This window comes from Coloeus monedula, assembly GCF_965178545.1.
Source record: "Coloeus monedula genome assembly, chromosome: 16".
In the NCBI taxonomy this organism is placed as follows: Eukaryota; Metazoa; Chordata; class Aves; order Passeriformes; family Corvidae; genus Coloeus; species Coloeus monedula.
This window is the reverse complement of record NC_138796.1, coordinates 8,116,453-8,173,722: the sequence shown is the minus strand read 5'-3', so window position 1 is coordinate 8,173,722 and position 57,270 is coordinate 8,116,453. Positions and strand designations below refer to the sequence as shown.

Below are 57,270 nucleotides of genomic sequence, written 5' to 3'. Positions count from 1 at the left end.
AGGACCCACTCCCAAAGCCTCTACACCACCCTGTGCATCCCAGGGCTTGAACCTCGTCCTGCCTCTCTATGGACTCTGCTTCGCTCCCATGTCTCAGCCATTCCCAATATCTGCTTGTCTTCCTGAGACTTTCACATCCCTCGTGGCATGGCCCCTGCAGCTCACAGGAGCTCTCACCCATGGGAAAGGATCCAGCCAGTTCCAGCATCCATCCCATTCACCAGCACAGCCTCACTGTCGGAATTCCAGGGAACAGCAGTTATCCCATGGATGATGCTGCCAAGACCTGCTGGCTGCTGCGGCTCCTTCCACCGCCTGGAAATCCACACCTCTAAGGTGTGCGGGGCCCTGGAGTCTATTTGGAGCTTTCACTGACATCCCGCTCCTCTGATCTCGGTGGATCTTACGGGAAGCGCTTTCAAAGCAGCGCATCCCCCTCCCTCCCGTGCGGTGACGCGGCGCGTTCCCGGCTCCCCGCGCCCCGCGGTGCGGAGCCCCTTCCTCCCCCTGCCCGGGCGCCTGCCACGAGCCATCAATCCCCGGGGCTGCAGCGGGAGCTCAGCGTGCCCGGGATGAAGCCTGACCTAATTCAAAGGGGCAGCATGCAGAGGGCAGCGGCACCGCCGGCGCCGGCCCCACGCCGGAGTCCCGCAGCCCCGGGGGGAGCTCCCGGCCGCCGGACACGTCCCTTGGCGTTAGGGAATGGGGATCCATCCAAGCGCGTCGCTGCGGCCGCAGGGCCAGGGCGGCAGAGCCAGACCCCAGTTTTTGTCCAAAGGGCACCAAATTTTTTTCCTCTCGCACCAAGGAAGGTGCCATTTCCACGAGAGCCTAAGCCCGGGGAGTCATCCGAGAGGTTTTGGATAAACTACAAAAGAAGGGATTTGTGGTGCTAGTTTTTGGAAGGAGAAGGAACCTGCAGCAGCTCAGCCCCTTTGGAAACCTGCCCAGGTTCACCTTCAAAGCCCTCACCTTGCCACATGCCGGGCTGTCACCTCCTCCTCTCCGGGACCCCCCGCGCCCACGACGGGCCCCGATCGGACCCCGCATCCCTCCGTGGGAGGGTCCCAACGGGTGACCCCGGGTCTGCGCTCCCGGGGCAGGGTGGTCCCGCTGTGCCCACTCCTGCACCTATCCGCAGAGCCCTGGGGGTGCTTGAGGGACCCCGTGTCCCAACCGCCACCAACCCTGCTGGGGAAATCGGGGCTGCCCGGCCCCGCCGCCCGCCCCGGGGCCCCGCAGCGCCGGTACCTGCGGCAGGCGGAGGGGCCCGGGGAGCCGGGAAGGGCCGGTCGGTCCCGGTGGTGGAGAAGGAAGAGCAAAGCCGGGGAGTCGGAGTGGCCCCAGAGCCGGGGGAGGATAATGTGGCGGTCAGTCCCGGTGCCGGGGAGGACCGGACCTTGTGCCGGGGAAGAAGAGCCGGTGCCAGCGCCAGTGACGGTGTCGGCGCTGGCGGAGGCCGGTCGGTCCTGGTGCCAGGATCCAAGTACTGATGTCGGTGCCGGGATAGCAGGCCCGGAGCCGGTGCCGGTTCCGGTGGCAGTACCGGCGGTGAAGAGCCGGTGCCGGAGGCTCCGTCGCGGTCCCGCTGCCGGCTGCAGATGCCCAGAGCCGGGCTGGCGCCCGCCCCGCTCCCGCCGGCGGTGCCGGAGCATCCGCAGCCCCGAGCCGGCTCCGCGCTCCGCCCCGCGCCCCCCGCGCCGCCCCGCGCCCCCCCGCATCCCCCTCGCCGGGGCTGCCCCTCGCTCCGCCACCGCCCCGGGGAGGCCGCGCGGGGGCTGCGGGCCCGGGCCGGGGTCCCCGCGGGGATGGAGGGATCGGAGCGGGGCCCCCCCGGTACCGGGACCCCCCTGGTACCGCCGGGCCCGCAGCGCCCTCTGCGGGCGGCGGGCGGGGCTGCAGGGGCGGGGCAGGAGGAGAGGCCAAGGGCGGGACACGGGGGGGCCGGCGAGGGGCGGGACACGGGGGTGGCCCGGTGTATGGGCGTGGCGGGGGGCGCGGCCGGGCCGGCGGAACGGGCCGGGGCCGCGGGCGCAGCCATGTCCTTCTGCTCTTTCGTGGGGGGAGAGGTGTTCAAGGACCACTTCCAGCCGGGTGAGGGGCTCCCCGCGGGCTCCGGGGGTGCGGCCGGGGGGGATCCCCAGCGGGGCGGGCAGGGGGTGTCACCCGGCAAAGCGGAACCCTCCGGGTGAGCGTTTGAGGGGGGATTAGGGGGAGCATCCTGCACCCGTGGGTCCGGCTGGGGGTCCCCGCTCTGCCGTTCTTGTTGGGCTCCTCCCAATGGGGTGGAGGAATCCTTCCCGATTGTGGGGGGGGGGGGGTCCTGATAGGGACTCGGGGGTTCGGTCCCTATAGGAGCCCCTTGGGGGAGATCTTGCCCTGTGGCAACCCCTATGGGGAATGGGGGTCCTGCCCCTCCACCCCCGTGCCTGGCCCTGGGGGTTCCGTGGGGGTCCGGCAGCCACAGCTGGCAGCGACCCACGTGGGCAGAGTCCCACGTGAGTGTCCCGTGTCACGGCGCTGACGTGACCCCCCCGCTGTCCCCTGCACTGACCGCTCTCGTGCCGCCCTCCCCAGGCATCTACGTGTGTGCCAAGTGTGGCCATGAGCTGTTCTCCAGCCGGGCCAAGTACGAGCACTCGTCCCCGTGGCCAGCGTTCACCGAGACCCTGCACGGGGACAGCGTGGCCAAGCGCGAGGAGCGCCCGGGGGCTTTAAAGGTGCCGATCCCCGAACCCTTGGGATGTAACAAAAAAACACCCCCGGGCTTGTTTTCCATGAGCCCGTGAGAAAGCCGGATTGCTGCCAACCCCTCCCCTTGCTCTTTCAGGTGACGTGTGGCAAGTGTGGCAACGGGCTGGGCCACGAATTCCTCAACGATGGGCCCAAGAAGGGCCAGTCCCGCTTCTGAATATTCAGCAGCTCGCTGAAGTTCATCCCGAAAGGTACCAGCTGTGGCTTGGCAGCTGTCCCAGCCCAGGGAGTTATTTTGGGGGCACGCTGTGTGCGCTGCAGTGCTTTCGGCAGCGTGGCTCTGGCAGTGCTGATAACACCAGAGAGCTGCTCATGGACTAAATCAGGCTCAGCCTGCTCAGCTCAAGGCTCCCCGACCTCCCACTGGAGCTCCTGGGTGTGACCACGGGTCTCCGTGGGTTTGAGGGGTGGCTGAGCTCTGGGGGGGTTCTCTGGGGGTGCAAAGAGAGGGCAGAGAGCCCCTGTGGTGGCACTGAGGGGCTGGGGGGGTTTGCTGGTCACTCCTTGGGGAAGTTACCCAAGAAAAGGCTGTTGAGGAAAGGCCGCAGGAGGCCACATTCCAGGCGGCACCACAGCCATGAGCTGCTGTCCTGCTTGTCAGGTGATGTTGTGTAGCAAAACTCCCAAATAAAAAGGTTCTGGAGGAAGGAACATGAGCCCCAATTGTTCCTTTTTTAGGTAAAGCTGAAAATGACCTGAAGGAGAAATAAGCGAGCTGCTGCACCTGGCACTGCCCGGCGCTGATCCTGCCTTCATTCCTTGGGGTGCACTGTCCTGCCAAGGGCACCCACAGCAGCAGGAACTCCAAGGAAGCTCCTGGTTTCCCTGTTCTGGTTTGCCCCTGATGTCACGGTTTCCCCTTGATTTCCCTGCCAAGGTTTTATCCCCTGACTTCCCTGTCATGGTTCCCCATTTTCCCTGTTTCAGTTCCTCCCGATTTCTCTGTCATAGTTCTCTCCTGATTTCCCCATCACGGTTTTCCCCTGATTTCCCCATCACGGTTTTATCCCCTGGTTTCCCTAATCTGGTTCCCCTCTGGTTTCGTTGTCACGGGTCTCTCCTGGTTTCCCTGGTCCAGTTCCTCCTTGGGGCTCCATCCAAGGAGCTCCTGTGCCTGTGCTCCTGCCTCTGCTGAGCTCTGGGGAGGGTTTGCTGCTGACTTCAGCCGAGCCAGGACAGTCTCCAGATCCCAGCCAGGCACTGATGCAATCCAGGGTCGCTCCGCTGGCACTTCCAGGGAGTAGTGTGGGATTAGCCGAGGTCAGAGTGTGGGTTAATCCCTGGAGCTATTCTGGGCTGGGATCATGGTATGAACTGCCCTATATAAACCCTTCCAGGGTGCTGGGGCAAGGATGTTTTATGGTCCCTCTGGGCAGCATCCAGGTGTTTTCCCCCTCTGCCCACCTCGCACACAGCACAGACGGTTCCACATCCGCGTCCTCGACTCTGCCCTGGCCTTACACCTGATTTAGCACTGTGTAATAAATTCCAGTGGCACTCAGGCTCCTCCTGGCTGTGCCCTGGTGGGAGGGAGGCCAGAATTGGGCACACGGGCTGCGCTTGGCACCGCTCAGGCTCCGGGAATCGTGTCTGCGCTGCCTCAATGCTCCCAAGGGCTGTCACACTGATTCTCCTTAATTCAGCTTCTGATTCGTGGCTTTCCCTCCCTGTCCCAGAAGCCAAATCCTCCTCTGGAATTGGTACACAAGATCTTTAAAGATGGGGAAAGCTGTTGCTGACCCGTGGGGTTTAGAGGGGCCGCGCTGCCGGTGCTGTTCCAGTGCAGCTGCACTCGGGGGCACACTGGGGGCTTTTCTCTCCATGTGTTTTGCCTCAATCCCATGGATCCAAGGGCACAGGGGAAGTTTGCCACACCAGCTCCTGGAGCTCAACTGCTGGTCTTGTACCTCTTTCCATACTGAAAATAAAGCACTGATTCACTGTGTTGGAGTGTTAAACACGCTGGGAATGGCATCCCAGTGCCGGAGATTCCTTCTCTGCTCCATGGCTGCAGGGATGGGGAGGCTGGGAGGGGTGGGATGTGTGTGGTTTTACCTGGAATCTTTCCCATTACCTCAGGTTTTGCCATGGGAAAGGGGGGTGCTGATGCATTGGAGGCCTCTGGGCATTCCTAGGGCCAAAGTTCCACTGGGAACGTTTCCTTTTCGCTCCACTTGGCACTTTTTCCCAAGTGAAGCTGATTTTAGCTTGTTCCAAGTGTGTTCTTGGTACTTCCTGGGCTGTCAGGATTTTCTGGGCACAGGGAGCTGAGTTTCTCACCTGAACTTCCCCACACAAAGCTGTCTGCAGGACTGGAAGCCACAACCCTCGGCCTCACAAGGGGCTCTTCACCCCCTTGGAGCTGGATACCAGATCCCTGGAGCCTGGAGGCTTGAGCTGGGCTTTGCCAGACTCCAGTTCCCTGCTCCAATGGGGTAAAGTTCTCTCTGGAACACAGGAGCCAGTGCCAGCTCTCCCCCATTGCCCTCACCTCGGGTCAACCTCCAGCTCTTAGTTATTCACCAGGTTCCAGTCTGAAGGTCCAAGCTGCCTTTTCACTGACTAATCCTTGGATTTTAGGATATTAAGGGGAAATTCTTCCCTGTGACGGTGGGGAGGGCCTGGCACAGGGTGCCCAGACAAGCTGTGGCTGTCCCTGGATCCCTGGAAGTGTCCAAGGCCAGGCTGGACAGGCCTTGGAGCAACCTGGGACAATGGAAGGTGTCCCTGCCCTGGCAGGGGGTGGCACTGGGTGGGCTTTAAGGATCCTTCCAACCCCAAACCATTCCAGGATTCTCCCAAGTCACGTGACATCCATGTGAGCCCTGGAGTGCTGGAAGTGTGGAAGGATGGGATTTTTGGAGTGGTTTCCCCTGAGATGCTGCAGTGGGAGGAAACCTTGGGAGTGTCAGCGGTGAGGGGATGGCAGAGCTTCCTCCCATCGCGGGCAGCGGGTGCCAGGGGAGATCCAGCCGGGATCCCTCCCACTCCTGCCCTGCCCAGCAGCCTGTGTGTGCCTCGGGGATCCGGCCGGAATTCCACGCTGCCTTGCAGTTCGTGGATGCGGGCACGGGAGGGTGCAAGTGCCTTTCCTAACCCTTCCAGGAAGAGATGGGAAGGAGGAGGATGCTCCTGTGGGATCCCGTACATCCACCCCTGCAGCAACAAGGAAATATCCCCGGAGCCAAAAACCCCGGGATGGTTTAAATAGGGGTGGGACATTTTCATGGAAATGTGGCTGGAGATGGGATTTTAGTAGGAATATTAAAGACCTGAAGGTGGAGAGCTCCAGGCAACGCCTGGTGCTGGGGATTCAGGATGCAATCCCGCAGGATGGATCCCATCCCAGCTCCCCGAGCACCCTCAGCCCTGGGCACCACAGGGTCCCTCCCCCTCCCCGGATCCCTCTGGCTGCTCGGGGCACTCGGAAATCTGCTCTTCCCTCCCTCACTCCATGGCCCGGGCGTTCCCTGTACCATTCCTCCTCATTTAATTATCCCACTAATGACAATGCTGCCTTAACGAGAGGACTTTGCTTAGTCGGGAGCAGCCGCCCCAGCCCGGCTTTAACGGCACAAATTCAATTACGTTTCCAGGCCGACACAAACTTCCCTGATTGTTTAAGAAATCATTCATTTCCTCCCCCGTAGCCTCCAGCTGACCTCCCTTTAGAGTTTTGTCATTTTTTTCCCCCCACATGCCACGCACAGGACCTGCCCCTGACCCTCCTCGGGATGGCTCCAGCCGCCGGCAAAGCATCCAGAGCCCGCCGAGATTTAGATTAATTCTCTAATAAGACAACAAGCCCTATAGAAATTATGTTATCCAAGGAAAAGGAAAATGACCTGGAGGCACTCGGAAGCTCTAATTACCGCTATTCCTTGGAGCCGGTGCCTGGCTGCTCCTGCTCCTCCTGCACCCTGGAATTCTCAGACATGTTTCCAGTGGCTGCCCAGCATCACAGCGATGGCTCCTTTAATATTTGTGTAATTTTATTTAATATTTCCCTTTGATCCACACTTTTTCCCACTCCGAAAGCCCAAGACTCCAAAGCAGCAGTTTTGGATCGTTACACGTCCCTCGGGACAGGGAGCACAGCCTGATTTGGGGTGTTCTGGCACCATCGTTCCCCACAAATGTTGCCTTCATCCCAAGCTGTGCCAGGTCCCATCCCTTTGGTGGTCTCTGGAGCATCAGTTTGCTTCAAAGGGATTATTTGGGTTCTTTTTGGGGCTGTGAAAATGCAGGTTTGTGTTAATTACAGGAAATAAAGGGATGGAAATTTTTAAAAATCCTACCCCGTCATGATTTCCTGGTGACACGGGGTTGGACGGAGAGGAGCCTCCCATCACCTCACCTGCTCCATCCCAGATCTCACCCGTCCCCCAGCACCTCCAGCTGCAGCTGGAGAAAATCCAAGGCTTATTCCACTTCATTCACCAATAATAACTTCATGCCCCTGTCCCAAATCCCACCTCTAGCTGGGCACTGGCTGATCCCATTCCCGAAGTTTGGTTAATCTCACCGAACCTCCCAGAGCCACAAGGTGGGGAAATTTGTTTTCGGTTTGTGGTGTGTGTTAATGAGGAGATAATGACTGGAGACATCCAGAGCGAGTCTGAGCACGCAGGAAAAATGTTTAGCCCAAGGAAAATTTTAATCCTTTTTTTTTTTTTTCCCCCTTCCCTGGTTGTCGAGATCCGACTTTTTAAGGCAATTAGTGAGGCTTTAGTTGTTAATCAGTCATACTTAGACACTCGCTTTGGGGTCTTATCTCCTGCTCCCAAGTGAGCATCGCCTCTAATCAGGAGCTTCATTTTTGATGTGGGAAATACCTGTCCCAGGCGTGTTCCTGCACTGGCTGCACCAGGGCAGCACATGCGAGGTACAGATGGAATATTAGGAAAATTTTCTCGTGGAAGAGGTTGTAAAGCCCTGGAACTGGCTGGTGCAGCCACCAGCCCTGGAAGTGTTCGAGGACATGTGGATGTAGCCCTTAAGGATGTGGATTAGTGGTGACCATGATGAGCTTTAAGGTCTTTTCCAACTCTAACAATTCCATGAGTCCATGCCTGAAGAGCCATGTCCACCATGGGCTCCATGCTCACACCAACTGCATCCCAAATTTTTGAGGGTGGCTTCCTTCTGGGTGTCCCAGCCTCTGCCTGGGGTGGGACTGATCCCCCCCATGCCGTGGGTGCCGATGGAGCCAGCACGGGAATGTCACAGCTCTGCTGCCCTCCCTGTGCTCCAGTGTGGAGCTGGGTGAACCCAAACCACATCACCCCCGTGGCCCTGGGGAAGGGTTCACCAGGGAAGGATGTTTCAGGCTGTGCCAGCATCACTCCAGCCTCGTGCCAGCATCAGTCTGGCCCTGGGAGCACCCAGTCAGGCTTGTGCCAGCATCAGTCCAGCTCTGCCAGCATCGGTCTGGCCCTGTCAGCATCAGTCCAGCTCTGCCAGCACCAGTTCAGCCCTGCCAGCATCAATCCAGCTCTGCCAGCACCAGTTCACCCTGCCAGCATCAATCCAGCTCTGCCAGCATCATCCCAGCCCTGCCAGCATCAGTCCAGCCCTGCATCAACACTTTCCAGCCTTCCCAGCACTGGTACAGCCTCATGCCAGCATCACCCCAGCCCTGGGAGCATCAGTCCAGCACTCCCAGCAGCATCACAGCCCTCCCAGCACCGTTCCAGCTCTTCCCCAGCATCATTCCAGCCCTGTGAGCATCCATCCAGCCCTGTGGCTGCTCCCGTGGCCACCCCGCCGTGCCACGACCCCAAACCCCCATGGCGGAGGCCGATGCCTGGCCAGGGCTCTCTCCCCACGTGGCTGCTCTATCAAACAATCCACTTGACTGTCTGCAGTAATGATTTGTTGCTTGTAAAGCTGCCGTGATTAACTACACTTTAGCCTCCTGGTTTCATGTCTTATCATGTTTCATCTCACACAAAAGACATTTACAGTCTATTTTCAACTTCAAAGCAAATGCTTCTTGCGTGAGCTTTAAGGCAGGCAAATATTTAAGCAGAACCTGTATGGCATTAGTGTCTCTTGATGTTCCCTGCTGAGTGAGGATGGATGGCTGCCCCAAAAGGCAGGTTTTTCCTATTGTTTTATGCACCAGTGATTAATATTTCATGTTCCCACTGTTACAGATTTGCTGGCTGGCACTGGCCTGCCCTGACAGTGCTTTCTTCATGTCTTACATGTCCAGCTTTTGTGCACTTGGATATAGGGAGTGTGACTCTTGGCAGGGTCCTCTGGGCTTATTGAAGCCTCCTGCCCAAATTTTTTGAATTAAGTTTGTCTCAATGATGTTAGGGAGGGTGGTGTGCTCTCCTTCCCCACCCACACCTCTGTCCTGTCCCTTCATGGAGCCCTCGGCTGCCCCAGATTTTGGGTGAGTGCTGTGCCCTCCCTCCCTGGCTGTGCCCCCACCAGGATGGGAACAGCGGGGATGGCACTGGGGGAATGGATCCTGCAGCAGCCAGAGGGTGAGGCTGGGTCCTGCCCTATGGAGCTGTGGGGTATGGACTGGGGTGAGAAGCTGCTCCCATGCCTGGTACCACCCACTGGCATCACCCTGGGCACTGCCACCACAACCTGGCACTGCCGTGGGGTTCTACTTCCCAGCTCCAGAGGAGGAAACACAGCGTTTGCACTGGATCCACCACCACTTCCACATCACAATTCCTAAAACCCCCACCAAATTCCCACCCAGCCTTGTCAGGGCAGGATGGAAACAGCCCAGGACCAAATTCCTCTGCTTTGAAGCCCCACTGGTGAGCGTTTGTCACAACATTAAATAGAATAAACCCAGGAACCATGAGGGCCGGCTCTGCTTATCCTCCAGCCTGGAGTTCATCTAATTCAATTAGCATGACCAGTAAATAGAGCTCGTTTTAATTCAGATGCAGGGGTTGTTGTGGCTCGATCCTTTAATTCTAGGAGTAGGGGAGCTCTGGGAAGACTGCCAAGAATTTCTGCAGAGCCCACAATTGCTCCAGCACCGAAGGATCTGGCTCTGGGTGCTCAGAGGCCACCGCCAAGTGATGTTTGGGATGAGGTGGGAGCTTCCCAGAGCACCTGGGAGGGTAAAAGGATTTTAAACTGCATCATTATTGGGTGGAAAATAAAGACTTGAAAGCCACGGGGAGGGAATAAGTGGTAGAGTCTATTTAAAGAGGAAAAGCTGCGCTCGGGAGCGATGCTGGGGCCATGTGTCTGCAGGGCTGTGCTCATTCCTCTCAGATTATTTTAAATTTGAGCATCTTTTCTGCATCACAGTCTATCTTTGTTCCCCTCTGACGTCTTGGGATTTTATGGCCGGGGCTGTTCCTGCCAGCAGCACCACAGCTCTGCTGGAAATCAACTTCCCTGCTTTAAACCCAATCTCGCAGGCATCCAATTCAAAGCGAGGCTCCAAATTAGTTAATCTCGGATTAATTTAAGATGCTGGCTCCAATGGGTGATGCACCAAGGCTCTGGCAGGGATGCAACACAGGCAGGAGGTGCTGCCTCTCCCAGCACATCCCATGTCTGTCCGTCCATCCATCTGTCCAGGTGTGGGACGCTGATCCATGCAGCTCTCTGCTGTCTGTCGGGATGAGCTAACCCTGGGTAGCGGGACAGAACTGGGGTGCTGTGCTGGTTTCCCAGGAATTCTGGCTGGAAAGGGGCAGAGTTTGTAGGTGCAGGTGTGCAGTGTGAGGTTGGTGAGGGGTCAGGGGCTGAAGTAGCCGGGGAGACCCCTCCAAGCCAAGCGAGGGGTGGTGCCAGGCCGGCACCTCTGCCTCAGCAGGGATTAAATGGGAGCAAGGAGAGGCTGGGATTTGCCAATACCCACTGAGGGGTGAGAGGGATCAGGGCAAGATGGATCCTGTCTTCAACTGCAGCTGCTCACATGTGTGAATCTCCCAAATATGTGAGGTATTTGTTTAATTTCTCCATTTGAGGCCGTGTCCTGATGCTTATCAAACCTGGGGCTTGGACCAAGGCTCCGAGGAGGAATTGTACTCTCCTGTTAATCTAAGGCATAATTTAAATCCTCCAAGTTTGGCTCAAATCGAGCCAATGTGGTTTGTGTGGGTCACTGCTGGGGCAGGATTGTTTTCACCCGGGATTGTGCAGGATCTGAGTTTGTGCTTTGTGAGACAGAGGGGTGAGGGGGATATTTTGGATCCTGGCATCCCAGGGAAGTGGGAGCATCCAAAGGGAGCTGTGACCACCTGAGCTCAGCCTCGGCCAGGCTGTGAGTACCTCCCGATGCTTCCCAGGCTGTTCCCAGCATCCTGGGGAAATAATTCGGCTGGCGCCGGGGTCCTGCGCCACCCGCCCGGCTCTCCCCGGGGACCTGCGGCTGAGCCGCGCTGCTGCTTCCCGGGAGAGCTCTGCCCGCGGCGCTCCAGCCCACGAGGAAGCTGAAATGACTGCAAACCATAAAGGAGTCTGTAAAATTAGCGGCTAATTAGCAGCGACTGCAGGGTACATCGCACCGCGGGCCGGCTGCACTCCCCAGCCCCAGACATTCGCATGCGCCCGTAGCCCTGAGCCACCACCTCGTAATTGAGAAATTAGGGCAAAACAAGGGATTTGTTGCTACAAATGATATGAGGAAATGGAAACACCTCCCAGCAGAGCCCTGGCAAGGCAACATCTGCCTCCTGGCACTGCGGTCCTCAGGAGGGAAGGCAGAGCAGCAGCGGGGCCGTGGCTGCGCCTCCTGGCAGGACTCGATCCAGCAGTTGGTGAACGCGGGGCACAGGATGTAGCCATGGGTAGATGTGGCTGGAACAGGGTCTGGTGTCCCCTGCCACCAAATCTATTGTCCCCTGCTGCGGCACGGAGGGACGGGCTGGCACAGCCCTCAGAAGAGGGAGGGGGATGGACCAACCAATAACCAACCAAGCAAAACCAAACAGAAAAAAAATCCCATGGATCAACAAACAACCCCTGGACACGGGGTATTGTTGGTGAATTTCAGGGCTGGGATTTTCCCTTCCCTCTGCTCCGGTTGCAGGCAGCCCCGAGCCGGGCAGCCGCGGAGGGGCCGAGGACTGCAAAGCATTTGCTGCAGAATCTGAAGAATTTGGAGTGAAACCCCCAAAGAAATTAAGGACAGATGGGTTAGAGGGGAAAAAAAGAAACCCAAATTCCTTCTGCTGCTCAGTGCCTGCCTCCAGGGCACTGCTGTGGTTGTGCTGAGGGCAGGGAGGGATGGATGGATGGAGGGATGGATGGATGGATGGATGGATGGATGGATGGATGGATGGATGGATGGATGGGCATCTTTCATGCCAGGCAGCTGCTGTGAGGACACCAGAACTGGGCCCAGGGGATGAAGCTCCTGCAGCACCCAGGGCCATCCCCGCTCTGCCCGTGGCTGACCCTGATGGCCCTCGGGGACTCGGGGCTCCTCTGGAGCTCCCTGGTTCCCATCCCGCAGTGGAGCCGCTCCTTAAGCGGAGCAAACAGTTCCAGGCGAGGTTCCAAGGCCGGGCCGACCCCAGGGGCTGTCCGGGGTGTGAACCCCATCCCCACCCCCGTGTTTATGTGCCGTAATCACCGGGATTAGGAGTTTTCTGCTCGGGCTGGCGCTGGCAGAGTCACCGAACACCTGCCTGCTGACTTCAGCACCTCAAATATTTTTGATGCAATTCCTTTTATTCCCTTCCTAAAGCAAACGCGATGTGTTAATGGGTAGAAACGAAGCATAATTGTTCCTTTGTGTGAAATCAGCCGGGGGAAATCGAGGCAGTTTGGTTGCAAAACCGGAGCTGGAAACTGGTTTGGGGTGGGACCCAGCTGGGCTTGGGAGGGCCGGGAGAGCAAAACTCCTGTGGGGCTGCTGACGGGAGGAAAGGCAGCGGGCAGGGACGGGAAATGGGCATCCCCTCCTCTCTGAAGGTGCTGTGGGTAACGACTGGGGGACAGGTCCCGTCAGCAGGGTGTGTTTGATATGTTCCCATGTGCCAGGCTGAAGGAAACGACATCCAGATGAAGCCACCGCTGGCACTGCCGCGGCCGGGGCGGGGGACGAGGCGGAGTGTTTGCGGATGCGGCGCTCCAGATGCAAACAATAAGGCCAGCGGATCTTGATTTCATCTGTCAAGTAATTGGGCTGGAAGTCTGTGATGGTAATGACTCCACATCAAGCGCTCAGCGCTCACATGTGACCCGTCCCCGGCCGGGGGGCGGGGGCTGCAGCCCGCGGTGGCCGTGATGAATATCCCCCAGATGTTCTCCCCCAGACGGTGTCCCCCAGGGGAAGCCAGGCCCACACGTGTGTTGTTAATAACGCCAAAGATCTGAGGTTAGAAATGACCACGGGGCGTTCACGTGAGCCCCGGGATGGTGGGGCCTGAGGGCTGGGCCTGCTGGGGGGCGGTGGGAGAGGGGCTGGGGGGGCTGGCCCCATGTCCTGGCTCTGTGCTTGGAGCTCCTAGCACTGAAGAGCCCCCTGACACCCCATCAGGCAGCCCTGGATGCTCTGGGGAGGCAGAGGATGCTCCGAGGAGCTCCGACAGCCATGAGAGTCGAAGATGGGGGGTGACGCGAGAGACAGGGGTGCCCTGGGAGGCACATCAGGGCAGATCCTAAAGGCTTGTCCCAGTTCCAGGGATCACAGGCACCGGGCCCTGCATTTAAGCCCCTGACTGCCCTTGGGTTGTTGTCTCCAAAGCTCTCCAGCACTGGGATGCAAATCTCCTCTGTGGCTGCATGTGATCCTGAGGAAGTGCCTGGAGAACACCCTGGTCCCCTGTGCCAGGCTGCTCCGGTCCCCTCGGCACTGCCCTGGGGACTTGAGTCCTGGTGCAGGAGGGAGTTATGGCATGGAGCGGGGTCTACCTGGGTTCCACCCCAAAGCTGTGACCCTAAAACCTGTTCCCAGCATTTTGGATTCATGTGTCTCCTGTTTTTATCTGTGCTCAGAAGCTGGGTCTGGTGGTGGGTGAGAGCCAAGTGGGGGACACCATCTCCGTGTTCCTGTGCTCCCTCCAGAGAGGGCTGTTGGCTCTTCCCTTCTCCATGGGGCAGGGGCTGGTGCTGTTGGGATGTGTTTGGCAAGAAGGGGAGGAACAGGTCCTGGGTGGATGAGCTGGGTCTGGGGATGGGACCTTCTGCTCCAGCTGACTCCAGTGGGGAGTGACAGGAGAGTCCTGGAGCACCAGCACCCAAATATTCGGATGATCTGAGGTGTGGGATGCTGGTGGGTACCAGGAGGCCTCGTGGTGCTGCTCTGGGGCTGTCCCGAGCTGAGGAGCCTCAGGCTACCAGCGGCTTTGCTCCCGTCTCATGTTCCTGAAAGCTCCTGTCGCCAGCCCTGCTCCAGACAATCCCTGGCTGGCGAGCGCTGACCTGGGACAGGCCCGCGGGGTCACACAGCACGTGTGGGTCCTGTGCTATGGGAACCAGACGCCAGCTGACCCGGGGAAGGGGATTCCGTCACCAGGAGGCTTTGGTTCCTAAATGGGGCTTTTCCTCCAGAGCTTTCCCCGGGGTGTGGTGTGAGGGATGCCCGGAGGCAGATCCGGGTGCCGAGAGGTGTGTGGGCAATCCCGGCACCTGCGGATTGTTGGAGCACGAGGAGCTGCAGCCCTGGGGCTGGGGAGCTGAGCGTGCTGCACGCCCTCGCCCACTCTGGAGCCTTTCCAGCCTTTCCCTGCTGATTGCTCCAGCATGTGCATCCCAGATGATGAGAGATGAGCGGGGGATCGGCCCTGCCGGCTGGGTGGGGCTCTGCAGCTGGACCCGGACCCTGCCCTCGCTCCTGCGCTTCCGTTCTGCTCCTCGCTCCCGGGTGAGACCTGAGGTCTGGTTGGAAAGTGGGTGTTTTTCACCCGGAATGCGGGGTTGTGGCTCCAGCAGGAGCTGCTGCCCCCCGGGCCTTGGTTTGGCCAGCTCATGCTGCATCCACTGCTTGGGGAAATGACTGTCACAGGATCCTGGGGTGGTTTGGGTTGGAAGGGAGCTTAAAGCCCATCCAGTCCCAGCCCTGCCATGTCCAGGTTTCTCCAAGCCCTGTCCCACCTGGCCTTGGACACTTCCAAGGATGAGAGCTCCAGGCTGGCGCAGGGAGTGGGATTATCTCTGTCTGGTGGGGGTGAAAATTCAGGATTTTGGCCTAAAGTGGGAGCTCCTGCTGTTGCTACTTCTGAAATTCAGGTTTTAACTCATTAAACCCTGGAATCTGTGTTGCCCACAGAGGAGGTTTGGCTGGGGGTGCAGCTGGCCAGGGTTTGATCCAGTGCTGGGTTTTGTGTCCTTCTTTGACACCACATTTTTTCCTGTTTCCAAACCCCTTCTGAAAGAAAGACACTGGGAGCCTCCTTGCTGCTTCCAGGGAGCCTTTTGAGCCCTCTTTTTCCCCTCCATCCGTTTGAGACATTTTCCTTCAAACCTCACTTTGCGTTTCATTGTTGCTTGGCTCCGCTCCAGATGTTCCAATCCTTGATCCCACACCTTTCTCTCCCTTTGGCCACTGGATATTTGGCTGTACCAGAGCCAAATGAAAGCTACCCCCCACCTGTGCATGGAATTAGCAGCGGGCATGCCAGAGCTCCACAGACTCGTAAATGTAAATGTGGCCATCTGCACCTGGCAACAGGATTTTTTAAAGGCAAACAAGGAAAACACCCCCTGCTCCTAAATGGGTTGAGTTTTTTCCCCTGGAAAAAAAAAAAAGAGAAAAAAAAAGGAAACTTGTAAATGATTTGCTTGGAAAAAGCCATTTCCCACAGACTCGGGGAAGGAGGATGAGTCCCAGCTGCTTGCTGCTGGATTGGGAACAGCTCTGTGTGATTCTTGGCTGGTGTGGGGAGAGTTTAGGACAGGATTCCCCAGCCCTGCCCTCCAAGGTGACAAGATGGGCCTGTCTTATGGCACAGAGCCAGTCCCACCTGCCCTCCTGGCTTTCCCACCGCAGTGCTGGGGAGAGCATCCTCGGGGCTGCCACCCCTCCTTTGCCATTCTCACTTCATGGGGTGCTACTGCACCTTCCGGGCTCCCCAGTCCCACACCAGTGCTGTCCCAGTGCCTTTGGCACAGCCTCCAGCCCAGCAGCAGGGAAAAATGCCCCAGGGGCGTGGTCTTAGGCTAAAAAAGTGGAATTAAACCATGCAGTGACCCTATTGGTAGCATGTTGTAGATGTATTTTAAGCAAGCAATTAGAGAACCAGGAAGTCCCGGAATGGTTTGGGTGGGAAGGGACCTCAAAGCCCATCCAGTGCCACCCTCTGCCATGGGCAGGGACACCTTCCACTATGCCAGGGTGCTCCAAGCCCTGTCCAGCCCAGCCTTGGATCTCACCTGCTGTGACCAGGAGAGGTTCCTTGATGTTCCCCTCCTCCTTCAGAGCTGAGCTGGTGCCTCATTCCCCCACCCCAAATGACATTATTGATTTAGCCCTTCAAGTGAGCACCAGGTGTTGGAACACCAGCAGGAGGAATTCCTGCACTCCCATGCATATTGACAGGCTGCTCCAGCCGTTATTGGGATGCTTCCAAGCTCATTAGGGAGATGTCTGTTTGCCATGTAATTAACTCTAAATGAGATCAGCAATGAATGTGTCATTATGGTTCCAGGAGTTACTGAGCTGGTAAAGAGCAGGTACAGAGCTGTCAGGACACCCCTGGCTGGTCAGCTGAGGCTCCTGGTGCAGAGGGATGAGCAGAGGTGCAGCAATAACTGCGGGATGTGAGAGGTGTTGGAGAGGCTGGTGGTGGTGAGACCTTATTCATTCCCTGCCCAGGAAAGACAGAGGTGGCTCCAGTAATTCCACAGGCACTGATCCCACCTCAGCCGTGGGATTTTGGGGCTGTAACATCCACCAGGGCATTAGAACCACTGTAGAACTCCCAATCCAGCTGTGGTCTGCAGCTGGACAGGCTCCAGGCCATCACCTTTGGCTGCATCCATCACCCACTACCAACACTGATCCCATTGTGTGGCATCGCCTGGCTCCTTCCAAAGGGGACTTTCTCCACTGGAAATGTCCTTGCTGCTCCACACATCCAGCCAGGATAAAGAAATCCCTCTGCTTCCACAGACCTGTGTACCCAGTCACTGGGTTACAACAAATTAAACACAAAAAAGTCACTTTTGTGCCTCCTCCCATCCCTGTAATTTTTTCACTCCCAGGATAACGTGAAATCTGTGTCCCCACCCATGAGGGCACCACTGAGGGAATAACTGCTCCCAGTTTGTGTAAGATGGGAAATGAGGAGGGGACTGGGCTCAGGGCAGGGCTGGGACAATGTCAGTCCCAGGGATGGGGTTTGCTCCGAGCTCTGTGGCTCTGCCTGCCCCGATAAAAATTGCACATTTCATGTATGTTATTTTTTAAATTGAAGCTTTAAAAAACCCAAACCAGTGGGTTTTTGGCTGCTTTATCCCCTTATTGGGATTATTTAAATCAAAAGCAGAAATGGGGGGAGGCTCCTTTTGTGACTCCAGCTGGATGGGAGCCAGCCACAGCTGCTGGAGCCAGAGGGTGACCGGGGGTCCCATGGTCCTGCAAGTCACTGTCCCAAAGTGCCATCAGGAGAATAACACGGAGCTGGTGCACCCACATCCTTTTTGGGCTGATGGAGGTCCCCCTGGCAGAACCCTCCCTCCTGGGATGCTGCTGCCTTCCCGAGCCAGAAGAATGGGTTTGTTCTGTCCACGCAGGCTCCACGTGGCTCAGCCCCCAAATCCCAGCGGAGACGGGGCTGGAGCGGGGAGCTGAGGTGACCAAAGGTGCTGCTGGTGACAGGAACAGCAGCTTGCTGGAGTTGGGGGGTGTTTTTGTTGCGCAAACCCCTCTCCCCCTCTGGGAACAGGGCTGTGTGCAGCTCCCCGGAATCGCTGTAGCTACGGGCAATTTTCTGTGTTTGAGTTTTGCAAAACCATATTAAGAAAAATCTCGCCCTGGCGCTGCTGGCTCTCCTCCAGGCTGGAAATTGCATTCCCCTGCTTGAAATTCCTCCCGGAGTTTCAGATGGAGAATGTACAACTTCACTTTCCATCTTGAGCTGCTGTCACACATTTTAATAACAGGGGCTGGGCTCCACCCCAGCAGTGGCCGCGTGCCAGGATTCTGGAGCGAACCCGTTGGAGCGGTTGCGGTGAGCCTTGGGATGGCTGTGGTGCTGCTGGAGCTGTGGCTCAGCCCTGGCCCCCCCAGCCCAGCTCAGCCTCTTGGAGTGAGGATGGGGATGGGGCTTGGTTTTTAATCCTTGGTGATGAGATTTTGGTGTCTCCTTCGCTCCAGGTGAGGGGGAACTGGGTGTGGAGGGGATCAGCTCCATGTGCTGCACTCATGATCTGAATCAGGAGATGTGATCCATTCCTCCTCCTTGCTCACATCCTGATTCTGTGATGTGCTCTGGCAAGCTCTGATGGTCCCACCTGGGTTTCTCCCTCTACATCCTGCCTTTCCCCACTGCAGGACCAGGAGAAATCCTCCTGCAATGTGACATTGATGATGGGGTTTTTCCCCAAAACCCAGTGGATAAACCTCAAATCTTGCCAGGTCCCTGGGGAAAGGCCTTTGCCGAGACCCCAGATGGGACTAGAGCAGGGTGGCCGAAGCTCCTGGTGATATCCCTGTCTGGATGACCCCATGGATACTCATGGTGGGGACCCCAGTGGAGAGTGACCCCATCTCATGGCCTGGTGGGGCTGTGCTGCTTTAGGGACAGTCACAGCGCTGCTTTTCCAGCGAGTGTCACCGTGCCTGAGGCTGGGGCATCCTGCATCCCTTGGGATGAAGTTTGCCTCCCTTCCTTGCCTTGCCCCGAGCTGCCTTTTATGGGCTGCTCTTTGAACCTGAGCAGTTGTGCTGTATTTGTCCAACACTCGGCTGCAATCAGGGAAACAGCCTCCCTAATTGGATTGGGACGGCCGCAGTAATTGGCTGTTTGGGAGCAGCCGTTTCGAATCAAGCTGTGCGCGCCTTTAATAAGTTTGCTCGCCTTTATCAGCCTGGCAAACTGCGCCATGGAGGTGACCTGCTAAATGATCCCCCGTGTTTCCAAAGCATTTTTCATCCCCGCTGATCCCCTGAGCTCTTTCCTTTCTTTCTTTGTAATAACAAACTCGGGGAAATCCCAGAAATCCCAGAGCAGCCACGCTGCGGCTCCCACCTGCCTGTGGCGGTGGGCAGAGGGGGGCTGGAGGAGGGTCACGGTGCTGGGGGGACCAGTGGGGCAGCAGGGGTGCCATCCTGCTGGTTTTGGGATGGGGGACAGGGTGGCCAAGGGGAGGATGGAGCTCAAATGGTGCTGTGCTGATGTTGCTGCGTTTGGCCTCTGGTGGAATTTGTCATCTGTCCTGGATCAGGCAGGACCTTCCCCTGCTTTGGGACCAGCTCAGCCCACGATGGGAAGAGCTGATGCCACTGCTCTGACCAGGATTTGGCCATGCGCCAGCCCCTCCATGGAGCATCTCCCTCCACAGCTCCCCCTCTGGAGCCACCAGTCCAGCCATGGGGATTCCCAAGGACTGCTCACTCCTGTCAGGACCCAGGGAGGGAAGAACAACCCTTGTGCTTCAGCGGAGACAATCGAGGGTGGTGAGGCCCTGGCACAGCCACCCCTGGGCAGCCACTGCCAGCCAAGGATACCAAGCACCAGGATAACATTGCAGAACCCATTTATTCCAACCAAAATGCTCTGATTTTGCTATAAACTTGCACATGAGCTGCTTGTCCTCAATTGCCTGAGCTGCCTGTCTGGTGGGGTCTGGGGTGAATCCAGGGACCCTCCTGCAGGGCCCCCCAGCTCTTCCAGACACGGGGCTGAGGTGACCTTGGGCACATCCCAAGCCCTTGGCGCCTGGCCCCAGCTGCAAACTCATGTTTTAAGCCTTTTTCCCAAATTTTGAAGGTGAGAAAGGAAGCCTCTGACTGCACTGTGGGGAGCTGGCAGTGCCAAGAGGCCCCGTGGCACCAGCCCTGTCAGCCCCCCACGCCGAGGGTGAGGAGGGGGAGTGCCCCGTGCTCCCCCCTCCCGCCTTCCCAGAGTCTCCCTGGCTGTGTTTGGACAGAATTTTGTCAGAATGGATCTGTTCTTGCCAAACGTTTCCATTTTGACAAATTGGCATTTTCCAACAGCAACATTCCCCCTCCCAACCCAAACAGGGAGCTGGAGCAGCTCCCGCCTGGCGTGGAACAGCTCCTGTTTCCAATCGCTGACGTAAACCCAACACGAGCTGGCAAGTGCCACGGTTTGGATGCGTGTGTGTTTATCAAACTGCTCTGATAACAACTCCGCTTCCTCGGTGTCATCGCTCCTGCCCGGCTTTCCCTGGGGAACTTCACCCTGGGAGCTGGGAGGGATCTCCGCTTGTTCCCTCCCGCTGGAAAGTTCCCGGTGCGGGACAAGCGGGCCCTGAGCAGCCGGCGAGCGCCAGCCACGAGAGGGCACAAAGCCCTGGCCCGGCAGCCAGGCAGCCTTGTCACCGTGTCACCCTGCAGTCCTGTCACCCTGTCGCCCTGCAACTGCATCACCCTGCAGCCCTGTGACCATGTCACCCTGTCACCCTGCAGTCCTGTCACTGTCACCCTGCAGCTCTGCAACCGTATCAGCCTGCAGCTGTATCACACTGTCACCTTGCAGCCCTGTCATCCTGTCACTGTGCCATGCCACAGCCCTGTCCCCATGTCACCCTGCAGGTTTGTCACCCTGAAGCTGTATCACCCTGTCAGCCTGCAGCGCTGTCCTCGTGTCACCCTGCAGGTTTGTCACCCTATAGCACTGTCCCTGTATCCCTGCAGGTTTGTCACCTGCAGCCCTGTCCCCATGTCCCCTTGTAGGTTTGTCACCTGCAGCGCTGTTCCTGTGTCCCCTGCAGGTTTGGTACCCCACAACCCTGTCCCCGTGTCACCCTGCAGTTTGTCACCCTATAGCACTGTCCCTGTATCCCTGTAGGTTTGTCACCCCACAGCCGTGTCCCTGTGTCACCTGCAGGTTTGTCACCTGCAGTGCTGCCACCATAAAAGTCCCCATTGATGCCACAGTGGCCCTACAGAATCATCACTGACCCCCAATCCAGCTCTGCTCCACCTTCTCCATCCCAGGCCGTGGATCCCCCTCCCCGCCACACTCCAGCTCTTGGGAGACTTGGGGGATCTAATTATAAAATGAGTTAATTACATGAATAGGTTATTAAGACACCAGCCTGGTGCCTACCTGGCATCCTGCTCTGCTGCCGGAGCCTCCCTGGTGGGACCCTTTCCAAAAACACCCACTGGAGCCCCAGGAATGATGAGAAGAGGAGGGAATAAATGAAAGAAATATTGATGGGCAAATGTGGTGAAGTACAGAGAAATGTGGGAAATCATGGGAAGACGTGAAAACATAGTGAAATGTGGGGAAGTGTGGTAAAAATATGGAAAAACGAGGGAAAAACAAGGGGGAATGTGGGAAAAACATGGGGAAACGTGGGAAAATAGGGGGAAATGTGGGAAAATAGGGGTAAACGTGGGAAAAAGTAAAAAAAATGGAATATCATGGGGAAATGTGCAGTAACATGGAAAAACAAGCGGAAATGGAGGGGGGGGAGGAAAATACAGGGAAAACATGGGAAAACAGGGAAATGTGGGAAAACGTGCTCTCCTGCCAGGCAGGGCCAGGAGTGCTGCCCTCGGCAGGGGCTGCTCCGTCCGGGTGACACCCACGCGTGGGGGGCCCTGTCCCTGCGGGGATCCCGGCGGTGCCCCCCGCGTGCGCCGCGCCCGCTCCCCGCTCCCAATCCCCTCCCTCCCCATCCCTCCCCTCCCTTCCCCTCCCCTCCTCGGGGCGTCGCCGCCCCACGCGCGTGTCCTCGCCCTCCCCCGCCCCGCGGGTGGGCGTGGGGGCGGCGCGGGCGGGCCAGGGCTGGGGGGGCCGGGGGGGGGGAGCTCGGGGGGCCCGGGGCCGGGCCGGGAGCGCGGGGAGCGCGGAGGGGGGCGCGGGGGGCGCGGCGGCGGTGCGGGATGCGCGGCCCCCGATGGGATGTAGCGGGCGGCTGCTGGGACCCGCCGGGGGCCGCCGCGCCTCGCTGCTCCTCACCATGATCCTCTTCTTCACCTACTTCTTCTCCTGCCTGCCCGGGCCCTGCGAGCCGCTGCCGCCCGCGCTGCTGCTGCCGCCGCCCGCCGCGCTGCCCGCGGGGCCGGGGGCGGCGGGGGGCGCGGGGGGCGGCAGCCGCCGCTTCCCCCAGGCCATCATCGTGGGCGTGAAGAAGGGCGGGACGCGGGCGCTGCTCGAGTTCCTGCGGGCGCACCCCGGGGTGCGGGCGGTGGGCGCTGAACCCCACTTCTTCGACAGGTGCTACGAGAAGGGGCTGCGCTGGTACAGGTAAGGGGGCGGCGGCGGGGTCGGTAATTAGCGTAGAGCTGCGTTAATTGCCTCCCGGGCCGGGATGCGGCGGCTCTGCAACAGGCGGGTGAGGGCGCGCCGGGTCCCGGGAGAGAAAGGGGGTCCGAGGGAAGGGGAGGAGGGGGAGAGTGCAGGTCCCGGGTGGGACGAGAGGGGGGCGGCAGCTCCGACCCTCGTCTGGCCTGGGGAAGGGGCTGGCGGCTGCTTTTTCGGGGCTGCTGCTGAAGTCGGGAGCGCTGCGACTGTGAAAAGCGGTCTCAGTGTCCCCCTTGTCCCCGTGTCGCCGTTTTCCTCCCTGTGCCCGCGTCTCCCATCCCGCATCCCACCCGGTCAGGGATGAAACCGGTAGCAAAAATGTGCTCGTTTAACTCCCCAGACTTTGCGATTTTAACCTTTAGCACTTTATCCTCAGCCGTCACCCCGTTTCCCCAGCGGGTTCCTTTAGGAATTGTTTTATTCGCGTGGTTTATAAAAATAAAGGGAGCGAGGACCTCGGGCTTGATCCTGGCTGTGCTTGGAATAGGGAGCGGGCGAGGGGTGAATCAGTGGGATCCTTGGTGGGTTTGTGGAGAAGGGCAGAGCTGGAGTGATCCAAGGAAGTTTGCTTTTTGAGGGTTTCGATGGAATTGAACTCTTCAGGCGATAAAGCATTCGGAAGAGCAGCTACTGTGCATGTGGAGTGTATTAAACTCCCGTCTCCTGGCCAGCTCCGGAGCGGCCGGGCCAAGCGGAGTCGGGAGCGATAAGTCCCTTGAAGCCGGGGATGGAATCTGCTCCGTTATTTTGAAGGGAATCCAAATGTGTCGATGTATAAAAGCGCCGTGGTGTTCTCGGGGAAACATCTGAAAATAATAAAAGGAGTAGCTCTCCCTGTCCTTCCTGCCTCTCCATCCCCTTCTCCCCGAGCCCCGCGGGAATACCGGATTTCTTACGTGCCCTCAATGTTTCGGGGGAGGTTGCAGCTTCCCAATCCTCGCCAAAGTAACAACCTGTGAAAAATCAGCGTGTTTAATGGAAAGAGTAATTTTAGTGGTAATTTTACCCGCAGAGTTTCAGCTCTCTGAGCCCACATCTGGGCTGTAAAGTTATGACTTAACACACCTTCAAAACCCAGTAAGCAGCGGCGCTTATTTTTATGGCTGCATTAATATCCCCGTGATTTATGAGCTCATTCCTCAGCTCCGTTTGGGTCCGCGCTGCTCGAGGAACAATAATGATGATCACTAATCTTTTTGGGGTGAGGACTGCGAGATGGCTCTCACTTGGCAGAATGGGAGTTTAATGACTGCGAGCACATAATTAAAGCTGGGAAGATCGAACGCTTTCATATCGCTCGGCGGAGCCCAGCGAGGCGCTCGCAGGACGGACCGCAGAGAGAAGGAGAAATAAATCTTAGTTTGGATGGCTCTGTTGCGAGTTTTTAGTGCTGTAAGTGCTTGCAGGGAGCCTGGCCTGGCACCAGTTTCGAGACAATCCCGCATATGGTTGTGGTAAATTTGGAGAAATGGAGCGGGGAAGGTGTTCGGCGTGGGGAAGCGGCCGCTGGGCTGGGGAGAAGCTGCATCCTTTGGGGTGAGGCAGAAATCAGGAGATGTTTTGCTTTAACTCTGCGTAGAGTAAGTGTGGTTTTAATCACACACACACACAACTATTTCCCTTCGCTTCCTCTCCTCTCTGCCTCTTGTTTTGTCTTCTCACAAGACCTTGCAGTACCGAGGGATTTTATCCCCGGGAAAGCCAGACAGAGCTAAATGTTTAAAGCTGGGATGTGCTGGAGGGGAGGGAAAGAGAAATTGGACAGAAATTGGACAGAAATTCAGGTTTTTCCAATGGATATCTCAAAAGTGGTGTAAACATTTTTAAAATATTTGAACTTGCTAGGAAACCAAAATTACACCAACTGCTTCTCACGCCAAGATATTTGGCCCGAAGGCACCTGTAGGTTGTTGCTTGTCTTGAGTAAATGTGGAAAAAAAAATTCTCTTGGAAATATCACTCCAGAATTATTTCATTCCTTTTTAGTAGCTCAGTCCCACAGTGATTTCCCTGCTCTGGCAAGAGCATCTCCTCATGGGTGATGAGTAGTTTGTTATAAGTTACTGACTGAAATAATTCATTCTTACTGGATTGTTTTATTTAATTTAAATTTGAAATAGCCCAAAGCTCCTTTTTTTTGGAGTAGTAGTGAAAAGAAAATGTTCTGCAAAAGCATCTCCTACAGAATTCCTTGAGTTACTACAGCTTTAGCTAATTCTAAGAAGATTAAACACCTTTTCTAGGCTGCAGCATAAATGACTTAATGGCTAATCCAAGCATGATGGGATGTTTTCTCCTCAAGAAAAACATTATTTTAATTTTTTTGGCATTCAGTGCTGCTTGAAGGAAACTTAAGTAAAAAGAAGAGGCAATGCTGCTGCCAGTTTGGGGTGTGGGGAGGCCTCTTTGGGAGCCTGGGACTGTCTGTGTCTGTTTTGTGGGAATGTAGGTGAGGACAAACGTTAAAAACTGAATTGAATCTGAGACATTTGGGGCGATATTCAGAAATCCATTGCAAAACTTGGAGCAGCTGTGATGCTGTGGGTGCCTGTGGGGATTGAGGAAAACAACATTTGTGGGCCGAGTCGCTGTGGGGTGAAGGGGTTCAAGGGCTGGAACCTCCTCGGTGTGAGGGGAGCAGGTTTGGGCTCACAAGTGACATTTGGGACGTTTTCACACCTTGTATGGTGGGGCTGGGGCTCTGCAGTGTCACTGCTCTGCTCCACTGGGGACAGTTTGGGGGCGTAGCAGACTCTTTGCATGGGATTGTTCCCTTTTTGGATGCCAGAGCTGGTTTGGTTCCCACGCAGAGGTTGCGGCCGTGCCGTCTGCCTCGCACTGGAGTTTGGCACAGCCTCGGGGATTCTGGAGCTGTGGGGAATGGGGCTGGAGAAATGGGGGCACAGCAGCTTTGGGGAGCATGGCAGTGCTGGGAGAGGGGCCTGGTTTGTATGAAATGGAGTTTGAGGGAATTCAGCTTTGAGGGAATTCATGTGGAGAGCTCTGAGCCTGGCGCAGCTCATCTGAAGAAGAGTCTCCTCATCCCCATCTGCCAAAACTTTGTGGCAACATCAGCTCAATGTGACGCTTTTCCTCTGTTTCCTGTTTCCTTGCGTGATCTGTGATCCCAGTCCCTCTTTTCCATCTTGTGTTCCTGCTTTTTCCAAGAGCCAAAGGAAGACTTAGGCAGGAATGGTGGTGGGCCAAGGCTCCCTCGACCCCGCGTTGGGATTGCACTCTGGAAGCTGCACACCCTGGATTTGGAGGAACTGTAAAGAATTCCCTAATTTCTTACAGTTTGGACCAGAAGTACTAAAAAGTACTATGGGATGTCTAGTGGGTGGCCAAGCTGGAGCCCTGCAGCCAGAGGGACACGAGGAGCTGGGATCCTCCCTGAGCATCCTCTGGCCCTGCAGAGCCTTCCCAGAGCTCCGAGACTCTCAGAGGCCAAATTTAACTTTTCATAGTCATTTTCCCATCCCATCCAATGCAGAACATGAAAGTTGGCATGACAGGGGCAGGAACTTTCTCTGGGGTTCCTCATCCCTCTGTGCTTCTGCTGGGGTGTCCCAGCTCGGGAGCATCTCTGGGAAGGTGGACGGGGAGCAGAGAGCCGCTCCCTGGGACGTGGGGTTTCCCCCCTCCCCTTCCCCAACCCCATTCATAGGAGCTAATAACACTCTTGAAAGGCATCCAGGATTTCTTGAGCCAGACTTTGTTATCTCGGAACCTCGCAACCCTGACGCCTTTGAGCGACAGGGGAAGGACGCGGCTCCGGCGCTGCTCTTTTGACTTTTGCCGGGAGTGTTATTGGCAGTTGAAAAGTAGAGCTAAGTAGGTGCCTTGAGGGGTTTTTGTGTGAGTTGTGATTGTACAGACAGATCAAGACACTCTATAGCGCGAGCTGCTGAACAAAACCAGCTCCTCTGGAGCCACCAGGCTGCGTTTTGGCACCGCTCTTGTGTCCCCTTCCAGGGCGAGCTTCTCACAGGCGCGCTTGAGAAGCGCATAGGTGGGAAAAGACAAAGGAATCTGGCCGGAGTCAGATGGCGATGCACGGAGACCTGCTCCGGGACATTATCTTTATTCATTGGCACCGCTAATCTCTCCTCCTGATGGACTCGGTTTCAGCGCTCTGGTGGCTCAGAGCGGCCCTTGTTTTCCCGGGGCATTTGCAGACACTCAGCCCGGCCGCTTCTCGCCTTTATTACTTTGCAATCTCGCCTCTTTTTTTCACTTCCATTCACGAGTGAGACCTTTCTGTCTCAGCTTCCCGGATCCCCCGTGTTTGGGAAATGAAACCTCAAGTACAAAGAAAACATGCGGGAAACCTGAGAGAAAGCTGATTTTAACTAAGAATAAGATACATTAAAGCTTTCACTTAGGGCGTAGTGTTTTGGATCGGTTTTTATGCAGTGTTTTAGCCCCAGCCGTACACTTAGGACCAGGCTTAAGCGCTGGGTGCCCCCGTGGCAGCCGGGTGGGTCTCCCTGATGATGTGCCCCTGTTTTCTGCTCCCTAACACACATCGAGCGCTGCCCGGGCTTGGGAAGCAATCCATAATACGTGCAAAGTTTGGGTTTCTGCAAACTGCTTTCACGTGGGATTAAAAATAGCTTTTACTGCCACGATGAGGAATTAACATTTGAAACCATTTAAAGGGCTCTCAGACAGGGATTGCTGCGGGCCGGGAGAGAGAGGGGCTGTGCCTGTCCTGTTTTGGGGGGTCAGTGATGGGGTGAGGAGCACAACTCAACCCTCCTGCCCCCCACTTTCACGCTGTTATTCCCTTATTTCCGATTTTTCTTCCCGATCCCATGAAATGCTTCTTGCTGATCCAAGCAGGTTTGGGAGCTTCAATTTGAGCCTGGCTCAGCCTCCAGGCAAAATGAAGTCGGGTTGTTCCTTGTGCTGTTGCTCAGATAGTGTCAGGCTCGAGTGATTGGAGCTGCGTGTTAATGTCGGTCGGGATTTTGGGGATAAAAGCTGCAATTTGCAGGGTGGAAGGAGCTGTGCTCTTCCCGTCTGAGGAATGCTTTCCCTGTCTCTGTCTCTGTTAAATAAATGAGGGGATTACACCCGGGCTGGGCAGGGGTTGTGCAGGAGTAACCTGAGTTCCTGAAGGATTTCAGATCTGCCAGTGCTGCTATCCCAGACTGCTTAAATACACCCAGAAATCACGGGGCTGGTTAGAAAAATTAATATGATGGGAATTAATACCTTTGGAAAAGGCTTCTTCATTCCTGTCCTTTCTCTTGTGCTCTCTGTTGTAACCTCAGGGGCTAGAAATTGAAATATTGAAATGGGGGGGGGGGGGGGGGGGGGTTTAATCCATGTAACTCCAGAGAAGTTTTGAAAATATGTCAAATACTGCCAAAAAAATTCGCAAAGAGCCAGGAAAGCCACAAGGCTTCTGTTAGGGGAACTATTGAAAGCTTGGAGAAATAATCATTGCAGTGTAAAGGAAAGTTTAGGAGTTTCTCCTTAAAGGTATTATGCGGGGTTTTTCTCCTCGATTATTTTTAGATCGTGACAGAAGGTGGAAAAGGCCGGTGGATTTAGAGGGCGCTTTCATGCAAGGAGAGACAATTACTTAAGAGAGTTCAAAGCTTATTTATAAAACAGTAATTACCTTCCCCTGGGATGGAGATGGGCAGCTCCGGCGGCGAGGAGGGAGTTACAGCACTTAATTGGCAAAGATGCTTAAAAGCTTCCTCCTGACCTTTTCAAAAACTTTCTGCTGCAACAGGCTCGGGCAGAGATTGAAAACCTGCCCAAGGAAAGGCCAGGTTTAATACCAAGACTTAGCTCTAAATGGCTTTTCAAAGGGCTGTGGAAATCCTCCTGCTTAGGGAGCTGGGAGTGTCGGAGGGAGGGATGGAGGGATGCTCCATGTCTGCAGGACAGGGCTCCAGCAGCAGGGTAGGACCTGAGCCTGGCAGCTCCCTCCCCACATCCCAGCTCTTGGGATGGCCAAAATATTAGAGTGAGGAGCACAGGGGTGTTCTGAGAGGCTTCTGTGGGACTTGTTTGGGAGCCTGGTCTGGGGGGTGGAGGCAGCCAAGGCTGGTCTGTGCTGGGCACATCAGGGCAGTGGTTTGAGCCTTTCATTGTGAGAGGATGCACAGGCTCTGGGAATTCATGGAGCGGTCTGTGTTGGAAGTGACCTCAAAGATTCATTCCACCCCTGCCATGGGCAGGGACACCTTCCACTATCCCAGGTTGCTCCAAGCCCTGTCCAGCCTGGCCTTGGACACTTCCAGGGATGCAGGGGCAGCCACAGCTTCTCTGGGCACCTGTGCCAGGACCGCCCCAAATTCACCCCATGTGAAGCACAGCCCCAACCCCCCAATCACACCGTGACAAACACGTGGTGGTTGCAGCCCTGAGCGTTCCCCGTGGTGGGGTTGAGGGCTCAGCTCAGCTGTGCTGGTGAGGTTTTACACACTCACCTTTCATGGTGATCGTCCTGGGTGGAAAATTCACAGCGGCTCCTTGGATTTCGCCTCCTTCTCCTTCTGCTCAGAGACAGCTCGGAGATCACAGGAATCTTCAAAATTATTCATGCATCCCTTAAGTGAGTCACTCTCGAGCTGAAGACTCGTTTGAAATGCAAAGGTGGATGTGGCAGGCAGGGCACTGGGACAGTGACCAGGGCACAGAGGCAGCTGTGCCCCCTGAGTGGGATCCTGCAGGTCGCCCCAGGGCTTGGGGGTCAGTATCCAGCTCCGTGTGATTTCAGGGCTTGTGGAGAGCGGGGATGAGCCAGGGTTTGCATGGCTGAGATGGTCCAGGGCCATGGACCAAAAAGAGCAACCCTGTCCCACCACGTGCTGCTGGTGACATGGATGGCCCTGACCTGGAGCACCAGCAGTGCTGGTCCCAGACTGAAATATGGGGGGGAATGGCTTCAATTCAGAAAACATTCACTATCTGGGCTGTTAAAGCAGCAGCATGGAATGTTTTAGGCAGCCTGGGAGAACAGCAGCACTTTGGGACTGGGATGAGCTGCTGGGCTCCTCCTGGGAGGGATTTAGGTGTGCTCCACTAAGGAAACCCCACAACAGGCAGGGCCATGAGGGGAATAAACTCCTCTCTCCCAGTCAGCAGCTCCACAGTGAGGGGCTGGTAGGAGCATCCCAAGCCACCGGGGCTGCTCTGCATCTTAACACACAAAATTGATCAGAAGCAGGAGAGAATTACATTAATATAGTCACTTGTCACTGAGGTCTTATTAGGAATCTCCACTCATTAATGTGGAGAGAATAAGGATGTGACCTTGTTAACGTCCTTGGGCAGGGAAAGGCTGACTGACCGCTTTGCTATTGATTTATCACTTAGCCCCTGGACTGTGCGTGCGTGGCCGTGGCCCTGGGCACACCTGGACCTGGGCACACCTGAAGGGCTTTCTGTAGCTGGAATGAAGAATTGGCATCTCCTCCCCTGCCCCGTCCACACGTTCAGGCTGATTCAGCTGGGAATTTGCAGCCGTGTTGTGCAAATAGTAAATAAATAAATAAAAGGACGAGTCGGTGATTGATGGGAAGGGCCAAGGAAAGTGACAGATCCCGTCCCCAGAGGCCACATCCCGGCGCTGCTCTGCGGGGGCTGCTGGGGCCTCCTGCCTTGTGCAACTTCCCAGCTGCTCCAGAGCCGCGGCATCCCAAACCCCAGGGCTGGCGGGAGCTGCTCCCAGCGCCCCTCTGCTCCCCACGGCAGCCCCCAACCCAGGGCAGGAGGGACCCGCTGGGGGTGCAGGAGGACTCGGCTCAGGTCTGGGATCAGTTTTGGGCTCTTCATGGCAGGAAGGACATGGAGTGTCCAGGGAAGGGAATGGGGCTGGGGAAGGGGCTGGAGCACCACGAGCGGCTGAGGGAGCTGGGAAAGGGGCTCAGCCTGGGGCAAAGGAGGCTCAGGGGGGACCTTGTGGCTCTGCACAAGTCCCTGACAGGAGGGGGCAGCCGGGGGGTTCGGGCTCTGCTCCCAGGGAACAGGGACAGGAGCAGAGGGAACGGCCTGAGGCTGTGCCAGGGGAGGTTCAGGTTGGATACTGGGAGAATTTCTTCCCTGAAAGGATTGTCCAGCCTTGGCACAGCTGCCCAGGGCAGTGGGGAATTCACCATCCCTGGAAGGATTGCAAAGCTGTGTGGATGTAGCACTTGGGGACATGGGGTTTTGGACTGGATCATTTTAGAGGGCTTTTCCAACCATGATTCCACAATTCCGTAATTCCTTCGGTGGGTGAAATCAAGCCCCCATCAGGGCAGGATCTCAAAATGCTTCCATATCCACAGCCCTACATCAGATTGTTTAATTTTATTTTGTTTTATTTCGCCCTCTCTGGATGCTCCTGTCAGTGCTGATCGTGCCCAAACGTTTTCCCTCTCTCCACCTGCCAGCTCCCCCATCCTGCTGTCCCCATCCCGCCTGTGCCGCCGAGCTCCCCGGTAATTCCAAGTGACAACCCCCCCGCCTCCACGGACACCCTACCAGGGAGGAAATGTCGATAAAGTGGAAGCGAAAGAAATCCTCCAATTACCGGCAGTGCGGAGGGGCTCGATAAGTGCCATTGATCAGGTGCTTGTCAGCACGATCGCTCATCGCTGCTGCTGTCAATACCTGGAGCTGGGGAGGGGGGACACTGATGTCCCTGCGGTCCCCGGCGTGCCGGAGCCTCTCCAGGGCTGCCGCTGGCTCCTCCCAGCCCCTCGGAGCTGCCCAGCCGCTCCATCCCCGGGAGCGCCAGCCCGGCGGGACGCGCAGCCTGAGGGACGGGGGGTTTATTCTTCCCCAAGAGCCATCGGCCGCTTCCTCTGGCGCTTTTCTGGTTCCCAAAGTCATCTTCCGAAGCCACACAAGCCTGAGAAAAATTTCGAGGGGCCGCTGCCAAGTACTTTCAGCTGAGAATTTAGGTTTTGTTGAGGGAAGGCATCATTTGTCTGCATGAAAAGCCGGTTTTGGGGGGAGGGACGGGCGGAACGTCCCCCCGCGGTGTCGGAGCCCCGAGCGTGACAACCTGCATCCGCTCCCCGCCACCCGCGCGGGCCGGGCCGCCGCCTCGCCTCTCCTGCACAAAGGAGCCGTCGGGCAGGGCTGGGCTGCTGCCAGCAGGACAAGGGACAGAGGCGTCCCCAAGGGCCGATCCTGCTCCGTGTGCTGCCGCTGGAGCGGCATCCGGGTGGGACACGAGGGGCTGGGAGCATCCCAGCGCCCTGATCCATGGAAGGAACCCTGTGCAGGACTGGGATTTAACCTGCTGTGATCTGGCACTGTCCTGCCCTGCCCTTCCCTGTTTTCCTGGAATCCTGGCTGCCTCTGGCTGGCGCCTATGGCTGAACTGATGCTTTGGTGTTTATTTGGAGCTGGTGTGAATGGGGAGGTTTGCAGGGAGGATGGACAGGCTCTGTGTCCGCTGGAGCTCAGAGCTCGTTTTGGGTGGCGTGGGATGGATGGAAGCACGGTGGGCTCCGGCTCTGTCGCAGTTCTATCCTGGTGTCACCCCTGGCAGATGGCTCCAGGTCACTCATGTCCCCCAGGGCTGTGGTTGTGTCTCTCCAGGCATTTGTGTCACATCCCTCGCTTCTTCCCAGTCAGTGATGAAGGTGTCCCCAGCCCCCCCAGATCCCTGGGCTGGTTTAGGGAGCCACCAGGGACAATGACCCCAACCTCCCCCGGCCCCTGGGCTGTGATGGCAGAGGGGACATTGCCTGTGCTGAGCTCGGAGCTCGCAGAGTCACAGAATATCGCAAGTTGGGAGGGATCCATTGATCCAACTCATCCCTGGTGATGAGTCCAGCCCAGAGGTGAGCAGACGTGGCCTCAGAGCCCCCAGCCCCAGGCAGGGAATAGGGCCTGGTGTGGCCCCAGCAGGTCACCCTCGTTAGCCTGAGTGTGACATGCCAGTTAATTACCCGCTGTGTCATCAGAAGGGACGTGTGGGGCCGGTGTCACTCAGCCACTGTGTCCTCACTCCGTTTGATCCCCGTCTTGTTACAAGGCAGATAATGAGGGACAGCCTTGCTCAGTTCTGATCTTGGTGTGAATATTAAAAATTCATATTTCCCTGCTTTGAGGAGTATCAGGAAACATGTGAGGGTGTCCTGCAACCATGGGGCTGAGCAGGGATCACACCCAGGCCTCTGTCATGTTAAAGGCTCATAAACCTGGAATTACTGAAAAGGAACTGTGAAGGGGAGATTCCTTTCAGCATTAATCACTCTGGTGGTGCAAGACCTTTTCTAAACATTTTTTTTCTAGGCAAAATGTCTTTAAATAAAGGCTTAAAGGCTTAGTGACCACCTAACTCCAGCTGTGTCCAGCTGTGTGAGCCTCATGTCAGTGTCACAGCCCAACAAGCTGCTGGAAGTGTCAATGCACACCTGGTTGTTTGGGGTTTCTGGTTTCATGACACCAAGGGCTGATGACTTCCACCCTCATCTGTGTGTGTGTGATGTACCGAGCTCTGACCCCAAAACAGCCCCCAAACCCCCACTTCTGCTGGGTGAGGTTGGAGCTGAGTTGATGGATGCAGAGCAGGGGTGAGCAGTGCTCTTTGGAAAGAAATCAGGCTGTGAGACCCCCTGAGCTCAGCTGGGAAGCTCTTGGGGACAGATCCTGCTCTTTGCATGCAGATGAATGTAAATTAAAGCACGACCCGGGTGGAGGATGGGGTGGGAACTCTTCTGATTTTAGTAGGAATCCCCAGAGATTCGATGATTTTGGAGTCATGGAGCCTTGGCACACGGAGAGCTTCAGTTCTTGCTTGAAGCCAGCATGTCCTGAAGGCAAGAAAACAGTCCCAGGAACCAGGAGAACCACGGCCCATGTGAACATGCACAGCTGTGTTTGAACAGAATCCCAGTTTGAACTGGAATTGGGCTGGAGGCGGTTCATGTTCTTCTCACCTGCAGCAAAACCTCAGCAGCAGAGGTTATGAAACCACTTGGAGATGTAAACATCTCCCAAACCATCTCCCAGGCCATAAAAGCCTCCAAACCATGCCAGCAGCCTGGTGAAGGACGGTGGCTCCACGTGGTTTGAGGAACTCAGCAGATCAGATGAAAGCAGCTGGGAGCAGCAGGACGTGGAAGGTGCTGGAGCAGCAGCTGGGGGTGCCCCCGCAGCCAGGCAGGTTTGTCCTGTGCCAGCAGGGTCACCTCATCCCAGGATAATCAGAATGAGACTCCACATGTGCTGTCAGCTCCCCCAGTCACCGTGCAGGACGGAGAAGAACAACTTAAAAGAACAAGGAAAACTGTTGCCACTTCAAAACTCGGCTCGGAATTGATGCCAGGCCTCCAACAGACTGATGCTCCTTTCTTCTCCCGTTAATTAATTCCTTTGCCTCCAGTGAATTTCCATCTTTTATTTGTGCAGCAATCAAAGGCTGCGAGCAGCAAGGCTCACATTAGGAACAGACCCATCCAACCTTTTTTTAATCTTCCCGTATCAGTTCCTCGCCCTCTCCTCGTGCTGCCACGCTGCAGCTGAAGCACAGATGCCAGGAGATGACTTTGCTGGAGGAGAGAAGGGGCACGCAGCCCCCCAGAGTTTGCTCCCAGCAGGGCTCCTTCGCTGCAGAGAGGAGGAAGAATCTGGCTGAGTTTTGCTCAGAGACACAAATGGGCAATTACTGGGTCACCTGAGAAGTGCCTGGTGATTTACGGTGTTATTAAAAGGTGATGGTAAAAGTAGAGAAGATTTGTAGCATCTGCTTGGAAACCCCGTCCCTGACCCTCACACCCCAGATACCAACAGATTAAATATCCAAGGAGGCCTTGAAGCCTGGGGATGGCTTTGAGGGAGAGCCCTGCACATCTGGTAATGCTTGGCCTGACACTTAAGCCCCTGGACCGTGTGTGTAATGAAATGTAATTCCCTCCTTGCCCTGCTGTGGGCCGGGAGAGGCTCTTCCTGCGGGAAGGGCGCTCGTGGCCAGAGCCTCATGGAGGAGGAAGGTGCAGTCAAAGTGGATGTGAAGGTGAAGATGGGCTTTGCTGGGGGCTGTGGGGAGCAGGGTCCTGCTGAGGGAAAGGAAGTCATGTCCAGTGGGGAGAGAGCCAGGGCTGGAATCTTCCTGCTTGGTGGAAGCTCAGCCTGATCCCAAAGAGCAGCTCCAAAAGAGCTTCACGGTTCGTGGGTCTGTTCCCATGTCCAGCACTGGAGTGACAGCTCGGCTGCCCTTGGACAGACTGTTGGATTTCCTTCTCTTGCCCTTGGGCGTCTGTAGAGGTCCAGGTCCTGTTGGTTCAGGTGGTGGGAGCCTTTGTTGCTGGAGCAGTGCAACATTCCCATTTCTCCCTTTCCATCCTGGTACTTGCAGTTCTGGCTTCTGGTCCCCTTTGGACGTTCCGCTTGTTAGAGGGAAGAAAGCTGGAACTGGAAGGTGGGAAGAGGGGGCTGGTGGGAGAAGGTGGTGTGAGGTCCCACACCTTGACTGGGATAGCCTGGATGTGTTATCCCATGTGTTATCCCTTGTTTAATCCCATGTTATCCCATGTGCTATTCCGTGTGCTATCCCATGTGTTATCCCATGTGCTATCCCATGTTTTATCGCATGTTATCCCATGTTTTATCCCATGTTCTATCCCATGTTATCCTGTGTGTTATCCTGTGTGTTATCCCATGTTTTATTCCATGTTATCCTGTATGTTATCCCATATGTCAGTGTCCAGCAGGGCCTGTGTGGTGTCAGGCTGGAGAGCAGTGTGGGATCTGAGGGAAAACCTCTTTTTGGGGACTCTGGTCCTCCAGGGCTTCCCAGCTGGAGGAGTTGTCCCCTCCCAGCCCTTCCTGCCAGGATTCAGTAGGATCCTCTTGGCTTCGGAGGAGCGATGCCACTTTGCAGCAGCGGGGCTCCAACTTGGAATTACATCTCACTCTGCCTTGTTTTGGGCAAACAGGGATTTTTAGGGAGAAATCTGTGGGTGGAAGCAGCTCTGAGGGCCAGGCTCGCTTGCTGGAAGCCGAACTCGCAGCCTCTGCTTGGAGCCGAGCTGGGAATGAGCAGAGAGTGGAGGGTGCACATGTTTTCAGGGAACAGCGGAGAGCTGGCAGGGGTAGGGATAAAAGCAGCATATGTCTGATGGAGTAAGTGGAGAAATGCAGCCCAGATGGCTGCAGGGACTGAGAATGGGGAATAATTCCCAAAGTCTTTGCTCTCCGGAGCAAGATTAGGGCACTTGCAATCTCTTCCTCTCAGCTCAATTTGCCTCCTGTGGTGGCTTTGGGCAGAGCTCTTAATGCTGTTTGTGACTCCAGGGATCTGGGAATTGTTATCCGAGGTATAAACGCTGGGCAGCACGCAGGGAGCAGGGGATGGTTTGTAAGATTGACCCCTACATCCCAGGAATTGTTTGGGTTGGAGGGACCTTAAAGCCCATCCTGTGCCCAGGAGCCCTGGGCAGGGACACCTTCCACTATCTCAGGGTGCTCGAAGCCCCGTCCAACCTGGCCTTGAACACTTCCAGGAATGGGGCAGCCACAGCTTCTCTGGGAAATCCATTCCAGTCCCTCCTCACCCTCACAGGGAAGGATTTCTTCCCAACATCCCATCTGACCCAGCCTGTCCATGTGAAGCCATTCCCATTGTCCTGTCCCTCCATCCCTTGTCCCAAGTCCCCCTCCAGCTCTCCTGGAGCCCCTTTAGGCCCTGGAAGGGGCTCTGAACTCTCCCTGGAGTGTTCCCCTCTCCAGCTGAAAATGGGCATTTGTGGTTTAGGGGAAATTTTTAAATTGTACTTTTTAGGTGATCTTTATATAAAAAAACCCCAACCAAAAGTACCTGTGAGGGGAAAGGCATGGTAGGAGCAGAAATTGCAATTCCATTGAGCTGGAAATCCTAAATAATCCAAAAGTAACCCAGGCTGCAGGTTTGGAAGTTGCTTTCTTTCCTTGTACAAGGAGAGGGAGAAGAAAATAAGCCTGTGTGTAAACCCTGTTGCGAGGAAATGAATTGCAAATAAGAAAAACAAATTCGAGTTAATTCCTCTTTTCCAAGCACGGCTCCATTCAGTGTTTTGGGAGTCAGGGGATTTAGGGATCTGGAGATAGCGTCAGTGTTTTTGGGTAACAAGTACAAACTGTAGTGGCTTTTAAGGCTTCAGAAGCTGTTTCTGATTAGGATCTTTTCTTTTGACAACTTTTTTTTCTTTTCAGGAAAAAAAAAGGGGAGTGGGGGAGGAAAGGGCTTTTTGTAACACAGTTGGGTTAGAGATGAGGGAAAATCTGTTTGAAATATGCAGGGACCTGAAAGCAAATCTTGAGTGAATAATAAGTTTAACTGACCTTAAAATATCCCATTGCCGTGAGGGATTTGAGAGTAATACTTCAAATGGATTTTTGATGAGGCTCTGCAGGCTGTGGGGAATTGAATATTTTTACCCAACACGTTTTCCGATCTAAATTTTCACAATCACTGGGAAAAAAACTATTTGGGAATGCCTAAAGAAGGGTTGGGGTTGTGTTGTTTTACTTTAAAGCTGCTGCTGTGCAGGGAAAAAAGCAATTTGCTGCAAGGTCACTTTTCAGAACTACTTTTATTCCCCGATATTTAAATTCAGTCCTGGAGCAGAATTCCTCCTGGCTGCCAGTGTGTCCCCATGTGGCATCCTCGGCATTCCATGGGGGGATCCAGCGGAGCATTATCCCGGTGCCCACTGGCACAGTGTGTGTTTCCTGAGCCTGGCACCAGCCTGGGGGCTCTGCTAGGGCCCTGCTGTGGTGTCACTGTCCCCGGGATTCCCGGGGTTCCCAGGATCCCTGCAGAAAGCCCTGGCTGGTGGGTGAACACCCATGGGAGAAGCCCCAAATCCCAGGACAGACCATCCCTGTGGTCGCTTCTCCCTCAAATAGAAGCCAGCAGCGCTTCCTGGGTTGTCCTGCTGCCTGTCCATCTGTCCATCCATCCATCCATCCGAGGGCCAGTTCCATCCTAAAGGACAGAGGGATGTCCCATGTCCCCAGGGGTGTGGGGCTCTGCCAAGGGCTCCATTCCTTCCCTCCATCCTGGAGCACAAAGTGCCATGGTGTCGGTCTCTCGTCCCGAGTGACAAGGCTCAAGCTGTGCCAGGGGAGGTTTAAGTGGGATATTAGGAAAAATTCCTTCCTGGAAAGGGCTGTCCAGGCCTGGCACAGCTGCCCAGGGCAGGGGTGGGGTCACCATTCCTGGAGGGAGTTAAAACCCTGTGGATGTGGCACTTGGGGACATGGGTCAGTGCTGGCCTTGGCAGTGCTGGGGAAGGGTTGGGTTGATCTTGGAGGGCTTTTCCAACCTCAACAATTCTGTGATTCTGGTTAATGCCCTGCACCAGCCCCTCTGATCCCGAGGCTTTCCTGGATCAGTCCCCTTGGGTCACCTGAGTGCAGTTCCCAACTTCCAGCCTCCCTTCCCTTTGCTGCCACCAGCTCTGGAATGGGGGGAGCAGAGCCCAGCTCCAAACCTGGGGGGACCAAGGGATAATCCCAGCAGGTGCCGTGTCCCCATCCCCAGGGATGAGGACAGGGACACTGCCAGGAGATGTCCCTTTGTGCTGGCTGCCACCAGCGGAGGGGAGGCTTTGGGAACTGCTCCTGCCAGCCCTGAACACCCCACCCTGCAGGGCTCCAGCAGCAAACAAGCTCCCAGTGTCCTCCCTGCCTTTCCCGGGCAGCCAGAGTCCCGGCGTGGCGCCGTGGCAGGAACGCCTCCTGGCCTCCCGCCGCTCCTGGAGCTCCAACAGCCCCGGATTTTCCCTCCCTTGCATTCAAAAAGGGGAAAAAGGGAAAATTGTGGTCCTGCAGCAGCTGCTGGGGCCCTGGGCTGGGAAGATCCCTCCCCCTCACATCCCAGGGACACAGAGCTCACAAGTGTCCTGGTTGGGCACTGCCTCAGCTCCCTGTGGAGGGGGCGATCCCACAGAAGTGTGGGATCATTGCCTTGCTCCTGGGGGGTGATGGGGCTGGCTCTGGGACCAATGAATCATGGAATCATGGAAAAGTTTGGGTTGGAAGGGAGCTTAAAGCCCATCCAGTGCCCCCCCTGCCCTGGGCAGGGACACTTTCCACTATCCCAGGTTGCTCCAAGCCCTGTCCAACCTGGCCTTGGACACTTCCAGGGATCCAGGGGCAGGCACAGGGAGCTGTTGCTCTCTGTGGCTGCTGCCTGTGGATGTTTTCAGGCTGGGTGTTATCAGACACCCAAACTGTGCTGCAGTTCCCGAATCCATGGCTGTGGTATCCAGGGCTTTTCCTCACCAGCAGCTGTTCCCGAAGCTGCTGCAGCCTTGGTGTTTCCAGTCCTTTAAATCACAGAATCATGAAATCACTGAGGTTGGAAAAACCCTCTCTGACCATCGAGTCCAACCATTCCCCAGCACTGCCAAGGCCACCACCACTCTCCCCAGGTGCCACATCCACACGGCTTTTCAAACCCTCCAGGGATGGGGACTCCACCCCTGCCCTGGACAGCCCTTTCCATGAAGGAATTTTCCTGCTGCAGCCTGTCAGGCTGGCTCCAGCCCTGCCATGGCTCCCTGGTTCCTCCGGCTCTGCTGCCCAGGGCTGCTGGGATCGATGTTCTGTCGGGTCACACTCCCATCCATCATCCCTCTGCTCATCCATCAGCGCCAGAGCCTGAAGTGTTAAGGATGGAGGTGCTGTGGGAGATGGGGAATGGATTCAGCCTCCTGGCTGCTGGAATTGCTGGAATTCTCGTTCACCAAACCACTCCCAGTGCTGTGCAAGTAGGGAAGTGAGTGTCCTGTGCTGGGCTCAGGGAGAGGGAGGAGCCCATGGGAACATGGATTTGCCTGATCCCAGGGTGTTTTCCTCATTGGGAAGAGCTCACGCCGTGAGGCTGGGATGAGCTGGGACACTTCCTCCTTGTTTTTCCTATGGAAAAGGCAGAGTGGGGACAAACCAGCAGAGTCCCTGGAGACCGGCGCTGCCCTGGGATGCGGGTCAGGATGTGGGATGGATATCTGATGTCCCAGACCTGGCAGCGTCTGGCCCCTGGCTCCAGGGACGATTCTCCAGCTTGGGAACAGACTCTGCCTGGGGAACAAGGACACCCCAAAGAATCTGCCCTGGGGGGCTTTTTGGGAAGGGCATTGAGGTCTTTCCAGTTTCTCCAGAGGGGATTTGGGTGCAAAGGGTGCATTTCTCTTTCCTCCACAGCGCTTCCTGCACAGACACCTGGTACTGAGTGGGAACTGGGGATCCTGAAGGCCAAATGGTGGGACTGGTGTGGGTGGGGCTGCTGGCTCTGGGCTGTGCTGGAGTTGCCTCCCCCTGAGCTGTGGGCAGTGCTCAGGGTCCTGGCCACCACTCAGCTGCAGCTTTTCACGGAAATGTACAAAAAATTCCTATTTTTGATCCTCATCCTCCATCCAGTCCAGCTGGAATGGGCCAGTGGGATCCAGCAGGGCTGGGGAAGATGGGCAGACAGCTGGACAGACAGACAGACAGACAGAGCGTGCGATTGCTCAAGCCACACTTCCTTAGGAAACCAGGCTAAAAATACACAAAATCCAGTTCTTTCCCACAAATAGCTCCAGTTGCCACAAGCTGAAGCTTTTCCAGTGAAAAAAGTGTTTTGTAAGAGAATTCCCAGTTGTTCCTGCTGGAGGGAGGGAGCACTGACAGGATGGATGGAACCCCCCATCTCCATCACCTGGGGCTCACCCAGAGCTCTGGGAGCTGCCCGTGGCTCGGGAAGCTGGAGAAACATCGATGTCATGGAATTCCAGAGTGGTTTGGGTTGGAAAGGATCTTAAAGCTCATCCAGTGCCACCCCCTGCTGTGGGCAGGGACACCTTCCACCATCCCAGGGTGATCCAAGCCCCATCCAACCTCTCCTGGGACATTTCTGAGCCCCCTTTTCCACAGCTGGAGGAACAGCTTTCCTTCTTTTTGCAGCAAAGTGCGTAATCCAGCCCCAGCTCCCTCCTCAGTGGGGGATTTCCTTCGCCTGGGGACCAGCTGAGCCCAGTGCGAGGGGGAGGGGGCTCCCAGCAGCATCCCCAGCATTCCCAAGCCTCGTTGTCCAAGCTTGGCTGGATTTCTGAGGCTTCTCCCTTATCTGCGGAGGCAGCAGTTGTGGGGTCCCCATGTGAGGGGCTGCAGCTGGGCAGGGAAGCCCTGCACACAGCTGGCAGTGGCTGAGCAGGTTGGTGGAGACAGGAACCATTTGCCAGCCCATCCAGTGCTGGGGCTCCTCTCCCAGTTCCCTTCTCCTGGCACGGAGAAGTTTGGGAATAGTGGCTCCCATCCCTGCCATGCTGCAGGCGAAGCTCCTCGCCAGGAAATGGGGATTTTTCTGATAGTAAAAAAAAAAAAAAAAAAAGAGCTAAATTTGTTTCCCATCTTCCCCCAGGCTGGATTACAAATTTGACACAGATGGGGAATCTTTGTTGTTTCTGTGGAAAACTGGATGCATTTTCCATCCCAACAAGAGCAGCATGACAGCGTCGGACCCGAGACAAACACCACAAAAACCCAGTTCTGGGTTTTGGAGGAGGGGGGACAGATGAGCTCCTCCAGCTCAGAGCCACCCTGAGCTGGGACACACGTGGGATGTGTCTGTGGAGAGCCAGAACCTGCTCCAGGGGGACACAGCAGCCAAGTGGGGAGATGGTGGCCAGGACAGGGGGTTTAGGGTAAAATTTTTCCTGCGAGCCCCCAAAGATGAGGAGGAGGAGGCTCTGAGCTGTGGCATGGAGGGGTTTGGCTGATGGATGCTGGGGAGGGGGACAAGGGGATGCTTTGTTCTCACCTGGGAGCTTTTGGGGACCCAAAAGCTCTCTCCTTTGAGATGCAGTTATGGCTCCTTGCCCCGCTCAGCCTGGAAAGGTGGCAGTGGTGAGGGCTGGGCAGTCCTGGCTCCATCCCTCTATCCTTGCAGGTGACTCTCTCAAGGGGTCAGGGGTAACTGTCACCTTCAGGGGCATTAACCTGGGGCCAAGCTGGGGCTCTGCAGAGCTGCTGCCACTTCCAGGCCATCAGGTTCCTGCCAGGCCCAGGCAGCAGCAGCCCCTCTGTCACCTGCCCAAGCTGTCAAAGGCATTACAGCAACACTGGGAAAATGGGAATGCCTGGATCCTCTGTGCCTGGGGACCCAGGCTCTGCCACTGCTGCCTCAGCACATTTCAGCCCTTCTTGCCCGTGTGCAGCTGTGACATCGCTGTCCCCATCCCCCTCCTGTCCTGCCCTGTCCCACACCTGAGTGCCCACCGGGGCCTGTGGGACATCTGCTCCCTCCCTGGGCCCCCCGGCCCCCCCGAGGGTCCTTGTGCCCAGCCAAGAGCAGGGCTGCAGATGATGCCACTCATCTGCCAGCCCAGGCACCTGCAGGGGTTTGTCTGAACTCAGGGAATTGCCCTGAGCTGGAGCTTTCCTTCCCTCGGGCAAACCCCCCAGCCCTGGCATCCCTTTGGGATGTCCCTGGAGCCGCTGCTGGTCACACAGAGCTGGGCTGGTCCAGCGCCATGTGGTGAGGGCACTGCTGGCTGTGTCCCCACTCCCGTGCCCCCCAGGGCACCTCCTGCTCAGACCCTGTTGCTGGGTGTCCAGCGCTGCAGGGGTTTGGTGCTGGGAGGCACAGGGTGTCCCCAAACAGGGAATGCTCCTGGCAGGATGGAATGGAGGGAGGGAGAAATGAGGCAGAGTGAGGCACTGGCTGAGCTCTCCAGAGGGGTGGCGGTGAGGGGGATCCCCTTCATGGGGGGATTGAGCTGCACAGTCACCAGAGATCTCAGTGTTCCCAAATTCCTTTGTAGATCTGGCCAAGAGAGCTTAAAACTGTCCCTGGAACTGGTGCTGATGGATCCTCACGGCTCTGCTGCCAGCCCTGGCTGCAGCTCACGAGGGAGGGCTGATTTATGTTTGCTGAGGTAGAAACGAGGCAGTTTTGGAAGCGCTTCAGAACAGCTCGTGGTTGGTTTGCAGCTGAAGTTCCAAGCAGGATTTCAAGCAGGGCTTGGTGTTTGTTCAGCAGGGCAGAGCCAGACTGGGAAAGTATTTTTGCAGAAGCTTCCACGAGATGTAGGCACAGATCAGCCCATGGAGATGGTGGGGATGTTGCTGTGAGGGCAGGGGATGGGCTCACCCCTCACATCTTTGATTTCTCAGCCTCAGATCCAACCACCAAGGATTAATTCCTTCCCAACATCTGAACCTTGGTGGCTCCAGCAGGACCTGGTGGCCCTGGCACGTGGCACCCGAGCCCAGAAAGCACAAAGTGCTCATTTTGGTCCATTTGAAACAGGAGAAACTGGATAAACGCCTTGAAAATGTTGGAATGAGCTATGTTAGGAATCGTGAGGCTGGGGGGATCTTTTCTATTCCCTGCAAGTTGTTGAGGAGTCCCCCCTCATCCCCCTGGCTGTGCAGGAGGAGGGTGGGGAGCAGGACGAAGAGCTCCCTGGAGGGGACAGCCAGGGGACAGCCAGCCCTGCCCACGGTGGCCTTGGAGCGACCATCTGGAGAGCCCGGCAGCCCCTTCCCTGTGGCTCTGCGAGGGTCCGGGCTTGGCGGCGGGGCCGCCCCATACTGAGATCAAATAAACACAAATACCCTGAAATTATTCATGGCTCTGGGGACCTGTCTGATGCCTCGTCAGCAGCTGCTGATCAAATCAGGGCAGCTGTCAATTGGCCGGCGGCGGGAGGGGCTGGATCTGGCAGACATGTGTGGATTCCTCCTTCCTCCCTTCCTCCCTCTCTCCCGGGCTCCCGCTGCTCCTGCACCTGCGGTGGGGCTGGGACCAGGATGGCAGCGTGGGCAGCACGGGCAGGAATTCTGGGGGTGCCCCTCGCCTGCACCCCGGGATCGGGGCAAGGAGGGATCTCAGGGACCCATCCCCGAAGAAGGGGATGCGGGTCCTGCCACCTGTGCTGTGCCCTGGTTAATTAGCCCGGGCTAATTAGCTGAGAGCCTGTGGCTCCGGCAGCACTGCCCGTGGGCTGGGACTGCCTGCCGCCAGTGTCCCGCGGGATGTGGCAGCGAGGGGATGGATGCACTTGGAATGGGAGTGACAGGACAAGGGGGGAATGGCTTCACAGGGGCAGGCAGGGATAGATGGGATATTGGGAATAAATCCTTCCCTGGGAGGGTGGGGAGCCCCTGGCACAGGTGCCCGGAGAAGCTGTGGCTGGTCCTGGATCCCTGGAAGTGTCCAAAGCCAGGCTGGAGGAACCTGGGATAATGGAAAGGGTCCCTTCCTTTTCCTTTTGCACAACCAAGCATCAGGAAGTGGAACAATTTCTATTTCTGCTGTCCGTGTAACTTTAAACCTGAAAACCCCAATGATTTTTGTGACCTTTTTAGGCCTTTCCTGTGCTCTACTTTATCAAGGTGGGAAACCAGGCAGGACCAGCCCGTTGCCATGAGGGGATAATTTAGTGAGAACTGATGAGTGTAAGTTTTTTATTTGTAATTGAAAACAAGGACTTTAGACATACTCAGAGTGGTCTCAGAGATTTTTTTTTTTCCGATTTTTTTTTTTTAAACCTTGGGATAGTCACGGTTAGTGGGATCCCCTTCCCTTCCTGGCAGCTCTAAGAGCAATTTTTCCTTATTTATTGGCACTCCAAGGATCCCAGTTACCAGGGGGATAAAATCTGTCACCAGTGTCTGTATTCCAGGTTCAGAGGAGGGTAATTTGTGTTTCCCCCTGCTCAGACAGCAGGTCAGGTCATAAAGCACCAGGTCCACGGGGAGGGGAGAGGGTGTTTAAAGGCTGCCTGTGCTGAAAGGTGCAATAATCCGCCGGATTACTTTCCGGGGGAGCTGCAGGAAAATTTACTGCCTTGGAAAGGGATTATCCCAGCGCTGCTGCCAGCGGATTTCTTCCCTTTCTTTCCTAAGAGGAAGGAAGCTTTTCATTGAATTCCTGCTGCTCGAGCCCGCTGGAGCCGCTTCCCCCAACCACCGCAGCTCTCACAGCTTGGAAGGGAAGAATTCATCCCAGTCATGCCGGGTTTTATCCTGATCTCCCCTCTCAGGTGGGAGAGGGAATCTGGAGCCTGGGTTGGAATTCAGATGGAGTTTGCAGCGCCTTCACTGCACAGAAGGTGCTGAGCTGCTGGAGGGGGTCCAGAGGGATAACCAGGAGGAGGGATAACCAGGAGGAGGGATAAATCCTCTCCGGTGCAGCTCCAGCAGCATCTCCCCAAGCTCCAGCTGCAGGAACAGGCTTTGCACCAGGAACCAGGAGGACTCCAGCCCCGAGCATCCCCTCCTGCCAGCGGGGAGCAAACCCAAGCCCTCCATCCCCCATTCTGAACAGAGAACGGAGCTGGAGCAGCTTCCCAGGCTGGAGCTCAGGGCCGCTCCTGCCCCGAGTTCCCGAGTCCTTCAGCAGTGCCCCCCACCCGGGGCGGGGACGATTGGGGGGGGGGGGGGGTGGGGTGGTTTTGTTTGATTTCTTTCCCCTGGAAGGCAGGAGCGGGGGCTGGGGCAGCCAAGCCCTTTAATTGTGTGCAATGAAGGCTGACAGTGCCGAGGCACAGCCTTTAAAAGGGGTACTGAACCTTTAATTCCTGAATAAATCATCTCCAGTCTGTTGCTCCTTCATCTGCAAGCTGTTTGAGCGGGATACACGGGCACTGCTGGGAAGGGTCATTTGGAGATCAGAGCCCTCGATTGACCCGGGTCACACGCAGGACACCTGCCACAGGCTGTCCCCTCGCCCCCGCGCCGGGAATCAAAGGGACACTGGGGAGCCGGCCAGGAGAGGAGATTTCTAATTGCTGCCACGCAGAGGGGCTTCATTCCAGAGGGATGGAGAGCTGCAAGTGCCCCTGGCAGCCCCGTCCTCACTGGGCACCAGCCCCAGCCCCGTGTCCCACCAAGCTGGGCACATGCCAGCCCCCATCTCCTGAAGTGTTTTTAGGGATCCATGGAGCTGTTCTGTTTCCCACCTGTTTTCACCCAAGCGGTGGCTTCAGCTGCTTTTTCATGCACAGTTCTTCAAACTCCATCAGGGAGGAGGAGTCTCTGGGTGCTCTTTTTGGACCCCATCAGGGAGAGACCCAGCGGTGTTGGCTGTGAGGGGTCCCTGGCAGTGTCACGGGGGAGTTCAGGTGGCATTTTTGGGATGACCCCATATATTGTAGCTGTTCCACAGTGAAGAAGGGTGAGGAGGGGCTGTCTCCAAACCCCGTTAAGAGACCAAAGAGCCTCTTCTCCAGTGCAGGGAAGGAGCTGTGTGTGCCCTGATTAAGGCTGATTCCTGCTCTCCATAATCCCATGCATCCACCAGAGCCCTTCGGTCCTAATGACCTGGCTGGAATAACCATGCAAGTAAAACACCCTCCAAGGCCTGGAGCTGCCCGTAATTGCAGCCTCTGGCTATCCACATAGGCAGGATGGCCACGGAAATGCCATGGAAATGCTGGGCTGGGGGGGACACAGCCTTCTCCTCACCCTCCTACCAGGAAACCTGGGATACCAAGGGGTCTGGGAGACTTTATGGACGGGAAAAGCAGCAGTGTTTCCCGGCCCCGGTTCTTGTGGGGGTTAATAACTGGGTGTCGGGTGACTGCTGAAAGCAGCCGCGCCATTAGAAATGCAAATGCTGGCTCCAGCTTCTCCCCTTGCCTTCACTCCACATCTCCCAGATCTTGATGCCCCGTCAAACACAAACCCCCGCGGCTCCCGGCCCTTCCCAGAGCTCCCCCCAGACCCCAGTGCTGCCTCCCCACTGTTCTGCAGCCCTGCAGGTGGGGGAGCCCCTCGGGGGAGTTTGGGGGCTCAGACCCTCCAGGGACCAGCCGTGGCACAATCCATCGCATTTTCCTCCTCCTCTGAGCCTCTTTATCCACCTGAATCCCAGCCCAGAGACTCCGCCCCCCCCTGGTCTGGCGGTGGGAGAGCTCTGGGGTGCTTTGTGTGGGCTGGAGACCCCCCAGCCGTGGTCCTTAGTGGGGCGAGGGGCTGCTGGGGGGGAATTAAGAGCTTCTGGGGGGCAGGAGGAGGCCCTGGGGACGCTCCAGCTGGGAGCACGACCCTCCAAACCCCCTCGCTGTTTCATGTATCAAACTGTAATTAGGAGCAAAGGGCAGAGGGGTGCACAGGAGCATTAATAAATTATCTGCCTGGTTGTTAATTGACGTGTCTCAGTCAGCCCGTGGTGGAGCCCAGGGCTCGGCTCCCCTTCCAGGCGCATCACAGGCTTGTTACTGCCGTCATTAGCATATTCAGGGCTCCCTGCTTAAAGCCAATTAGCTCCCGGCCAGGCCTGATTGGGAAGCTGCGGCCTCATTTGCACATTTTTGAATTGGTGAAAGAATCAAAAATAATGGAGGCAGCTCGGGGCTGGGGAGCGCTGGGGGGGCTCTGCCGGCTGGGGGGCACTGGCAGGACCTGCTGGGGAAGGAGAGGGGGAACAGCGCGGTAATTAGGAGTAAAAAGGAATACGGGCTAATTTGGTCCCGGGCGGCTTGGGGAGTTCCTCCTTCCCAGTTCATCCTGCCCAGCTCAGCCTTCCCAGCCCAGCCGTCCGTGCCCTGCGCTGATTCAGCAGATGCCCGGTGATTCCTCCGGGAAGAAGCGGCCATGGAGAGGCCTGGGATGGGGTAAGCACGGCTGCCCACCCCTTTTTTGGGGGAATAGGGGTCTGCCACGTCCCCCAGCAGTGGGAGCTCCTCGGCAGGGCCGGAAGCAGGGATACGGGGCTGGGTCTGCCGCTCCCGACATCCCGTCCCCCTTCCTGCCTTCTCCCACCTCTTTCCCCAGTGAAGGTGCTGCTATTTGAGCTGCCTGGAAGGAAAAGGCCGCTATCTCCGAGTTTCCAGAACTGGTTCCAGTTTGACAACTTGAGAGTTGCCGTGGGGCCACAAAAGCAGCCTTGTCCCGGGCTGAGATAAGCCCGAGGGACGATTCATATGCAGATCCGGGTGGTACCGGGTGTCTGCCGCCAGAGGATAAATCTGTCCCGAGCCTTGGCCCCCTCTCCCGGTTCCAAACTATTTTACATTTGCACAAAAACGGTTCTGTCACCCCCCGGGCCCCGTCCCGGCTGCCTGTCACCCTGCCCGGGCTGGGGCTGGCAGAGCCGTCACCGCGCTAAGCTGCGCTGGTTTTGTCCCCAGCGTCCCACGGCCCATCTCGGTGCCTTGAAATTTTCTTTGCCCTGCAGAAAGCTCTCAACCATGTCCCGCCTCCGGCAGAAATCCCTTCCTTTCACTCCTTTTGTCCGGGCTTTTTTGTCAGGGCTTATTTTTTAAAAATAGTGATGGAGAGGGGTTTTTATTTCCCCCCTTTTTTCTCTTTTTGGTGATAACATAAAACCTGCAAGCCCTGACCCGGTGGCACCCACTGCCCTGACCCTGTGGCACCCATCACTTCCACCTGTGGTTGATCTGGGGTTTGGGGATCCCCCATCTCGCTCCCTGCACAGGCTGGACCTGTATCCATGGGAAAGCTTCTGCCTGGAATTTCAGGGGGATGAATTCTAGGCAGAGCCTGTCCTGCTCTCCTGGTTTGGGCTGGGATAGAGTTAATTTTCTTCCTGGAGCTGCCATGGGTGATAACTCAGGGATGCTTTGCGCTGGAGACTTATTTATCTCCTGAGAGTGCATCCCCTGATCTCTCAGCTCGGTGCTGGGAGGAGTTCTGCTCCAAAAATCATCAGGAATCATGAACCAATTAGCTCTGGAAAGTTATGCTGGCCCAGTTTTTGAAGTCTGCTTTGACTCCCTGCCTGCTGTGGCTGTTAATCACTATTTAATGCATTCTGCATTTTTATCATCATTTTATCTGCTGTAATTTATTGTGTGTTACCTTAACTGAGGAGGCATTTTCACGTGTTGAGTGTCTCCATGTAGGAAACCCCAGCTCCGATGCCTCTCAAGTGCCAATTGTTTTATTAATTAAAAATGGAAATTTATCAGCTTAATAGAGGTAAAAGGGTTTTATCCCTTTTCCCAGGCACACAGCCACCTCTGGAAATCCCAGTTCCTTCCAAGGCTCCCCCACTGCCATGTCCTGTACCTGCAGGCACTGCTCGGCATTCCCACGGTGCTCTCTTAAGGTCAATAAGAATTAACTGTAAATTTAATTAAAGTTCCTAATGTTTGTGCTAAAGTGGAGCATAACAATGCCGGCTCTGCTCTTTGCCAGTTTAAGCCAGATCTGGAGGGAGCTGGGTGTTATCAATAATTAACCGGGGTAATTTAGGGGAAGTATTAGGGAGTTAATGAAAATGTGAAATGCGTAATTATCGTGCAAGGAGCTGGAAGTGCTTGGGCTGCTGAGGAAGAGGAGGTGTTGCACAATTAATGCTTGGAGGCTGCTGTTCCCAACAGGATCCCGGGATGGGAAGGTTCCTGCAGCCCGGCATAGGAACCACTGCCCCAGCCTGGGCTTTTATTAAACCTTCTGTTAATTTCATGGTAATTAAGCCGTGGGTGGTGTGCTTGGTGGTAATTGATGAGGTGCAGCTCCCCTGTGCTGAGGAGCCCTGGGATGGGTGCAGGGGCTGCTGGTGTGGGGGAGTGGGGTCCTGGGGGTCCCTCTGCCCCACAGACCCCTTAGGGATGGCCCTGGCACTGAGGGGCTCAGCCTGGCCCCGATGTCCCTCTGCAGGAAGGAAGAGGGGGATAAGAGAGTTTTCCAGAGGGGCTTTGCCTGCCCCATCCCCAGAAGTGTCCAGGGCCAGGTTTTGGTTTAACACAGACTCTCCAGGGTCTCCCATCACGTCATCCCAGGTGTTTGCTGTTGGTAATAAATAATTTATTGTTTATTATTGAGGGACTGGTTTAGGCCCTCAGCCCAGGTTTGCTGAGAGAGTTGGGGTTGGGAGAGGATGAGGAAGGAGCCGTTTGGAAATCCCAGTGGCATCCAGGGAAACACTGCAGGGATGCCTCAGGAAGCTGCCAGGAGAAGCTGGTGAAGCAGCCTGGAAAACCCTGTGGCACCTTGTGAACGGAATTAAAGTTAAGGATGCTTGGCTGGCCCGGAAGCCCCAGCAGGAGGGTGGAGCTGTGGTGTGCTCCCAGTGGAGCTGGAGCTGTGCCGTTGGGTTTTCCTTGGCTCTGGATGAGCACAGGGAGGGGATGGGCATGGGTCTGATCCTGGTTTGGGAAGGTGCTTCCCAGCAGGAGCTCTGTCAGTCAGCCTCTGGTGAGTGCTGTTATTTGGGGTGGGAGGGAAAAGGTGCTGGAAAGGATGGGAAAAGCACCCGTGGCTTCCCTGGGATTCATGGATCGTTGAAGGGCATCCTGCTGGTGCCAGAGGGGCTGTGCTGCCAGGTGAGGTCACCAGGGACAGGAAGTGGCTCTAAAAACGCTGGCACTGTGCAAAAATTGAAATAAAGGGGGGGGAAGCCACAAGTGGCTTCTGCCTCTTGTTTGGGGGAAGGAGCTGTGGGGGCCCAGCGTTGCTCACAAATGCTTTTAATAAAGTGTTCTTTCCTGAGTCCAGGGGAAAAATCCCAGAAACCTCAAGCTTTTCCCATTACATAAGGACCAGATGCTGCTGGGCAGAGCCCTGACTCCCCCCAGCACAGCCCTGTCCCTGTCCCCAGCCGCCATGGGGACCCGGCTCCCTGCCAGGCACAACCCCCCAGCAGTGGGATGGGGGTCCCAGAGAAGCTGTGGCTGCCCCTGGATCCCTGGAAGTGTCCAAGGCCAGGCTGGACGGGGCTTGGAGCACCCTGGGATAGTGGAAGGTGTCCCTGTCCGTGGCAGGGGGTGGCACTGGGTGATCTGTGAGGTCCCTTCTCAAACATTCCAGGATTCTGTGATTCTTATTAGAGGCAGAAGAGGAGGATGTGGAGGGCAGTGGGGCAGGTGCCTGTGCTGGTGGCAGGGAGGACCCGCTCTGTCACACGGGGTGACATGGCTGGGTAATTTCTGCGGCAATTAATGCCTCATTAAAGTGCACGAGGGAACAATCAGAGCAGTGAATTTTACCCAGCACAATGGCTGGGCCCTCGGGGTTTTTTGCCTTTCTTTTGAAAAGGAAACAGTCTTTTTCTGGCTTTAACTGCTCCCTGTCTGGAGGCAGAGGAGGAGGGAGCCTTGGTGGGCATCTCCATTCCCAGCTGGTGCTTGGGCATCACCCCCGTGATGGGATTTTCCTCTGCAATCCCACGGGGCGAGCTGGAACCTCCAGGACATGAAATCTGACTGGAGGCTGGAATGAAAACCGGCCCCGTCACAAAACCTGTGTTGAGATTCCCATCAGCCACTGAAACTGGGGGGCACGAGACGAGCAGGAGGGATTTCCAGGGTAGGGAAGGGGTTTTGGGGGAATTCCGAGGGGGAACAGCAGCCTGCAGGTGCCCTGTGGATGCTGCTGGTGAGGCAGAATGACAACCAGCTCCTTCCCAGGGACGGACTCTGGAGGGGACAAAGGGAATGCTGAGGTGAGCAGAGAGGCTGGAGCACGGGGGCTCCTGGAGGAGGTAATCAGTGGGGTGTGCCAAGGTGGGGCAGGAGGGAAGGGGGAGAGGTGGCTGTGGTTGGGAAGCCCCTGAGCATTTCTGGCTGGGTTTAGGGCTTGTTCCCACCTGTTGTGGCATCAGATGGGAGCAGCTGAGCCCTGACTGTGTCCCTCTCTCTCCTCAGGAGCCTGATGCCACGGACCCTGGAGGGACAGATCACTATGGAGAAGACCCCCAGCTACTTTGTCACCAAGGAGGCCCCGCGGCGCATCTACAACATGTCCCGGGACACGAAGCTGATCGTGGTGGTGCGCAACCCCGTCACCCGCGCCATCTCGGACTACACACAGACCCTCTCCAAAAACCCCTCCATCCCCAGCTTCCAGGCCCTGGCCTTCAAAAACCTCAGCACGGGACTGATTGACACGAGCTGGAGCGCGGTGAGGATCGGGATCTATGCCAAGCACCTGGATAATTGGCTGCAGTACTTCCCGCTCTCCAAATTCCTCTTCGTCAGCGGGGAGAGGCTCGTCAGCGACCCTGCCGGGGAGATGGGCCGTGTCCAGGACTTCCTGGGGCTCCAGAGGGTGGTGACAGACAAACATTTCTATTTTAATGAGACCAAGGGCTTTCCCTGCCTGAAGAAGCCGGAGGGGGGAAGCAAACCCCGCTGCCTGGGGAAATCCAAGGGGCGGCCGCACCCCAAAATCGACGGGCAGGTGGTGCAGCGCCTGCGGGAGTTCTACAGACCCTTCAACATGAAGTTTTATCAGATGACAGGGCAGGATTTTGGGTGGGACTGAGCCATCCCCAGGGCATGCTGCCGGGCTGGCACCTGGACTGCCAGGACCATGGTCCAGGGATGCCCGTGGTCACTGTGGTCCAGGGATGGCCATGGCCACCCCACCAGCACCCTCCTCCCTTCATTTTAATTTATATCAGACCTTTTCTGGCAAGAAATGGACTTTTCTGGAGTAGAGAGAAATATTTAAGAAATAAAGCCACAGATGAGCCCTTTCCCCTCCCTGAGCAGATTAAATATTCTTCCATATAAACCTTGCTGATCTCTGTTAACTGGGAGCACTCTGGGTGGCAGGTGGGAGCGTGGGTTTGTGTGCATGAGGATGATGGATCCACCATCCAGAATAAAACCTTTGGAAACCACTTGGCCTCTGGGGCAGGCAGCCAGTGGGGTTTTGCTAAACCAAGTTCTGGGGGTGACACAGTCACTGGTGGCCAGGGGATGGCTGGGCAGCAAACCCCAATCCTGGGAGATGTTTTGCAGATGGAAAAGAGTCCATAGGAATTTCCCAGCTGAGCAAAACAATGAACAGCAGCAGTTTTGTATAAATGGCAGGTCCAGGCTTAGGGAGAGGGAGTTGTGGATCACTTTCCCATGTTCCTTGAGTGGCCCAGCTGAAAGAGCAGGGCTTTTCTAACCCTTAGGAGGAAAATTCCAGTTTCTCCACAAACTCTGCCCTTTACCCAAACTCTGCCCTTTCAGTTCAATAATCTCAGTTTTTCAAATCTGCAGCCATCGAGGGTCATCACCGGAGGCTGCAGAAATTACTTTAATCTGCACTAACTAGTTTTCCCTTAATTAAAGATGGGGAAAACATTTAATTAACCTCTAAGATCTTATTAGTGACTTGCATTTGTCTCTTTAATGAGCTAATTATGAGTTTTGAAGGGCCCTCAGGCCCTGCATTGTTTGCAAATATGCTTTGGCTGTGATTTCTTCCATCATGCAGCATCCCAAACCTGCATCCCAGAGTGACCATGCTGCCGAGGCCTCTCCCTCTCCCTTTCCCTCTCCTCTCGCAGGTACCACTTCTGGGATGTACAACGGGCCCCATCCCATTTCCTCCCAGCTCCGGTGTGGTTTCGCACCCCCACCTGGTGCTTAATCCCGCACAGCTCCCCCCGCGCCCACATCCCGGGTCCTGGCACCTCGCTTGTGCCCCTGGAGGTGAGGTTTGTTTCCCGTCCCAGCTCCGGGCTGCAGGTGAGGTTGGGCATGTTCCTGTTCATTCCCGGGACAAGTGACCCGTGCAGGGACAGGCTTAAGGTGCCGCTGGAGTGAAATGCGAACAGGTGCCTGTTTCTGTGGGGAGAGAGGCCATCGAGGTGACAGTCCCTGGGGGCTTTGTGACCGGCATAGAGCGGGATATTGCCAAGGAGTAGTGAGAGGAGATGAAACCAGGACTGGTTTTGTGCTGGTTGAAATCCCAAAGCCCTCAGAGTGATGCAGCTCTGGCGGGGATGGGCTCAGCACCCCGTGCCCACTGCGGGGTCCTCTGGCCGTGTCCCCCCAGCCCTGTGACCCCCGGCCACCGCCCCACCGGGGGTGGGATGTCGGAGCGGCTGGAGCCCCTTGTCAGCCTCGCTGGCAGCTCCGCATGATGGACTGCACTCTGCTTGTTTAGGTTTTGTTTCCAGCCACGACATTCGACCAAATTATTCTCCACGAAGGGCTTTAAAGTTTCCCAAGTGCCTGTGAAAGCCTGGAAACGCTGATAGTGATCCTATTTCTCAGCTGAGTGACTGCATTCAGCCCCAGCCATATTGATATGCAAAACGTTAAGGGTCCCGGCTCTAAAGATGGTTTCTGTCTGCCCTGTGAAAGGGAACCATACTTTTTTAAAGCCCGGCCCTTTCTAAAGCCGCACAATACCATATAGACTATGCCATTTAAAGCATCTGAAGCGACCCAAAATGTATTGAAAGCTTGCTTTGCAGACTCATTAAGACTACTCAATAGGTTCTGGCAAATACTGTGCCAGGGCTGACCGCACGGATTAAGACTTTTGAAGTGTTACACAAACCCCCTGCTTAAACTAATTGCTGCCCCGCAGCTCACGAGGTCAAGTATTTGTATTCATTGCCTCCGAGAGGAGCCACTTATGGCTCTGTCCAGGTGAAGTCTGCACTTCATTAGATCAAGACAATAAAAGCAGCTTTGGTAGGAAGGGGATGAAATCTCCCGGCTCCTGCTCTGAGACAAGCACAGGCTTAACTCCACCCCGGCGGAGTTTGGGGTCGTTTGTGGTGCTTTCAAGAGCTCTAGTGGAGCGATGTGCTTCCAAGAAAAGTGTTTCGGTGCAGGATGGTGACAACAGTGACAGCAGCCCTGTCCCACTTGTGCTGTCGTGGAGGGTTCAGCTTGAGCAGAGATTCCTTGGAACTCCCAGTGCTCACTGAGCACTTCTCCACTGTGACATTTCATTCTCCAGGGTCATGGAATCCTGGAATTGTTTGGGTTGGAAGGACCTTAAAGCCCATCCTGTGTCCAGGAGCCCTGGGAAGTGACACCTTCCACTATCTCAGGGTGCTCCAAGCCCCATCCAACCTGGCCTTGGACACTTCCAGGGATAGGACAGCCACAGCTTCTCTGGGATCCCCATCCCAAGAGGAATTGTTCTGAAACTCCCACAGAAGCTCAGGGACAGGTGACACTGTTGGACCTTTCTGCTCAAAACATCTGGAAAGAAAGTTATAACAAGAGGATGCTGAGCTGTGCTGATGTTTTCTGGGACAGAGGGAGTTTGGGCAGCTGCTTGCTCAGGGGATGGTGGCAAAACACCCTGTCCTTGTGGAGCTGGAAAAATGCCTCTGGAGCACCAGGTTCATTGGGGAAGTGCCAGAGCAAGAGGATGATGGAGATCCAGCTTTGCAGCCAAGTATGAAATGAAGTTTTCATCCCCGTCTCTGTTAACCAAAGTTTCCATTTCTAGCCCCACTTTTGTTTTGAAAATCCAACTATCCAAAGTTTTGTGGTTCCTGTGCTCTGGGCCTCCCTCTCCATTCCACTCCATAAGCCAGGAAGAGCAGAGCTGGAAGAGCTTTCCAAAATTTTTTTATTTACTCCTTTTTCTGTTATACCAGATTTAGGAGGACAGAAGGGAAAGAACAAAAATAGGGAAGGGAAAAATAAAAAGCTCCAGAAGCAAGAGGTTTAAACTTCCCTGCTTTTGCATGGGTTTGGAGATGAGGAGAGCAGCAGGGCTGATTTTTAGTTCCACATTTCATCTCAAATGTTTATAACCTGTAACAGGGAAAGTCATGCTCATCCCTGAAAAGGCCCATCTGTCCCCATTCCCATTCCCTGCTGCCATGTGTGTGGCCACACCTGTCCCACACCACAGACCCCAGGTGAGGCTCATGCTGCCAGGCACCTGTGGGCTATAAAAACTCTGAAGGGTGCAGAGGCTGTCCCAGCTCAGGGAAGAGAAGCTGGCAATGGCTGGTAAGTGGGGGCTGCTGCCAGCAGTGCTGGGCATCCTTCCTGCTGGTTTTGGGGGCTGCAGGGCCAGGGTGGAGTTTGGGGATGGAGCAGTGTGCAAATGCCAAATTTATGCTCTGATTGGAAACAGCAACACGTTGCCTTGCTTGATTAATTTATATCACTTGAAAGAATAAATGGATGCCTTTCTGGCAGGATTCCCCTGGCAGGAGACGAGCCCCAGGCCCTAACTGTGTATCTCTCATTAGTGTGGGGTAGAGGGGGCACGTGGGATGGGGCACTGCCACCACTGCTCCTTCCCCAGGGAATGAGGACACATGGAGCAAGCAGGAGGAGGGGGATGGCCAGAGCCTTTGGGGCTGGCTCGTGGTGATGCCACAGCTGGTATTAGAGGAGAGAATGGAGCTGTAAGGGCTGATCCAGCCCCATTTTTCCCGGTTTTTGTGGCTGGGGTTGGTGGTATAGATCACTAAGCCGGTGCTCCCACAGCCAGCTCTGCCCCAGCACTGCCATTCATGCTGGCAGCCACGCCTGGAAATCAACAGGGAGGGAATTTTCCCCTTTTTTTCTCCTTTTACTCCGAGTTCAAACTTCCATCTGATGGCTGATTGCTGAAGACCCCCCCCCCCAGCAGCCACAGCATGCTGCTGGCAGATGCCAGCGGGAAGGAAAGTGTGAGGGATGGAGGGCAGCGGGAGAGAGGCCGGGAAACTGGGAAACGCTCCTGGTGGGGATGGGAAAGGGGCCTGTGCAACAGCCAGCCTTTAATTAAGGGTCTTTAAAGAGCTTTCCCAGCTGGTTAACATTGCCTTGCCATATTGGAGTGGTTTAGAAGCAATGCTCCTCGGGAATGACTCCCTTCCTGTCAGCCCTGGGCGTGTGTGATGGGTCCTGGTCCCTCCCCCCTTTGGAAAAATGGAGCAGAGAAGAACGGGTCCATGCCCTGGTGGAGAGGAGAAGGAGCCCTCCACCTTCCCAGGGAAGAAGCTCATTTTTCTGTGCTGGTTGCAACACCCAAACGTCCTTAACGCAGCCCTTGCAGCCCCTGGAGCAGTTGGAAGGGGATGTGTGCCAGGGGCTGGAGGGGACAGCGTGCGTCACCCAGCACCCAGACACTGCATTGGGAATGGCTGATCCAGCCCTGGGGTGGGTATCAGTGACAGGAACCAGCCTGGGCTCTGGGGAGATCTGAGGGCAAAGCTACACCTGAAGTGCAGGAGCTCCTGTGGGATCCTGGAATGGGGTGATGGGGGTGCCACAGGGCACCCAGATGTCCTCTGGAGCTGATGGCTCTGTCCTGTTTCTCCTGCTGGAATAAACTTGCAGAAATGAGCTTTGGAGTGACAGCATTTCCCTCCTGCCAGCTGGGGACAGACTGCTGTGCACATAAACCTGCCCTGAGATGTTACTGCTGAAACTTCTTGGGGACTTGTCCCACCTCTTTTAGCTTTATCTGCTCACCCAAATCCTCCCAGAGCCTTTCCTTCCTCCATCCCATTCTAGAAGTGCCCTGTACAAAATCCTCCTGGAGGCAAGAACAGAGCTGCCCACGGGCTGTGAGAGTGGGATGGGGGCTATGGGGTCCTGTCCCTGTTTCACCAGGAGATTTATTGGTGCCTGAAACCTCCTGCCAAGGTTTCAGCCTCCAGCTGCATTTGCAGAGGCGAAGGTGATGCAAAGCCAACTCCAAGTGTGCTGAGAGTGTTTTGCTGCCCCTTTTCCAGAAAAGCATCCCCTGACCACTGGAGCAGGGAGCATCCCTGCAGTTTGCTCTCCTGGTCCCTTCATGCAAGTTGGGGTGGAGGGATGCACAGCTGAGCACCATCATCCTCCTCCTCCTTCACGTGTCCCGGCCTTGCCACAGCATTCCCAGCCTGAGGTTCCTCACTCTGACAGTTCCAAGGACATGGGTAGTGCTGGCGCTGCCTCTGCTCCCACAGCCTGCTTTTATCTCTGGAAAAAATCCTAATAAAAGCCAAAAGGCAACTTTAATAGTGTAATATTAGAGAGGGCTGGGAGGGAAAGGCTCTTGCCTGGGGCCATGGCACAACTGGGGTCCCAAGCATGGATCCCTGCTTCCATTTAGGGATGCACGGGGAAAATGGGGGAAAAACAAATTAAATCAATGTTTTCTAGGCTTGGCTGATGTGTGCTGTGCTCGGGCAGGGGGAGCCAAGGCTGAGCCTCCTGTTACCTTTAGGACAGATATTGGGATTATTCTGTCTGAGTAAAGCCCAGCTGTGAAGCTGCCTACGGAAGGTCCTTGGGATCCTGGTGCAGCCTGCCCAGGGATGGGCATCCCTCAGCATGGGGCACAACCAGGCAGCAAAATCCAGGCACAGGCTGGAGTAACCGGTGGAAAACATTCCAAGTCCGGAGAGGCTTCGCAATAATTTCCACATTCCGTAATTTTTCTCAAGAGGGGAAGAGAGGCAAGCCTGTAATAATTACCCACACAAGCAGCCATTGAAATATTCTGTGCTGCGAGTACTGATCACTTACTGTACTTAACAAGACAATTTTGG

At 56.0% G+C, this 57,270-nt stretch overlaps 2 protein-coding genes across 2 annotated transcripts; both read left to right on the top strand.

Annotated features, from left to right (window-relative positions):
* Positions 1–1,988: 1,988 nt before the first annotated feature.
* On the top strand, positions 1,989–4,699 carry MSRB1 (methionine sulfoxide reductase B1). Its single transcript, XM_082292409.1, has 4 exons — positions 1,989–2,094; positions 2,578–2,720; positions 2,831–2,945; positions 3,433–4,699. Exons 1-4 carry the CDS (start codon positions 2,040–2,042, stop codon positions 3,462–3,464), a joined length of 345 nt encoding a protein of 114 aa, XP_082148535.1. The 5' UTR covers positions 1,989–2,039; the 3' UTR covers positions 3,465–4,699.
* A 17,030-nt stretch (positions 4,700–21,729) lies between these two features.
* On the top strand, positions 21,730–51,305 carry HS3ST6 (heparan sulfate-glucosamine 3-sulfotransferase 6; the record flags this gene model as incomplete). Its single annotated transcript, XM_082292419.1, has 2 exons — positions 21,730–22,079; positions 50,687–51,305. 2 exons carry the CDS (start codon positions 21,730–21,732, stop codon positions 51,303–51,305), a joined length of 969 nt encoding a protein of 322 aa, XP_082148545.1.
* Positions 51,306–57,270: the final 5,965 nt, after the last annotated feature.